The sequence below is a fragment of the Clinocottus analis genome, unplaced genomic scaffold (assembly GCF_023055335.1).
Source record: "Clinocottus analis isolate CAN_PGR_092001 unplaced genomic scaffold, fCliAna1.0.p SCAF_23, whole genome shotgun sequence".
In the NCBI taxonomy this organism is placed as follows: domain Eukaryota; kingdom Metazoa; phylum Chordata; class Actinopteri; order Perciformes; family Cottidae; genus Clinocottus; species Clinocottus analis.
Window position 1 is genome coordinate 1107037 of NW_027175965.1, and position 72089 is coordinate 1179125.

At 41.4% G+C, this 72089-nt stretch overlaps 1 protein-coding gene across 1 annotated transcript; it reads left to right on the plus strand.

Moving 5' to 3' along the window:
- Window positions 1–4643: 4643 nt before the first annotated feature.
- brinp3a.1 (bone morphogenetic protein/retinoic acid inducible neural-specific 3a, tandem duplicate 1) lies at window positions 4644–52466 on the plus strand. The gene is made up of 8 exons (XM_068589887.1): window positions 4644–5222; window positions 5526–5830; window positions 23055–23245; window positions 25483–25667; window positions 40314–40419; window positions 40826–41062; window positions 44171–44393; window positions 50540–52466. The coding sequence occupies exons 2-8, from the start codon at window positions 5580–5582 to the stop codon at window positions 51654–51656; spliced, it is 2310 nt and encodes a 769-aa protein (XP_068445988.1). The 5' UTR covers window positions 4644–5222; window positions 5526–5579; the 3' UTR covers window positions 51657–52466.
- Window positions 52467–72089: the final 19623 nt, after the last annotated feature.

Here is a 72089-nt window from a genome sequence, read left to right on the forward strand (position 1 = left end):
TTCTTCTGAACATCTAAAATAGCTGCTAAAGACTCCACTGTGTTCACCAGATCGTCGCTAAGTGTATCTGACTGCTAAGTGCTGAAAGTTATAATCAAAATAATGAGCTGATGGATGCTAAAAAGCTCAGCAGATATATTGTGGGTTAGTGTGACCACTTTCACATGACACATTGTTTATTCATGGGAAATATCCCCCATTGACCATGACAATGGGAGGAGGGGGTCTGTTTTTTTTTTTTTTGGAGTCTGTTAATGTATTTTTTCTCAAAATCTAAACATGCAAGATTTTGCACAGCCCGCTCGTCTCTGTGTGTATGAGATGTTTATCGCATGATGTTGTTTTAGACTTGCAACAGATCAGGTTTTGGTTGTGTACAGGGTTGTTTTATGGGGGGTCATTGTTTCTTGTGTACATTCTTTTCTGTAAATGACAATTTTTTTGTGGTTGTAAAAAGAAAGAGTGCGAGAGAAAGAGCTGCCAGCTGCAACCTGCTGATTTAGGAGAATTATTAAATAAATTAATTTGGAACCTATTTAGCGCTCGGGCTCGTGTTACTTTCTTTCTTACTATTGCATGGTTAAAGCAATTAATTCTATTTTTAGGAGCAGATCTTTCAATGACTTGGTGCCTGTTGTGGGACAACAAAAGTGCTTTGTCAGGCTGTGATTGTGATTTCAAAAAAAAAAAAGAATTTGTGAAAGTGGCTTCTTGTTGCGTTGAATCTGAAGACAATTATCACCTCAAGTTTACAGTCTCTACAGCGCTTTCTAGCCATTTTTCTAAGGCCCGGCCCCCAAGAACCTTCACACTGCGCTTCCGCGGCTGCGTGATCGAGGCATGAGGATATTATTCTATCTTGAAGACCTTATTGTTATGGCTAAGTCCAGAGCATATATCCTCTCCTTGCGACAGAAAGTAATATACAAACTGGATGCAATTCCAGCGCTAAGCGAAGCTTTCCAATGTCATGCGGCACTTCTCTTGACAAGTACAGAGAAGATCGCGTATTGAGAAACGGCTGCTGGACACATCGTAACGCTGATTGGCCAAGACTTGACACGTCACATCAAAGATGTTCTCTTTATGAAGATGATAACATCAACTTTTCTTCGCGTCTCACAGTCCAATCTCCGAAACGATGGCGCGGTCGTGCGGCTCCAAAAATGAGGACAAATACGCGTCCGACTTGATGCTACGCCGGGCAGGGCATTGAACATCCGGACTGTCCGGCCTAAATCCGGACGTCTGGTCACCTCAGTCCCCTCACCTCAGAATCTAGCTCCTCATTACCGGTAGCGTTAGCTAATAACATTCCACCGGAGCGTTAGCTAGCGGGCTAACTTCGCGTTCTCTCCCTCTGTGTTCAATGACTCAATTCATCAATCTGTAGCTAACATTAGCTAAGTCTATGTCAACAGAGCATCTGGGTAACTTAACTTAGATATACCATCAAATATTATATTACCATGTACTTGCGCTCCCTTCTGGCATGTTCATCTGTTCACAGTTCACTGAACACTACCCCCTACCCCACCCCCCCAAAAATAAAACTTATCGAATCTACAAGATTCACGTAGGTCACCTATTTTGGTTTCAAAACGACGAATTTCGCCAAAAGGTGAGGGATTTTCATGTCTGTACATGTATTATAATACATTTTCTCTATTAGCTTTTTTTCTCATTGCATAGCTCGTGTCTTCCTCTGTTGCTCTGCCTTCAGCCAGCAACATTGAATCCATTGTAGCTCGTTTGAAAGAGAAGCTTTCATTCAATCACATTGTTTCTCCTGTGTCTCTGTCAGCAAAGCAGTTTAAGCAGGCCTTTGAAGATTAAAGTACACCGGGAGTGGACGTTGTGGTTGATTTTCATGTAGTTCAACAAATCAAATCTTTAGTTTGACAAGCTAGGTGTTTTCTTGGACGTGCAGCACCTGAGACATGGTGTGAATGTTTGATTGGTCAGTGGCCCGACATGACCATTAACATGTGCTGTGATTGGTCAGTGGGGCAGTGTACGAAATATGTTCTGTAATCATGCTGTGTACAGATTGAACAACATAACAGAGCTACAGCACATTCAACGAAGATTTCAGAAATTATTCATATAATGAGTGAAACTATATCATTAAATAATTCATTTCTGAGGTGTTCTGGGCCAAGTAAAATAACTTCAGTTTTGTCTGAGTTTAACATCTGGAAGTTTTAGGTCAACCAAGTTTGGAATACTTGGTTGGTTTATGATTGATGGATATGATTGAGTATCATTGGCATAACATTAAAAGTTTATGGAGTGTTTTCTGATAATACTGCCTCAAGGAAGCGTATATAAGGTGAATAAGATTGGTCCAAAATTGGTCCTGAACCTTGTAGAATTACATGGCTTCATCGTATACATATACAAACTAAGATTGGTCTGATACATAGCACTTCAACCAGTTAAGTGCGGTACCTTTAATGCCGATTGACTGGTCTAGACTCCGTAATAAGATGTCATGGTCAATGGTATCGATAAGCAATGGTGTTTGCACATATTTGGGTTGGCACATCTTATTGGCGAGCTGATTAGGCAAATATTCATTGTGTAAACCATTGCTCATGATTGCTTACAGGGCAACATTATCAAAACCTTCGGTAATGCTGCCTGATAATAGTTAACGGCTCAGCAGCTAAGACTTTTACCTCTCCTGCACCTATGTACTGTCATAATGAGCCCTTTGCTGTGGCATTCCCTCTGTCTTTTTTTTAAATTAATATATTGCTGTGTTGGTTGTTTTACATCTCTTCATGGACATCTACTGTATATGTTCCAACAATTGGAAATCAATTATTTTTCTTGGCTGTCTCTGTCTGAAAAAACCTAAACAAGCACAGTTTTTTGTGAGCATATCAAAATACATATGTAAACGCGCATACGAAAGCACGCAGACATTGATGAATGATTTATTTGAAACAGTAAGTAGCGTTCTTTCCACTCTGCTCATATGGGTTTTGGTGCTCCAAAACCTGAAAACAGTGTTCTAAATGCAATCTGTAAATCTGTGAAAGTAATGAGCTGTGACACTTATTTCCATCTTTTATTCAAAATTTAAAACAAAAACAACAAAGGGGTGACTGCGGCTCAGTGGTTAGCATGCCCGTCTTTCAATCAGAGGATCAAGCCCCAGCTCCGCTAGTCCTTGTCCTTGAAACCCTTAACCCCTAATTGCTCCCAGTCGCTGTGTCTGCTCCCCATTACTGTGTCTGCGGTGTATAGAGCAACAATGTAAGTTGCTCTGGATAAAAGCATCAGCTAAATGAAATGTAAAATAAAAACTTTAACCTCTGCAAATGTTAAATGGCCAGCCAGCTCCAATACTTCTTCTTCAAACAAGGCAAGTAGAAAACCCTCGTCCAGAAACAACACTATAGAATGTTTCTAGTTGTCCTTCACAAATCTCTGTGGCTCCAAGGCAGGGTCACAAGAAAAGCCACCCAATCCCAAGACGTGATGATGAAACCGTGACAAATCAACTCATTCTTTCACTCCAGAATCTCCAAGTCGCTATGCCACGGGATTCCAGTTTCTCTTTGAGTTTGGGAGCCAGTGAATCTCGCGACTCAGTGGTGTTCATTTCTCTAATCCAATCCCTGTATAAAACCCCCTTTGAACGTCTGCAGAAAAGCTGAAAGGCAGCACACATCCCTCCCTTCGTTCGCCCGCTCTCTGCCTCTCTGATCCGCGCTCAGTGTCCGACGCACAGGCGCTCGGATGGAGCGCGGATGGAGCAGATCTAATTAAGTTTGCTGATGGTGAAAGTGATGATTATTCTGCAGGAAGAAAGGAGGAGGAGGAGGAGGAGGCGGAAAGGGCAAATACGATAACGAGAATAACTGCAGGGGGCTGGATGCACCCTCTCCTCATCGCGATCACACCACAACCATCATTAAAGCCATTATTCAAATGATTAAAACTTTTTAAGATTCATTTACACAAAGATAGCATCCATTTTTTTAACAATTCATAATTTACAGGCTGAATATTATTTGATCAAATCAAAATGACATTGTGAAGACCACTATTCTCAACTTTTCACAAATATATACTGATGCTTCAAGTCAATTTTTTTCTATATATTTGAACACGGATTTTGCTATTTAAATAAAATCCATCAGCGTGAATTAAAGAACGGTGCGATTGTAAATGTGAAGGCACTATTAGTAAATTTGATTTGTGCAGATGTTTTCTCTCATTTTATACGAGTTCCTATTATCTCTCCATCCTGCTTTTAATGAATATTAATATCACAACTGCAGGTAACTTCAGTCAGGTTTCTAAAATGAGACATCTGACTCTAGCATATCGGCATCCTCTGACCATTGCCTCATCTAAACCCCCCCCCTCCCTCCCCCACTCACACACACTCACACACACACACACACACACACGCACACACACGCACACACACACACACACACACCTCCTACTCTCACTTCCTCCAGTTACGTCTCAGCCAACCGAGTGTGCTCGATATGCTGGTATAAATTAAACTGGGCGGTATAGTACAGAGGGAGAGAGAGAGAGAGAATGAGGGAGAGAGAAAGAGAGAGAGAGAGAGTGTGGGAGAGAGCGAGGGAGAGAGCGCCGCAGATGCCATTCACACGTCCAGTGCGCTGGGAGCCCAGGCACTGTCAGCAGCAGCTATGTCAGCGGCTTCCCGCGCGCTCGGCACGCGCCCCGAAATTCTTCAATAAAGAGCCGACAATGAGTTAAGAGGACAGCAACTGAGAGTCGCTTCTCGCGCGCGGGGTGGTCCTCTGGTCCTTGCACATTCACCGAGTCCCAAACTCTTCTGTTGTGTTCAAATACTTGCTCTACCTGGGATGTTTCAGGCTGGACGCGTCGTGTCCGCGGCGGCTCGTCCCGTTGGATTGGACCTACACTTCCTCATATCACTGCGCAGCGTCTGAGGCTCTCCGCCGGAAACCTGCCACTGGTGATAAAGAGGACACGAGCGCGCGCCCTGAAGGAGGAGGTTGGACGTCCTCTTCGGTTTCCCTCAACTTGCGCACCCCATAATTGTGCGCCTGTTTGCGTTCGTGGCGATAATACTCCAAGAAAGAAGAAGAAGAAAAAAGTCCTTCGCCAATGTCGTCGCGTCCATGCGCCGAACCCAACTTCACGGTCCTATCCGGGGATTTTGCAGAGACTAATTCTGATCAGTCACGGGCCAACAAAATAAGGTAAAACGCATCATATTAAATCATTAACAGTTTTTTTTTTAACACATTGCAGCTTTTATAACAAAACAATCATTTAAATTACATTTTATTTTCTACAATAAAAGCACTGTAGACCCTCTCGCCTCTAAATCGAGTGACCCTTTGCCATCTTTTTTGACCCGACAACACTGGAGTTCTCAGTTCATCTACATCTCTCTGACGCCCAAACCACAATTACAACCATATTGTTCTCTCTGTCTGCCCTGCTTCAACTCCTCTTCCTCTGCCTTCCCCTCCTCTCCTCCCCTTTCTCCTCCTCGGCAGGACTCATCCAGAGTGCAGGGAGAATGAGGAGTCACCGGGGCCGGGGGAAGCAGCATGAGTGGCCCGTGCATCTCCAATAGACTGACGGCCCTCATGTTTCTATGGAAGTGGTTAACACTAATCCTGCTCCAGAGCTGGGTGTCGGTAGGGGCCGGGGCGGCGGACCCCGCCGGGCCCGGCTCCGGCTCCGCGGGGCCGCTGGGCTGGCTCCTTTCGGACAAGGGTCCTTTTCACCACTCCCAGGAGTTTGTTGATTTCACAGAGCGCTACCAACAAGGATTCACCACCAAGTACAAGATATACAGGTGAGAGACCGTAAACGGAGGCAGGGTCAAGGGATGTGTCTGCCAGGCTGAAAGGTTGCGTAGTTACTTAACAAAACATTCTTGTGGCCTTGCCTGGAGGGAAATAGGCTTTTTTTTTTGTGGCATAGGATTTCCATCACATAATATATTTCTTTGGACTGTGAAAGATGCACATTCAGTAGGTGGGAAAGTGTGGGTTAAAGCGATTACTTAGTGTTTTGCATACAAATGGAAGCTCTGCATGTGACAGCTTCTTTTTGGGTGCGACTGGCTGCACTTCCTCTTCTTGTGGGCTGCAGAGAAATGTGGTTTGAGTTGGATACAAAACCTCAGCGTGCTGCATATCAGTAGAAACTCAAAGTGGAGATACCACAGGAGGGGTTTGGGCAAAGCAGCGGGACGTAACAGATATCTGACTGAGCCAGTTGATGTGTGACAGTGGGTAGACAGGGGCGGCTTCAGAAGTGTGTGGTGTGAAGTACCGTGTGTGTGTGCTGGAAAGCAGCAGGGTATTGTTTGAACGCTTGCGATGGAAAAAAACAAAACATTTCTGTTTCGGAGACAAGAGAGTGAAATTACAGGATTCCATGGCAGCATTTCAAGACGCAAACCCCCACGGATGAGTTCACAGGATATTAGATAGTTGATTAATCGCATGTGTGACATGAAACAGTGCACGATAGTGCACACCGTGTATGTTGTTTCAAAGTAGACGTGGTTCTGAATCTCGCATCTCACAATCCACCAACAAGTTAACTAGCCATACAAAGTGAATGGCACAAAGAGAAACAGCTGAAAACCCCGACTGTACCCAGCAGGCTGTCTTCATTTGTAAGTTGACTCTGTGTGTGTGTGTGTGTGCGTGTTGTTGTTGACTGTGTGTGCCTGTGTGTTTGTATTCACCGCGGAGTCTTCTCTTCAGGATAGAAACACCTCTGAAGCAATTTGAACTCAACACCGAAACTCCGACTGATGAAATGATTCAAGGCGGTAGTTCAGTGTTGCTTTAAAGGCTGCAGCACAATATATGTATGTGTGTGTGTGTGTGTGTGTGTGTGTGTATGTGTGTGGGGGAGGGGGTATGTGTGTTTGTGTGTGTGTATTTGTATATAACAAATTGCCATAATAAGTGGATTTTGCATACTTTCCTGCTTTCACGTCGTGGGCGACGTCGTCCTCCAGAGGTTAAGAAACGTCTCCGATCAAGTGAAACCTTTTCAAATTGCTTTTTTTGGGTTAGTCTTTTTTTAATTTGTGTCAAATAGCCCGTAAAACAATGTTGATTTTCTAATTTCACAAACACGTTGACGCCGCCGCCTGTTTGCAGCCAGCAACAACAAAGAGCTGACCGTGACTGGGCGTGCATACTTGAGCGTCTCCATCCGTGGCGGCGCGGCGTGTGCGCCAGGTAAGGGTTGTGATACCCGCTGATGAGAGCGACGCTGGCGGCGCTACGCGCGCGCACGCAGCCGTGAAGTGGAGGGGCCGATGCCAGCTCGACGGAGGTTTTGACTGACACTGGCATTTAGCCGCTGACAGGAGTGACAATGCCAGGCAAAGATAGAGACTGTAGCGCTTTTGGCTCCCTCACATCCATCACTTCCTCCCTCGCTGCCTCTCTGCCGGCCTCTTCTTGCTGTCTCTCAGGATGTCTCTATACCTCTCCCTCTCTCCCCTCCTGTTATTCGGTCTCGCTCCAACACCCTCAGCATGCAAATCTAACATATTTAGCATTCACAAGATTCACAGTTTTACTGTAATACTAAAACTCACACGGACATTGTCTGACCAATTTAATTTTCAAGCCTCCTGCACTAAACCTGTTTAATCACTTTGTAACCTTGAGTATGACTACTATCTATTATTGACCCCTAAGCTTGACAAGTGTAAAACCCTCCTTTCCCCTTAAATTACAGTGGCCTTTTTTTGTGTGTTTCCTCTGAAGAAGTAAGCTGACCAATTAGAGCCAAAAAAAAGCAAATAGAAACTCAAGTGAAGGGGAAGACTATGACCACGTGGTAAAAGTGGAACAATGTCCCTGCGTTGTCATTGGCTCTCCCTGCCTTGAATAACAAGTCTTTAAATATCTTGCACACCCGGAGCACCGTCATTCATCGCTGAGCAGTGGAGGATGCCAATTGAGGAGCTGGAGAGATCCGAAGTGCCTTCAAAATGCACATTTTTTTGTTTGTACTGAAACAGACTCATGCATCTTGCAAAGCCAGACAAATTGAGGGGGAGAAGACTTCGGCGTCCTTCGTATTGATCCCCGACACTGTTCTGCCTCTTGCAGACACCTTACGACCCTTTTGTGAAACGGTAAAAGTCGTATCATTGGCTCTTGAACTAATCCCCTCTACGTGTTGTCATCCTAAATCTGAGTCCAAACTCCAAACTGGTGCTTTGTAGAACTGAGGAGAAGCCAACAGTTTTCCTCCCTGCCTGTGCACATGGCTGGTCCTTATTGCTTGAAAAGACTTATATGTGCATGTATGCAAGCACTTAAGAGATAGAAAAAGAGGAATAACGATAAGTAATTCATTTTAATTAACCGCCAGGGTAAAATGAATTTGAATCCAATCCTAAATATTCAACCTCTGCTTTTATCTCCACATCTATCTCTATTTTCCTTTTATTTCTTTTGCTCGTTCTTCTCACCGTGCCCCGTTGTCTCTCTCCCTCCCACCCTTGTCGAATGATCTCAAACCAATTGCTCTCGCTCGCTCATAAATATTCTCCAGAGCTCGGTTGGCCTTTCCCGTGGGGGGGCGGAGGAGAGGGGAGTCGAGAGGGGAGGGGGGACTGGAGGAGTTTTTCGTACAGAGGAGGGGACTCGATGAGGAAGCACAGCTTTACCCCCCCTGCTGGCCGGTCACTGCTCCAGAACAGCTTGTCGCCATTCCTAATCACAATGAAAAAAAAAAGTTTGAATGGGGTATTAATCAGAGTAGGACTTCTTGAAGTGTATGATTGTTACGCTAACACCCTTTCATCTTCGTGTCTTAAAAGGGACAGATTTAAAAGCTTAGAAAATTACAGCGTTCTGTGACAGCGCTGTGACGCGAATCATTGTAAAAGATGTCATTTTGAAAGTCCTCCAAAGAAAGGGAAGAGATGAAGCGATGAAATAATGGATTCAATGGATTCCAAAGTAGTGAAAAACAGGAATAGGAGGCACTTAACAATATTACTTGAGCTGTAATTGTAAAAAAAAAAAAAAGCCTGTTATGCCGGTCATAATGGAGGTTTTTCAAAGAAAGACAGGAATAGCACAAATAAGAAGGCTTCCTCTGCAATCCATTTATTTCATTCTTTGTCTTCTCCTGGCGAGGGTTGAAAATCTTCTAAAAGCTTTCTGTCTTTCATTTTATTGCGAGAGGAGTCAGCGGGTTGCACGCTTCCTCGTCCACCAGAGACACTGAGGGTGTATCTGAAAAGAGACGCAACTTAATCAGCACACAGCGTTTCTTTATCGACTGCTCTTCCTTGTTCACGCTCGTAGCACAAGTTCAAATTCCAAATATGTCTCTGCGGCTGCTACGCATGCATCGGGGGTGGAAATGGGTGTAAACCGAACAAAAACACGTTTCATTTAATAATTTAGGAGCTCGTGAAGGTTGTGAAATGGTTCGAAGCTTTTGCTCCGTGCGTTCTGTGGCCGAGCTCATCCACAGACAGCGGCAGCAACATATTAGTCAAAATGTCAGCTCCTCCTTTCTTCTTCTTCATGGGTCATAACTTTTATATCAATCCTCATCTCCCGTGTTTCTCTCTCTCTCTTTTCTCCTGTCCGCCCACCGGCTATTACATCGTCTCGGTGTGGTGTCAGGACTAGTCACTTGTAATTATGGAGTGATTAGTGTTTTAATTACATGCATACATGTTCGTAGAGAGGATAGACTGCAGAGGTGGGATCGCACTTTTAGGACTAGACCTAAATATTTCACTATTATGATATTTCTTCTTGGGGTTTCCATACTGGGATTCTGATATTCCTGTTTTTCAAGGATGGGTTCATTGTCAATGTGTCTTGATAGTAAGAGAATATTGTGTTGGTTTAACCCCAGAATACTAACATTACAAATAGTAACACCATCACTAACGTGTGTATATTTTACCCAATATAATGTAATGATACAAAATACTTCTCATCGAAACATATTAAAATAAGTACTCTTCTTCGATGTTACTCTATATAAATAATGAAGCTATGGACTTGATCTTTCAGCCACCCGTTCCTCGGACATGTGAGCTGTATCCTGTGAAGGTACAGTCTCCCTTTAATCGCAATATACGCACCCGGTTCATCACAATTGTCGAGTAAAAATCACCCGAACACGTGCCTGTTGAAAAAACAGAGACGGGGAGGGAGGAAGGGGGGCAGTGTGCAGCAGTCTGTTCGCCTTGCCAGAGTCCAGTCCCAGGTGAGTGAGGTGCGGCAGCACATTGGCGGCCGTATGGCCACCACTGGCCCCGCTGTGGGTCCAGCCCCCGACAGCTGAGGCAGCGAGGCCTGAGGCAAAGCGGAGCTCTCCCCGGCGGCGTCATGTTGTTACCGTTCCACCGGCTAATCGATCGGGGAAGGCGTTTTTCCTCTTGGAAGGATGACAATAAATGCAACAACAAAAAAAAAAAAAACGGTCAGCAAATCTATAAAAAGGTCTGACAATGCATGTTCAGCAGCGCATCACATGTGCCATTTATCAAATCAAAAGGGACGGGTCAGTTTTTTCATGAAAAATGTCTAAAGGGGAGTGACTACATCTCTATGCAGTATGATGGTTTGCCAATCGGTGGCGGTAATGCACAGACCCAAAGCATCCCTGAGAATCCTCTTGAATGCGAGGTGTGACAGAGCACCTCATATCTGAAAGGCCGGGAATGAGGACAGGTGTTTGACAAAGTGTTTGACTTTTACACACAAGATAAAACGTCAACATTGTGTTCTTCAAAGCATCACCCCGATATTCCCTCCATCTTAACCTGGTGGTGTCTGTGCCTGAACAAAACAAACTTTCACATCAGCCACTTTGTGATGCTTTATGGAAGGCACTGACAAACAGGTTGGGACGCTAGATCAATATTTCCCTGTGAAAAGCAAATGATGAACCTCGTTTATTGTTTACTTTGGAGCACTTGTTGGAAAGTTTGCTTTCATGCTTTGTTCCACAAGAGACCGGGACACGGACTGGAGTCTCTGGCTTCCACTAGGGATGCTGATAATTAAGCATTTAACAGTCAATTGTCAACAAGAATTGTCGCCAATTAATGCAAATTATTAATTCACTTTTTCAAGTGGAGCAAAAATACTGGATTTTAGCCAAAGATGTCGCTAACTTCAGGGAGTGGGGGGGACACGGAACTTGGCTTGGGCCTCGAGGAGCTGTAGAATTTATTTACCCATCATACTCGTCACAAACCTCTCTCTCTTGGGGGGGCACCGTATCCGACTTTCTCTTTCTCTCCACTTGCTAATGTTACGCCGGGCATGTAGTAAATTAAACCCTGACAGAGAATGCCAGGCAGCTGAGAACCTTCCAGCGAAGCTAATTGATCCGGTGGAGAACTTCCTGGGAAGTGTCCACGACGATGCACACGCAGCATCGCGGCTGCCGCGGTAACCCTCCCTGACAGGTGAACTGGTGACTCATTGGCTTGTTTTTCTGCTAATTTCAAGCAGTTTAGGGATAATGAGATTTCTGGGCAAGTATAAAAAAGGTAAATAAAATAAAGCTCTTCCGACTATTTGGCCTCGGAATAATTACCATAAACAATTAGCCGATGCAGGTTCATTTCACACTTCATTTCCTGTTGCCGGCGTGTTTCTTTAAATGCATTCCAGTACTTACTGCCCCTCCACTTTGCTGGCATAAATAACCAAATCAAATCTGACCTTGTTGTGCACAATGTAGACGGTATTTGATCCTCACTGCAATGGGCCTGTTTCTGTAGAATCAATATTTTAGTGTCGGTGAATTATTATGGCGAAGATGGATTGCAAAAACACGGCAAACAACAGACCCAGAGAGAAAGCAGAAGTGCATACCGAGAGCCAGTTTCCATCGAACTGCAGTTGTCCGCTCATGCGTGAGTGAATGCCTCGTGGTAGAGACGGGTCTATCGTCCTCCACTTAGAGGGTGGATGTGTCTCCGGGACAGAAGCGAGAGCAGCCTCCTATTCTTGATCACCAGCAGCGGTTGAAGTGACGAGGACTTCATGAAGCGTGCGGCTTATGGCTTCTGACAAGTGTGTGATGGGGGAGTTATCAGGGCCAGAGGTCCACGGTTTGGCTTCATGGTATACAGCAGTGGTGGGCCGTCAGGGAGTGCTGAGCCTTCTCTGCTCGCCTAAACAGAATCACATCTATTTTTAATAATTCAAAGTTATTGCTAATTTATAATGTTAAACAGTTGAGGCACTGAAGGCCCGGCTAGAAAATCCGTGGCCCGCCACTGGTATACAGATGGCAGGTGAGCTATGGTCATTGGGAAAGGGGAGGTTGTTTTGTCCACTGAAGGACATCAACAGCTTTACATTAAAAAATAGAGATACTTTAGATTTGTTTGGAAATAAAGAAAGGCATGCGACCCACACTTAACAGAAATAAAAGTGGTGTCATGAGTTGTCAAGCGCAGGATAGCTTTTCGGTTCACAGGAAGTTGTGAATTATTAGTGGCATATCACCAAAAACGGCTTGTCATAGCACAGTTTGTGTTTTGGTTTGTCTTCACAGAGAGAGAGAGGGAGAGGGAGAGAGAGAGAGAGAGAGAGAGTGAGTGAGTGAGTGAGTGAGTGAGTGAGTGAGTGAGTGAGTGAGAGAGAGAGAGAGAGAGAGAGAGAGAGAGAGAGAGAGAGAGAGAGAGAGAGAGAGAGAGAGAGAGAGAGAGAGAGAGAGAGAGAGAGAGAGAGAGAGAGAGAGAGAGAGAGAGAGAGAGAGAGAGAGAGAGTTTTGAGCCACCAAACACCATTTCCATGCTTTTGATCGTCTTTGACGTCTGTGCGTCATGACACATTTTATTACAAATGTCATAAACACAGTTTTATTCTGTCTCCTCCCCTTTTAACATTTTGCTCTTGTTTTCTGTTAAAAAAATAAAATAAAAGTGCGATCCAAAATATTGCAAATGTCAATTACATTATGCAAAGCAACATCGTGGTCGTGCAGCTCAACAAAGAATGATGACGTCGCAATATGTAATCATAACTGACAGGAATGATGAACTTAAAAATAGGATCAGATGAGACAAAAACAACATATCAAAGCATATCAACTGTTAAAGTGTTAAACAACTGAGGGTGCGATAGAGCAAATGGAGCTCATGCACGTAGGCGGTGACACTGTGTTTGCAGCTGCAGTGATAATAATGTTAAAAAGCCCATGCAGGCATGTCATTGACAGAAAGCGACAGTCGGATTTAGCATAGCTGGTGGCTCCTCAATCCCCCATTTGTGTGAGTGTGCGTGCACAGCGTGTATTAACAGTATGTGCACGCCTCATTATGTACACAATGTGATTCCAGGCATTCCTTGTTTTCCGTGTGAAGAGCAGTCTCTTGTCAACAGTGTTATGACAAATAGCAGCACAAAAGGGATCAGCAGTCTTCATGTTAGACACTCTCCTGTAAATTTAACTCCTCTCTCTCTCTCTCTCTCTCTCTCTTTCTCTCTCTCTCCTGTGATCAGAGCTGCAGTGAAATTCATAGCGGCTGCAAATCAATAATGCAATTGCTTTTTTTTAGATATTTTTTTAAACTAAACTAGCCCTCCCACAACAATTTAGCTGTATTTTTTCCCCCTGCTGTGCACTATTTCACGTTTTCACAAAACTGACTTGAGTTTAAATCACCTCTGTATGCTAAGATGTGGTAAAATGGCATGCTGTTGTTTTCATGTTCTTTCAAAAAGAAAAAAAACACAGGTGTTAAAGCTCTGCTAAGAGAGAGAGAGAGAGAGAGAGAGAGAGAGAGAGAGAGAGAGAGAGAGAGAGAGAGAGAGAGAGAGAGAGAGAGAGAGAGAGAGAGAGAGAGAGAGAGAGAGAGAGAGAGAGAGAGAGAGAGAGAGAGAGCATTTTATATGAAGTTTATTTAAAAAGGTGTGAAACATTAAAAATGTGTTTTGGAATATGCAGTAATCAGTTCAGTCAGACACATTTACCAAAGGAAGTGACTATTTGCAGCAAATAGTTATACCGTTTGATGCAAAAGGCCCTGTTGCTTGAGTGGGGCTCTCAAAGGGTCAAAGTAGCAAGGATGGTTTGTTGAAACCGCACACACACACACACACACACACACACACACACACACACACACCACTAGTCAACAGTACCAGCATCATAATGTATAAGGAGGAGGAGGTTGAGGCGGTGGAGAGGGAAGCAGCGTATCAACGGGGTAATTAGTGAGAAGTGTCAGGTTATTAGGCCACTGTGTAGCTTGTACACACATGATTGTAACTCATCTGGTAGCCAAGCAGCTGATAAATGATGGTGAAGCTTGAATAAAGCAGCTGATGCCAACCAGGTAGTGCAGGCCGTGTAGAACGCTCATATTAATGTTCAGAGCAATTGGTCTTTTTTCTTTTTTTTCCTCGTGAGGACTACCAATTATGTTTTCCTGGGAAGATTGTGAGTGTGTTAAAGGTGTCAGTATGCCAAGTCGTCCACCGTGACCTTTTCCCAAAAACATTTGGGAAAAGGTTTGAATGGACGAGGTCAGTGGTCATCACTTCCATTCTGAGGCTTTAGAACGGAGAAACTGCTCCATCACGATGTGAAAAGGAAACTGAGCATGAGTGGAACAAAATGTTAGGTTAAGGCAACAAAACTAATTGGTTTGGGTTAAAATAAGTTGAAATAAAGTCATGATTTTACTTAGGACATGAGAGTCGGTCTCCTGGATGAAATTCTGTGTTTGTTTGATGCATCCATCTGCCTCTATCTGCTCGCTTTATCACGCGACTTCCTCCTTTACTGCCCTCATAATTACTGCGGCCACTTAGTGGTGATCAAACCGGTCAACCGCTTCTAACGCCACTTAATATTTCCCTATAAGCCTATACCCTTGAGAGAAATACTTGAGCTGGTAACTTGAAAGCAGCATTACCTAGTGAATGTTTTCCTCCATAATATAGTTTTTTAATTAATTCAAAATATCAAACAATTGAGAATAACAATGTGAAGCAGGGGCAAATGATGAAAATAACTTGGGCGGCAACGGTGGGAAGTTTCCTCCTCACCCTCCAATGAAGTTCGAACGTCTGCGACAATGCTCACAGTCTTAGGTAGTTCTCCAGTATATGAAACGTGTACTTAAGGAACACTAAGAAGTATCAAAGGCAGGGAAAAAAAGCGAACCGAGTATGAAACAGTGTGCTGTTTTGTTTAAAGAACCTCTCGGCTGGTTTAATAGGATTTTCACAAATTAATGGTCTGATGTTTGTTTGATGTCGTTGGAAAAACTGTTGTTGGCAATTTGGTGAAGCGTTCACAACCAGCGGCTATTAAGTACATCATTACTCTCTCTCCCCTCGTCTTGATCTTACTTTCGTTCCCCCTTGCTTCCGTGGGCGGATTATTAAAAGACACAAGTCTCTCCATCTCCCCCCTCCCACCACACCCCCATCTCTTATTTAGGTTTCCAGCTCTCCTCTTTAACATCAGAAGCTCAATTAACACAGTTCATGAATGCCACGATGAAGTTGACTTTCAGGAAAGTGATATTTATTTTGATGTTATTCTTCATTTCTTAAATAATGTATATGTTGCTAATGGCACATGAATATTTAGGAGGAACAATGTCACGTCAGATTAAAGCGAGAAAAGAAGAAAAAAACAACTAAAGTTTGCTCACAAGGTCTTGCAAAATAAATGTAATGCTGTATTTTCCTGAATGAAGCATGAAGGACTTTTCTCTCATTTTGCCTAATTCTCTTTGGGGAGGTCCTTGAAATAACATTGAATCTACATCAACCCACTGTTTTTCACAATGGGTTATTTTGGTATCTGGGGTAAGTCAACTATACACTCACACATGTGTTCTTTTGGGCCTTTTTGATGGTAAGCAAATGTTTGTCTATCATGGTGAGGTAAATGTAGGTTGGATGTTTTTTTCCACCATTATTTGTGCATCAACAAAAAACACAATGCAATCCATTTCAAATAATTGTCTTTCATCCGAAGCCATTTGTATTCCTCTTTCCTGTTTTCTCTTATTTAACTGAATGCAGTCCTCCCAGACCTTTAATTATTTGAACACATGCGATTAGTATTTTGTAGCAGCTGATTATCGATGTTCCAGGGTCAACCGTATCTCCTGGTTTAAGTACTACTACTTTAAAATAAATGCTGCATGGATATTTATTTTGGAAACGTTCCCAATTATCCGTATCCGGCAAGCTGCAAAATATTGATTCTGAACATATTTGGCAATGTTTTGCTCCAGCATACTTATATTCATAGTTTTGTTCTGGCACTCACAGCTCTAGGGTATTATTAGAGAAACACTGAGGTCCTTAAATATTGAAAAAGTCCACAGTGAGATAACAATAGTACTGGATATAGTTTATTCTGGTCCCCGTGGTCATCGATAGCACCAGCTTCAGTTCATAAAGCCTCTCATTAGATGCAGCAGGGGTCTGACAATCTGTCCCTGTGCAGTCCCGGCACCCCCCTGCCTCCCTTCCCTCGAGCTGGCCCAGCAGCAATGCACCCTGGGCCTCAAGCAGCGGGGTGTCGGTGTTGGCTCCCTGCTGAACCGGGGGAGCAAAGCTCCGCTCCTGGCTGAAAGAGGCGTCTTCTCTATAGCCGGAGATGGCAGGGAAGCCGGTCCCGGGTCGGTCCGCGGTGGGCTGAGCACTGCTGGAGATCCCCGCTGGAGTTTGGGTTGAAGGAGTTTCTGTTGAACCAACCTGCATCCTTTTTTTTCTTATTTTGTGCCGTGGTAACAATGACAAGCATGACAATAACTTAAAAAATAGCCAATCGTCTTCTTGATGGTCTCGTTTGCTTTAATAGGTCATATAGAGGCAATTCTATTACATTGAGACTGTTTGGTAACCAGGTAAAGCTCCTCACATAGGCATTAAGTGCTTTGGTTGCTTAGACCTTGTGCCATGAGGGACTCGAGATAAGAAACCAGTGTTAAATTCCTCTGTTAGTACTGCAAAGTGTATCCAGGAGCAAGGGTTGTCTGTTTTTAAAACTCCTAATATGTAACAGGATTCTATTGTGCAATGAAAGTCAGAGATGTTACTGAATTAAATAAAGGATTAATACTGCATTAATACAGCATTCATACTGTGAAATTAGAGGCAAACACACACACACACACACACACACACACAAACAGACACAAACAGACACACGCACATACACAGGCAGAAGGAGCTCCAGTTGTCTGCCCTTCACCCTGGTATCCAAATCACCCTGGTAACGAGTGACCTGTGTCTATGAAGAAGTAGCTGCTCTCAAGTCCATCATAAATACAGAAATGATACCTCAATAACACACATTAATTCTAGTATTGTTGGCGTATATTGTCAGTGATGCAATTAACTTCCTGTAAACCACTGATAGGCTCAAAATAAATAAGCATAATTACATAAGAATAGAAGTAAAACAATGCCTGTTTTGCAGTTCACAGTGTCTACATTGTGTACATATTGTGCATTTGTACATCACAGTTTGAATCCAGAGTTTTAGGATGAAAAAGTATCTGGTCCTAACTGCTGTAAAGTCATCACTCGATGTCTGAATAAAACAGCGAGGAAACGAGAGATGGAAGAAAACTCGTCTTCAGAGGGAACAAGCTTGCTGCTTAGAACTCTGTATACATGCAAATAATCTGAACCCCCGCACAGACAATTTGAGGATCTGTTTTTTTTTTTCTTCTTCCTTTTCTTTCTCTGAGAAATTCAAATGTTCTCTTGGGGCGTTCAAATGCCTGCTATATTGATGCTCTGAATGTTAAATACAGCTCCTCTCACATTGGAGTCATAGAGGTCGTTCATGCTCGACTAATTAATGTGCAGCCAATGAAGTATTTGAACCCTAAATTATGCCGATACATATGTCTATATAAAAAATAATTGACTTGTTTGGAAAATTGTGTGTGCACATATGGAAGACATTTTTTGACATTTTGACCTCACACAATTTAATCTGACACGGTGGCAATGTCAGTAGCTGTGATTATTCTGCGCAAACTCAATTTCCGTGTCACGGAGGTTCGGTGTTGTGCATCAATTACTTGAGTTTTTCATATTTTCCTCAGTTACATATGACATTAACCTAGTTTAGCTTGTTTTGTGCCTGAAGTTTAAAAGCTGTTGTGAGGCCCTGGATGGTTTCAAGACATTTTACAGAATTATGAAGCAGTCATAACATCGCTCGTGGGCTTTTTATTAACCAAAAGGGTCAGGCAGAAGGCCTTTATATAGACACACCCTTGGGTATTTTTTCACCAAGAATAATGACATTGAGGCTGATTTCACCAATAGTGTATGTGGGCCAGTGCCTGTGTAATTGTTCCTTTGGTATACAACAATATCATATAACACAGTTCCACTATAAAATTCTGATGGAACTCTAAAAAAGAAAAAGAAAAGTCGTATAAGCGAGTTGCTTGTATTCTACAGTCGTTATCTTTTAACTGCATTACAGAAGGCTCCTTTGAGCTGAGAGGCAGTTTTCCATTTTTTTCAGATTGAAAATTGATTTAGTATGTGCTCTCTTGTTATTAAGATACACCAGGATGTGTCATGTGTGTAGCATTTAATTTTCTTACGATAATGTTCCTGTTAACATGCCTCAAGGGATAACAATCAGCAATAGCAGACACTCCCTGAGCCCGCTCAGTCACGCGCCGCTCTGAACTGACACGATCTGCATCGCTATGCTCGGCAGCGTGTTTTTAACTGCATCGCCGGATTATTCACCGCGTTTGATTCCTTGATTTGTTATGTTGGGCACCGAGCTGCAACCCTCAGGCTGCCTGTAACGCTGTGATGGATCTGAGACACCTGTGCTGTGATGGACAGCTCGCAGGATATGACCCCCCTCCCCCCGCCTGCGCTTTGATCACCCTGCAGCTCCTCACCTCCTGGTGCATGGCGCTCCAGCCTGCTCGGAGGGGGTGCCGACGGGTAAAAAAGTGCGGCGAGCCCCCTGCTGCTCGGAGCTCCGGGTGAGATAAACCTGTATGTGTATGTGTGTGTGTGTGTGTGTGTGTGAGAAGAGTTAATAATGAAGTTATCCTGCAGTCATCCATAAAATAAAAAAATGCCATATGTGCGAGGCGTGCAGATAAGGTTGAATAGAAGTCTTTAACCCTCGATTTCTGTGTGTGTGTGTGTGTGTGTGTGTGTGTGTGTGTGTGTGTGTGTGTGTGTGTGTGTGTGTGCGTCTCATCCTACGGTTTAGCGGCGGCACCGGTTCTAATCGTCCGTCAGCGGGCAGCATAGCGAGGCTTTGTGTGTCGATCACAGTTAAGTTCTTCCTCCTTTTTTCTTTCTCTTTCTCCGCCGCTCGGTTCTTCAGCCGGCCCCAGCGGACGCAGAGAGGCACTAATGGCTGCTCGTTACAGGGAAACGCAGACATGAAACGGGCCTTAATGAGCTGTTTTCAGTTTTGTATTTTTCTCAGGGGGTCATTGTTATTGGTGAGAAATTGATTGGCAGCTGGCCCGCGCCCATAGGGGGTTCTGGGATATTCTGGGCGATAGCAAAGTTGTTGCGGCAAGGGCAGCTTTGTTTCGATGATAGCAGCTGTGGGGTGTGTGAATGTGTGTGTGACTGTGTGTGTGGGGGGCAAGTGTCTTCGCATGAGGGGTACGGTGTTGGGGGGCTTTATTTATGTAAGACAGAGACGGACATCCGGAAACACAAAATTCCCGTTTGCGAGCAAGTGTTTTTAATTGTTTGAGGAATTTTATTTCTCATTATCATTAGAGGCGTTTTCCAGGGATGCAGCGGTTGTCAGTATTATACTGTAAAAACAGTGTTGAAGCTACAATATCACTTTGTGCACTTGAGAGCACTCTTGCATTCCCAATAGATTGTGTCTGCCTCTCGGAGGAGCACATTAGTATGCATGGGATGCTGCATGGGGGGGCGGTGATATAGATAATGTAATGCTGATGAGATTGAAAATTGTCACTGGCATATTGCACATTTTCTGAAAAATCTATTGAGACTCTATATAGATATAATAACGTGATGGCGCCGTCCTCTTTTTTGGCTTATCCAGTGAATGAAATACCTTTACAATGACAAAAAACTAGACAATTTAATGTATCTAATGTAAGAGACACCACCTTCAATCAACCTTTACTGTGTGGTTCGGTCCCATTGCCCTCATTATGTTTAGATCAGGAGCCGGAAACCCTAACCCAAGCTCTGATGAACCCACTGCACACTACCTGCCCATCACACCAAACTGCTAAACCACTAAAAAAAAAGCAGCATATAGCAGCTAATAAACCAGATATTTTCTCAGGAGTTGGTTGAGACCAAACAAAAGTTTAAAGGCGAGTTAATACATTGACTTTTATTCAGTCAGTTGAAAGAAAGGCAACGTTAATGTTGCTCCATGTCTGCATATATCTTTCATTTAGCTGACTCTTTTATTTAAAGTGACTTACAATAAGTGCATTCAACCTACAAACTCAGAACACAAATCAAGAAAGTATAATTTGTTCAAGAAAGTTAAGCCATTTAAGTGCTACTGAAGTGCTACTACGGTGTTTAGTTTGTGGCAGAAAGATGTAGAAACTTTCTGCTGTCCTGATGTCAATGGGGAGCTCATTCCACCGTCTAGAAGCCAGGACAGTAAACTGTCGTGACTTTGTTGAGTGTTTATCAGTGTTTGTGTTTACAAGCCGATTGGCAAAAGCCGAGTGGAGTGAACGAGCTTGGGGGTGTATGCTTTCACCATGTCCTGGATGTAGATTCGACCATGTTTTCAAGCGGATACCTTCGGCCACCCGTAACCCGTAACCCATTCTTCGCCCTTGTTTGTTAGCAATTTCTTAGTTTCCGGAGAGGCAACTGTCATGTTGACCAATAAACTGTAACTTTGAAAAAGCAGAAAATCAAGACAGGCGGAGACTGCCAGTCTGTCTTGTTTCAGCGTCTTCCGGACCGCATCTACGTTCAATCAAATGAAGATAATACAAACATTGATTGAATGGTTGAGTGTTGAATGAATTCTTTGCTGATTGTATTTGTAAAACAACTGTAATCAAGTCAGAACCAAGTGTTTGATTTGTTTTTTCGGGTACAAAGCGGTATGTTTTGTGTTGCAGCCACTCTTTGACATACCGTGGTGTGTTTCCGCATGCTAATCTCACCTATTGCAGCCTCAGAAAACAAACTCAAAATTCATGTCGGATTTGAGGTCCTTTTTCCCAAAAGACAAGTAACCACCTGCCCAACAATAATTGAAAGGTCTTGCATTTCTCCCCTGCTCGCGAGGTGTAAAACCATGTTGTTTTTTTTTAACCAGCTACATTTGAATGGCGCTAATCTATGCATCAAGCAGCAGCACTCTGTCTGCAATTGGTAGATAAAGGCAGCTGGCATGCTCCAAGGCCAGGCTGAATATCAAACGGCTTCAGATGAAGTCTCTTTCCTCCAAAAGAGGCCCTGAAAGCAGCAAGACTCCATCCATGATTATAGCCCAACCGCGGAGCCTCCAATAGTGACTCGAGATGAGAAAAGATTGAGCTATTATTTAAAATCGCCAGAGAAATACAAGGTTTTTCAATATGGTGCAAAGCAATCCTGCGAGCTGGAGGTAGAAATGGCATGAGGCCATTCATCAGCAACACTTTACTTTAGGTCCCTGTACAGCTTTTCACAAATTGACATACAATTATGTTTTATTTAGGTGTTTGAATCTATAAGGACATTTGTATGTTTTGTCTTTATGTAAAGTATGTCTCAATAATGTAACTTTTTAGGGCTGCGACTAACAATTATTTTAATAATCGATTAATCGGTCGATTATTTTTTCGATTGATCGATTAATCGGATGAAAAAATAATAATTTTAAAGCATTAATTTGCAACCTTTTATTACAAAAGCAGAACTGACTGTGCAAATTCACAGTGCAAAACAACTGAAAAATTAAGAATTAATAAAAAATAAAGAAATACAAATCAGAAAACTTAACAGGATTTCTTTGAACGTCATAACTTGTTCTCCACACACATGCACACTCACAGACACACACACGCACTCAGACATGCACACTCACAGACACACACACACACACATGCACAGACACACACACTCTCACAGACATGCACAAACACACACTCAGAACTCATAGAATAAGAGATAATATTCCAGAAGTAAACACTCAATGTATCAACGGATAACTTACGGACTGCACTTTACCTAAACAAAGGTTGTTCATTAGATATGGAACTACAAATCCCAGCAACACTTCCTCTGCATGAAGCCACGTTATATCAGACTGTTGAATGCAGGTCTGTGTTCTGCACCTCAAAGGAGATGTTTACGCGTTGCTTCTCTTGAAGCCTCCGCTGTATTTTAAAAAGAAGACGTTATCTAACCCAACAGCTCAAACACGGGGAATGAACGACTAGCTAGCGAGCTAACGACAACGGTTAGCCTAGCTGTTAAGTTATTGTACATGCAACGTGCAGTGACATACGAGAGGATACAGGGCTGCACCAGAACCTCCTGGACCTTCAGTCTGCTGTTTTGTTCAATACTCAAATATCTCCGCAACTTATTGAGCGGCGTAACAATCGCGCGACACAACAAATCGATCATGAAATTCGTTGCCAACTTTTTTGATAATCGATTTGTATCGATTTTATCGATGCGTTGTTGCAGCCCTAGTAACATAATGCTTTGCACCACAGAGAAAACATTGTGACGCATTCATGTAAACAAACAAACAACTGAGCACAAGATTCACTTGTTCACAACATATTTTACATTTGGCAAGCAAAAGACCTGAATATGAACCTCCTCGTGAGAGACTCCAGCTGTGCCTTGTCCAATTTTAAATCACAAAATTGCACCTTTTCAAAACGCAGAAAAAACAACCTTTTCAGGTTGCAGCATTTAAACCCTGCATTGTCCACATAATGCCTGGTGTCTGGTAAACCCGCGCCCATCTCTCAAATGTGCCTGCATGCAGCATTCATACGTGTCCTTTACTCACTCTTTGCATGTGTTTCTGTGACATTGCAGGGAGTTTGGCCGCTGGAAGGTGAACAGCTTGGCCCTGGAGAGGCAGGAGAACAATGGCTTTTCCTTGCCGTTGGACCCTGAGTTCCTCCAGACCATTAGGCAGCTGGGCAGGAGGCCCGGTCTGGCCGCCATCACGGACAACATCATCAGGAAGTACGGAACCCACTTTCTGCTCTCCGCCACACTGGGAGGTAAATAAAACATCCTTTCATTAACCTGCCATAACACGAGGGATCAGGAAGTGTTTACCGGTGATGTTAGGCGTGCCCGTGTGGCCCAAGACAAACATGTTGAGGAACATAACCAAACACAATGCAACTATACTGTAGTTACTAATTGTTCAACTCTTGAGATCTTTACTTTGGTGACTTCCTACAGTCTATCATCCATTGAAACATCATAGACAGGCAGTGATACATTTGATAAACTATGTTGTGAATATGCATAAAAAGAGTAGAAAGGACTCAAGGGACTATTTCCAAAAGTAGCATCTCATATCCCTGACCACCGTGTCCTAAATTGGGAGCTCTCTCTACACGTCCATCCTTGTGGCTGTCAAATTCAGATGAAGGAGAATTGTCATGAGAGTAATCTTTGAAGAAGAAAAAAATCTTTCTTGTGTGCTCAAACAACTAAATATTTGATTAAATGTTGCCTCTGCTGTGACTGTGGGGTTCTTTGTTGCTTAGTCTTAGCACATATTCCCTGATTCAACATGTAAAATCTATGTTTGGAGTTGTGAAACAGAAATGTCAGAGGATCCTCCACAACAATAGATGTAAGTTAGCCAGACAAGTGTAGTGCGCAGCAAAGCTCCTGTGGCTATCTGCTGCACAATCTTCCCTCAGCTCCTCTGCTGGCTCTTTTCATCCCTTGTCTCTTGTGCACAAACTCTCAAAGCATCACCAACAGTATTTAAAATAGACTGGAAAGGCAATCAAGTGCATCATGAGTTGCAATTAAAAAGAAAGTACATCAGTGGCCTAATATAACCTCGCCTCAAGCCAGTGTTAAGGCACACACACACACACACACACACACACACACACACACACACACACACACACACACACACACATATATATATATATATATATATATATATATATATATATATATATATATATATATATATATATATATATATATACATATATATATATATATATATATATATATATATATATACATATATATATATATATACATATATATATATATATATATATATATATATATATATTAGGGCTGGGCAAAGTTGAAAAAAAATTAACTGATTAATCAGACAGATGCTAATAATAACAGAAAGTTGTTTTTCGATGTAATACCAACTAGCAGCCACATCCCTCCAGTAGTTCCAGCTGCAACACTCTTTTCGAAATTATACATTTTTAAATAATTTCTATTCCCATGACCTCTTTAATTCCTGACCACCTTTGGGGGGAAAACATCGAAATCTTTTTTTGTGACATCTTGTTGTCACAAAAAACAACTTGCTGTTGTGAAGTGCGCCTGCTGCCTGACGCTGCTGTTTTGGGTGAATGACGTCTTGTGCGACCTGAAGGTGTTCCTGCCAAAACCAAAGCAGTGGCTTTCAAAAATATAAATATTTATAATTGTTACTCAAACCTGTCTAAAAACACTGTGGAAGCATCCACATGATATAACCGTAATTTGAGGATGTGATCAAAACATCCGGGGCTTTAGCCCCGAATGTTTTAGCCTCGGGACGCCACTGATCCTTAGTGATCAAGGAGCTTTGTGCTGCTGTAAAGCACTGGGGCTTCAGTGTCTTGCTCAAGGACGCTTCAACATGAAACTATGGGGAGAAAACAGGGACCCAACCGACTTCCTTGGTAATCTTTTTGCCATATATGAGTAATTTTTTTGCACATATATAACTTTATTTGCATTGTTTTAACAAAGTGATTGCACATGTTATTAGTTTTTGTATGATGGAGCAATCTGGTTTACTTGAAAGGGATTTCAATTTTCTTTAATCTATTAATTAAAAAAGCACGGATAGAGGAGTCTCAAAAAGTTGGACCATGTCGTTCCATCGTTGTTGGAGCAGTGGGGCCCGAACATTTTGCTTCCTCCAAAGTGGGGCGTGACAAAAAAAGGTTTGAGAACCACTGCACTGAATGTTTGTTCTAATGCATCTCAAAATTGAAAAAAAGCACATTCCCTATAAAACCTAATGCTGTTAGAAAGGATTTCTCCACTGATCTTTAGCTCTTTCCTCCGTTCGTCAGTACGTGGTCCTCCGAAGGTTTCGTTTGGAGTGAATCTGGGGCTCAATGTATCTGCCTGTGTGTGTTAATGTGTTACCATGTATCACGGCTTCACTGAGAACATTTTGAGTCTGCGTTGTCAGGGGATGAGTCATTAATGACGTGCCCGTGTGTGTCTGTGTGCGCATTCACAGGGGAAGAGTCATTAATGATCTTTGTGGACAAGCGGAAGTTGAGTCGGACGTCTGAAGTGAGTGACTCCAATGGCACAGCTGTGACTCTGGAAGCTCTGCACCAGCTGGCCGCCTCCTATTTCATCGACAGGGAGAGCACCCTGCACAAGCTGCACCACATCCAGATCGCCTCCACAGCCATCAAGGTAACACAAAAGCTTGCCCCTCAATCAAAAAACAAGCAAACACATACTCATTTGCCAGAGATTGAAATTGGTACTATCGTTTTAATTTACAGCCATTTCATGGGAAGACTGTTGTTGTTTTTGTTTCATTCTATAAACATTTCTTAATTATCTTCCCCGTGATTATTGTTTTTGTTTTCAAATCAAAGATTCTTGATTTTGTTCATTCGCTAAATAATGAATGAAACCATGGCCAGTATGTCGCATTTCAATAAAGAACCAACAATTCTCAGGCGTGGCTCATTTTAATTAGACAAGCTATTATCGCCTCCTAATCAGGTCCAGTTTTTTACAAATTATTCCTGTCTCTGTGAATGTAGTCTCCTCCTTTTAGTCTTTAGGATTCAGTTTACACCCCTTTAACCATTATATTGTTTTACTGGCAAACATTACAGACTTACAGTCATTAAACTACTGACCTACACGACACTGCAGTTTATATAAAACAATATAATGATAACAGAATGTTATGAGATCTTTACGATGAAATATTGACCCCTATTGTCTGACAGTGCATAATGAATGCTATAACATCCACATAGTAAAGTTTTTGTGAAGCTTTGTACATTTTTCTGATAGGAGCCATTAATGCCGCTTGGGCAGGACTCAAATAATAGAAAAACTAACAGTTAACAAAACATATTATTGCTGTTTATAAGTTTATGTTTTTGAGATAACGATGGTGTGTGTGCTTTTCCAGTGGGAATACGTTTTGGAAATTAAAAAATATATATATATTACTCTACAGTAATACCTGCCAAGTACTTACCACTTACTTCCAATTACTGTATGCAGTTGGCGACCCATCAACAGGCCCTCAGTGGGCCACCCCGGCCTGCTTCATATGCAGAATGTCCTCATGCTGCAGACTATTAAAACATAATCTTAAGGACATAAAGCAGACTGAACCCTCTATAGGGAATGATGAACTTCAGCTGCTTTCTTTCCATTTTTAATTAATGAACCCTTCATAGTGAATGCATTTTAAGACCTCACCTAATGTTCCAGCCAAAAAAACCCAGCGGCAGTACGGATAGTTTCACCGGTTACCTCAGGTCACTTATGGAGCCAAACTTCTCCGAACACATATTTTCACGGTACTAAAAGGGACAATTATCGAGAGAAAATCTTTAGTTTGAAAATCTCTTCTACTTTGTAGATTTACTTTGCATTAGATCTGAAAACCATGAGCCAAATATTTCTGCAGGGGTCTTTTTTTTTTTTTAAACCAGGAAACTGCCTTTCCCCTGTTTCCACTTTTAATGCAGAGTGCTTCATATTTTTGCTACATTAAATAAGGAATATGTATCCTTATTGGCTAAAGTGTATTCATAATTCTGTTTCAAACGTTAAAGCTGATAACAACATGCACTAACATATCTTAGTTGGCGACGTGGGGAATTTTCTCAAGATGTCTCTTGAACTTACTTGGAACCATCGCCGAACTAGTTTCTCATGCTGGTCGGCCAAATGAAACCAAAAGATTCCAGCATGCTGCTCGTCTACGCCTTCTGGAAGGATTTTCTTCTTCTTCTTTCTGCTTGCTATCAACAGGACAACTTTGGCTTGTCACTGTTTTCCAAAATCGTTCCAAATCACTGACCGCAAGCCTACTTCGTTAGGGAATAATTGTGATTAACTCTAAATTTCTTCATGAATAGAAACATTGCATAAACATCATATCCCGCTTCTAGGCGGGCGAGGACCCCAGAGGGTTTTAAGGTCACATTATAGCTTCATCATCATTAATAACAATGTGATAAATCTGTGTTGACTTGCTGTAGAAAACAGCAGTCTTTCGTGGTAAAGTTCAATGCTTTTGTGTGTGTGTTTATCCTTCCATCATCCCTCTGTGGAATACATCGCCCTTTGCTCTGGACAGACAAGAGTGCATGCCTGCTAGAGGGCTCAGGCATGTTAACATGAACATGTCATTTCAGGGCATCTCTTCTCTGCAGATTGGCTCATTCTTGTGTGGTACCACTCTCTCAAGTGGCTTTCAGTGTCGTCGCTTTGCTCAGCTCAGGTCTATTTGTCTGTGAGTGTGTGTGTGAGATGTATCAGCATTTCTTAGAACTACATTTCCAGCGACAAGTGTTTCCATTGCTTGCTCTGAGTTTTGGCGTTTTATTGTCTTTGTGCTCAGAAACCTGTTTTTGTACGATGAAATTTAGACCCCGGGAGTGAGCTGCTTTTTAGCTGCAACGAGGGCAGTGTATTTAACAGCATTTTGATGCCTATAGATGTCATATGAAATATGTAAATGTCCTTTTTGAAGAATTATTTGAAAGAGTAAAAAAAAAAGTCAATGAACACCATTGCGCAATGAGCACCATGAGTGCCAGCGGCTTTTCCTTAGGGCACCCATGGGTGCCACTTCACGCACTTTGGAAGCCAGCGTCCCACAGCCGGCATCCAGTGCACGACTACAAAATAATAGCCTTGATGTGAAAAGCATCTCCATGTAATTCAAACACTTTATACAAGTAAATAAACTGACTGACATCCTTCATGATTAACCATATAACGTATTCCTCTCTAATATGGCATTGCATGCACTTTGATATGACATGGGAGTAACCTATGGACACAGGGCACACGCCCTGAGGATGATAGTTCGAGCAAGACCAGAGATCACTTTCATCCGTGCACATGCACTTATATGGAAAGGCATGTTATGCATATCAAGATATATATGCTCAAGATGTAAATATCACCTTGCATCTTTCGCTGCTTTGCAGAGTGTGTTCATTCATCACTCTGTCAGTTGTTATCAAGCTGAATTAATTGAATTGGCCGAGTTTGCCCTTCACAGTGCAGACGGAGCTCTCGGTGCTTCTCTGAGGAATCTTTGTTCCTCACGCGGCTTTAATGTGTTTACACCTGCTTGTGGTAAACAACAGATTAACGTCACGGAATGTAGGTAATATCCACAAGCTGCCAGAAACGCCCATCTGAGACACTGTCGGCTTCTTCAGTCTGTTTCTTCTGTCTGCGGTGATAACGCATGTCTCAGCAGTGGGACTTTCTTTTATTGTTGGATGTATTCACCCCCAAACACAGCTGACTAATCAACCTCATGCATTGCTTTTACTGTATCTTCATGAATGTTCTATTCTGACATGTATGTGTATGGAGAATGAGCTGAAGTTCAACATACTAATTTTGTTTGGGTCCAGCTCAGTCTTCATGAGCGATCCGGCTCAGGGGTCATCCCCAGATCTAAAGTTACGGATGTTAATTAATGGGAGCATTAATCTGCTAGAGAAAACCATGTGTCTCCATTGATTCATTGTCAGTAACACTAATGTCAATGGTTATGTTGGACTAAAGCTTGAAACATTCATCTTTTCTTTTTATATTAACCATGGTCTACTAAATGTCAGAAACCACTGAAAACTTGGTTCTTTGAAGGGGATGTTTACAAAATGTGTTAGTTTTCTCTGACGCATTACAATAATATAAAAACTGAAGTAAACAGGACATCCTGACATAAGAAAAGCTAGACCTGGTGAGGCATTTATTTCCTTACTGACTTTAAAGCAGCGGTCCTCAACGTTGTTTGCCCCACTTACCAATTTTGTGTAAGACAGTATTTCCACTGGCCGGCCTTCACGATGTATGCAAAAAAATATGACGTAATAAATATCATGCAATAAATATGATGTAATGAAATGATACGACCGGCATGAAAACAAATATAAAGTGCATAAAAATACACCTCCCATTACACTGAGCTTGTTTCTTCTGCAACGAGCTGATCCCGTCGTGGGGTGATGGGAGACAACAACACCCAACGTGTGTTCTGTATGTCCAGTCGACTCCATAACTTAAACCTTTATTCCAGTCTACTCCATAACTTAAACCTTTTGTCCAGCCTACTCCATAACTTCAACCTTTAGTCCAGTCTACTCCATAACTTAAACCTTTTGTCCAGTCTACTCCATAACTTAAACCTTTAGTCCAGTCTACTCCATAACTTAAACCTTTATTCCAGTCTACTCCATAACTGAATGCCCAGATTCATCCATTTTTAATAAAACGTCTCTCCGTCCTTAATAATCAATCACATTTCTACTCTGTGGTTGGGGACCGCTGACTTGAACCACTTAAAGGGGCTCAAAACTAGATTCAGAGCATGTGGTCTGCCTCTTCTTGACTCTCACTGTAGCGACGGCTGCCCCAGCAGCAGCAGTGCTCACGTAGTTAACACTGTTCACCTCAGGCAGAGCTGGACGGTGGGGGGCTAAATTAGCGTAACGACCTCGTCGGGAGGGAGGGGCGCTATCATCTGTATCTGCCTTATAAGAACAGTGCAGAGCGGTAGCCCTTTTGCTAGCTTACGTGCACCAACATGCACCGAAAGGCCTACGTGGTCGACCCTTTCTCTGTAAACAAAGCACAAAGAATGATTTTGAAGAAAACTGTTTCCCAGTATAACACTCTGACATGCAATCTCAAAGTTTTTTGTTTTTTGTTACTAATTTGTACACGCTACATTAAGCAGCCATTAGCAAGTAGCGATCCATTGGCAGAAAGATACGGGTCTATATCCTTCTTTCTGACGATGTAGCTGCAGCTGCAGCGCTAAGTTGCTCGCCTTTTCCTGAGCCGCTGCCCATTTTTCATCGACTCCTTCTCACTGATGCCCCTCTATACAGTCCATCGGAGATAAAACTGTACATTTTAGAAAGTGAATTGGCAAGAGGACGTTGAGCTGATTTGGCAGCCTCCACTGAACCAAAGTGCTGCTAAAAACCCATCTGATTGAGATGAATGGAGGAAGGGCCCTCTGGGGTATATTTGTTTGCGAGGCATTTTCAGGTGACTGATGTAAAATATTCACAACTTCAACTGCCTTTAATTCCGAACATGGCTTTTTTTTTTTTTTTTTACCTCACCCCAATGAAGACGGATGCCAAAACAAAGCTGCTTTTAAGAAGAGCACTGGTCCCCTGGTTTGGAGAGATAATATAGTTTAAATAGTAGAAGTGCTTGGCCTTGAGGCCTGGGCGACTCAGAGCAGCAGCATTGGAAAATAATCAAAGACGGAAAAATGAGATAAGAGTGCCGGAGAAGAAGGGAAAAAAAAACGTCTCTGCTGTTACATAGTGTGATGAATCAGCCCCTCCATTCCTGTAATTTCCTCTGAGAGCCCCAATCATTTGTCAAACATTTTGCGGGATGAGTTAAGGTGTCATGTGCGACTGCACAGAAGAGATGAGACGAGGACCGACGGGCCTTATTCAGTGGGCCTTTAAGCCCGGGATCGGGGAAGCGGCGGCGGCGGCGGCTCCGCAGGAAATTCGGCATCAATCAACGAGCTTACCTTTTTGATTTGCGGCCCAGGCGCCTCTGTATTGAAGATTCATTAAACTAAAGTTTAGGAGGAGAATATCATTGACAGGGGGAGGATGAGGAGGAGCAGCAGCAGCAGCGATGAGGAATGTTTGACACAATTTGCCGCGCGAAGCCTTTAGTGTTCAGTCAGCCGTGCGGCGATGCACTTCATTGTGTCGGGCCGGGGGAAGAGAACACAAGTACAAGTTCGGGCTCCAGAAATCTGATTACGGCTACCGAGGAAACCGGTTTCAGAGAACACGGCTCCCTGGGTTCGGGGGGCAGTTTGATGGCAGGATAAACAAAACAAAACAAAGCGCTGCATTATCACAAGCGTGGATGAATAATTCATTACTGGCAGATATTTGTTTCTTCTTCGTTATTCAGAAAGAAACATAAATGTCCTTTCTTCTTGTCTCTTCACCATGTCTTCAACCCCTTTAACCTTTTAAAGGGATCCACAGGTTTGCTTTCAGTGATACGCGACGGGTGAAGGAGACACAGATAATTGTATGGGATGAGTAAATGGATGATAGCGCCTGGATTACTCTCATATCTCATCTCCAATGTTAAGCATTCCCTTCTATTAGCTTCCTAGCTTCCTAGCTATTTCTCTCAAACATATAGCTGGGTCAAAGAATATGCAGAATCCGATATGCTTATTTGGCTTCTTTACAAGTGACGGATACTTCCTGTAAAATAGCATTGCTTACAGTAGCTTCCTTTTGAGCGTCTCAGTGAGCAAAACACCACATACAGTATTAAATTCCACTTTCTTCTACCAAAGGTTCCCCTCTGTTCCCCTGTGACGTTAAGAGGCTTTTTATAAATGCATTTTTCCTCATAATAATCTCATTCTGATGCTTTTTTTTCCTTCCTCTTCTGCTTTCTCTTGCTTATAGTTTAGAAGCTTATCCCTCACTGGTTGACATTATAGTGTAAGCCAGTGCAACAAAGTGGTCTTAAAACATGCATTGAAATCCTCAAAGACTGAATAAACAGCAGGAAAACGCTCCTATCTCAGATGCAAATGTGGATTTGCACATCTCCCTCTCCCGTGGTGATTAAGCCAACGACAATTCTTGAAGGTGCAGCGAAATGAGGCGATTCTGAAATGAACCATGATTTTCATGAAACATTAATGGCTGTCTTGTGCTTTTTTTATTTTTCTTCTTCTAGTTCCAGCAGGCAGAAAGTGCAGCCATTTAAAGCTTATTGTTGCTCATTCTGACAACACAAGCTCACTAAGTGACATTTTATGCCGTTTATTCACACTCTGGATTTGCTGAAGTGATGAATCTCCATCGGTAAAATGCTCTCACCTAACCAGTTTTATAACAATATTAAATCCTTACAATTTTAAATAATAGATGTGCCTTGGAGCTGTGTGTATCAGTGGACTATGTTAACAGGCTAAGTGCTGTGCTGCCCTTCCAAGGCCCCAGACCGACAGAGCACAGCTTCTCATCCATCTCTACACTCTGCAAGACGAAGCGTAATCTCATTTAGATTATGCCGCTATTTTAATTGCCAACTTGTAGCATCATGTCTTCGTACCGGGTTAATTTTATTCAATTCATCATCTATAAATATTCAGTTAAATCAGACATTATATTGTGGTGACTTCCTACTTGGCCGAGTGAGGGAGAACACTTTAATACATGTGTTTTATTGATTTATTTAACATTTCCTACTCATTCGTCTTCATGTATTTGTGTGTGTGTGTGTGCGTGTGCGTGTGTGTGTTCTTCTTTTGTTTTATTATCCTGCCTTCTATATTTGCTGTAGTTATTTCCCACAAAAAGCATGTTTAAACTAACTTCAGAGTGTTCTTGTGGGAACACAGTATTCGACTCTCTCTCTCTCTCTCTCTCTCTCTCTTTCTCTCTCTCTCTCTCTGTCTCTGTCTCTGTCTCTCTCTCTCTCGGTCTCTCTCTCTCTTGGCTGTACGACCAGCAGCTGAGCAGTTAAATCCAGTTACGGGGGCCAACACCGCGCCGATAGCTGAAATGACTCGTCCTGAGACAGCACACTCTCGCGAGCTGCTGCGTTGTGTTGCCTGAGAGTGGAACTATGTCAACTTTCCAAGCAGCGGTGTTTGGCAGCAAGGCAGAGCCCACATGTTCACCGGCGGGCCGTAACATGAAGGGCTGACTTGAGAACGTTCGCCTGCCGCTGCTTTGAATACGCACACGGGTGAGAAATTAAAAGGGAAATTGTCGACTCTTTTAGGCATGAAGGAATACTTAGATGAAAATGATAAATCATCTATGCTGTGGCGTTAAGTCATCAGATCTCACCGCAGTTGAGCGGTTATATTAGATTTAGGAAGCCCGTGTGAGGCCGCGTGCACACCGAAACGCTCGTCACTCCCGTTAGCCCCCGTCGCGTTGATACCAACGTCTATTATTGTACCAAATCCATCAACACCCAAAATAACATCTCGGAGGCATGAATACGGCGGCGGCGGCGGCGTTGCTGCTTATAGACGCTCCATGGGCTTGTATCCATATTTTTGACAGTATTTTTAATTTGCGTCTTTGTATGGACTTTGAATCTTGCAGAGACAGACAGGGATCTCCACTAAAACACCAAATAAAAAAGTATCTTTGGGAAGAATGGCATTCATGCTTCCAGAGAAGCACAGTGCTGATCAATCACCCCACTAAGATACTTTATGGAGATTCTTCCAGTGATTTGTCAGCCGTAGTCAGCTCTCCTTTTTCCTCGCTGTAGGGCAATATTCTATATGCCCATATGAAGATTGTGAAGCTTAGCACTAATCTGATAAGAGTTGTATTTATTTAGCTTGCCAGCTTAAACGCGTGCTTGTTCACGGATTCTGTGAACAATGGTGATTTGCAGAAGACATACAGATAGAGCGCAGGAGGAATACGGCTTTCCCCTAATGCAAAACTAAAATGAGTATTGAGCTTTGGGAATTTATTAAAATTGATCATTTGCCTTTTTTGTCATATCGTGAGAACAATAGTGTGAGGGGAAAAAAACAACAACACACTTCTTTTACCACGGTGAGATACATTTGCATCCATCCATACAAGTCAGCCCGAAAGACATTTGAATAAGCTAAAGATTTTAGGACTCTAGAGGTTACGCAAGATGTATTTTCATGATTAATTAATTCTAAAGGAGCATTTAGACAGTGAGAAGACATCAAACGGCAAGCCTAGAGGGCAAAGAGAAATTCATAGTAATAAGATAAACAAGTCACGTCCGCAGCATGTGTAAGCATCGCAAACTGCTTATTCTAGGAAAGCCTTTAAGTGCAATTAAATGTTCCATTAAATGCAGCTGTTAGTTATTCCAACACAGTCAGCACAATTATCTTGTACTCAATTATGGCACATTAATAATTCCCCCACCAACTGATCTCTGCCATTTGCATATCACATTGTTGGAATCACTTGTATGTTTTCTGGCTTTTAGCAATAAAAAAAAAAAGGCCCCGTAGGGTCTTGAAAGTCGTGAAATATACAAAAAGGATTTTTCTTTTTGGGGTCGATTTCTAATAGAGAAGGCTGACTGTGCACACATGCTCTGCTCCACTGGGTTCTTTTTTGCAGATGGTCTCATTGCTATGCATAGAAAAGCCATCTTTAGATTTGCATTTGGTCAATTTTACTCTTTAGGTTGGACATCTGTCTGTGTTAGAAATTAATTTGTGGATCCCTACGGAGGCCACTCAGATTTTAATTAATCGTGTTAACGCATCAATAATAAAAAAGAAGAATTTAAGTCAGTTACTCTCCCTCTCCCACATCGCTGCTTCTGCCCTGCCAACCTAAAATGATGACATTGTTGTATTCAGAAGACACCATTCATGTAATTATACATTACTAAGCAGTAGCTCTGTTAAGTGTTTTCAAGGCGACAGTCGTATCCGGACGTTGTCCATGAAAGCCCATTCACAGGAACGCCTGAATGGGAATTTTGGCAAATTTTACACACACGCCTGCGTCCGTCCCATGAGCGAGTTTCTCGCAAACATTCATTTGGACTGAAGGACGAACTTATTCAAATTCAAAGGTCAGCTATGGGAAGACCAGGGATCGAACCGGCTACATTGTGGATTCAGGATGATCACTCCCCATGTACTGCATGAGAATTTCACACAGTACAAAAGCACAAAGTACACAGACATAAAACGTAATTAATAAATACATGGAGGAATGCCTGTACTTTCGTGGAAATGTTTACGTTGCGGCATTAACAGTTTATGCTGCTGCGATGGCCATGACTCTTGCTGACTTACCTATTCTTGGCGTTTTGCCAATACAAAAACTACAAAAAACCCTATCTCACAGAGATAACAGCAACATTTTTGTTCCTCCAAAGTGGGGTGTGACAAAACAAGTTTGAGAAGCACTGCTGTAGCCTCACAAACTCACTCGAGAATCCATGTGTGAACTATAAAAGTGCACTAAGCAGAGCAACCACTGCAACATACGACCCAAAAATTGGCTATACCCAAAAAAAAAAAAACCTTTTCGAAACATTTAAACTCAAGAATAAGCAATGACGCATGCAGACGATTGGCTCAAAGTTGTCATATAAGACGGCATTGAATTGTGCCCCAAAAAAAAGCTGTTTTAAGAAAGCTTGAGTCGAACAACCCACTGGCGGTCCTTCAGCATGCATGTATAAGTGACCACCTAAAACATCATGCATTGTGCTGCAGCAGAATGTGAAATTAGCTGTGGACGGACACATTTGTGCTCACTCAATCACTCACGGGCGCACATACAACCAATCTCATGATCTCCCTGGTGGATTAAAGTGTGACAGTTTCGAACAATTGTCTAAAAGGAAAAAGATAATGACATTTTTAGACGGACATGGTGAGGCGGTGTGAGAAAAAGAAAGTACATAGAGAGCCGCCAGCTTTTATTCATCCTCAGGTCTCTCTGAATATACTTTCTCCATTGACCTTGTAGATGTCAAAAGCAAGACAACTATTTTTGCCCACAGCAGTAGAAGTCTTCTTTCTCCTTCTGGCCGAACACCACAGTTGCTGTCATTAGTCTGGCAAGGAGATGATGTTACTTGGATTGGACTGTTGGGAAAATATTAATAAAAGAAGACACCGTCACGGTGTTTCAGTAATAATTTGCAAGTGACAGCGAAAGGAGATGGATTTCCCTTCCGGGTGGCAGTTTATCTTTGCTGCCCGTGGAGCTTAAATATACGCATGCTACAAATCAGTCTTTTGTCAAGGGTGATCGAGCTGCGATTGTGAACAATCTGACCGTGAGCTGGGAAGGAGAAGAGGGACTCTAGAGTGTTCTTTAGGTCTTCGTGTTTTTTAGCAAACATATGCTGTTATGTCTTTTAGCCTTTATATAAATTAGTTGCATTTTTGTGAGATATTTGAATGGCTGTCTCAGAAGGTATTCTGTTTCACACTGACAAGTCGTTGCCAGTTACTTGTCCTGTATATCTCTTTTGCCTTTGTCTGAAAACAGCTTATTTACTGCTTCATTTAGCCTACTCTATAAACCTTGTGCAATTATCAGGGTCTTTGTGTGTGTTCATGTTGGCCTTTGCGCTCTTTTTTCATTTTTTTTTACATGAACAATCTCAGATATGTGCAGCTTATCGATCTGTTTTTCTTTTTTTGTGCCACAAAAAATAGCTCACCTGAGTGTAATACAACCTAGAGCAGCAGAGCTATCAGCATGAACTCATTTGTAAACACAACTCGGACCATTTTAAAACCACTTTGTCTCCCTCTGGCCCTTCAAAAGTACAAAAATCCTGCCTTTTTATCCAGTATAACTTATAGTGAATACACAGACTCCGTTTGGGCAACTCAATGTTGAAGAGGAATAGGATTAGTATAATATGTCTGCTACGCTTGCACACACTTACTGCGTTAAAAGCCATTTTTATACAATGCATCTTAATACATTAGTCTCTGATTAATTATTACAGCAAAGTGTAGCTCAATGGTTTTAAAAAAAATCAGCAGTCTCCATAAAAATGGTATTTCTGTCATGCTTTCTTTGTATTATTACTATATTCAGTCAACCCACCTATTGAATCAGAACATTTTAATTTACAATGATTCTTTTTAAGCCAGAAAAAAATGAGCCGTGAGCTTTAATAGATTACCCAACAGGTAATAGAAATAAACACATCTAGCTGTGGATCAGTTACCTGCCGGAACAGCTTAAAAGAAGCTTAATTTGTTCCAGAGAATCATTTCCTCCTGGCACGCCAAAGGTACTTTAAATTAAAAACAGGGAGGAGACGGGTTCATTCCACTTGTTTAATGGGGAAACAAGGAAACAACAGATGCTCTACAAGAAACATAGTTTAGTTCTTGTTTGCCAACATGTTACATTCGCATTTGACACTCAAAGCTGGACTTTTTGCTCCTATTTTGGTCTCCACGCTGGCGGTAGAAGTGACGGGGACGTTGGCTTCTATTTCAGATCAGGTGGAAAGTTCAGAGTGCAAACCACAGGAATTTACCAAGCAAATAGCAACGTTATTTACATACACGAGGACACGTTGATGTTTATTGATAATTCAGACAAACAATGTCTTCTTCACAATCTAGACAATCCCTGCACACACACACACACACACACACACACACACACACACACACATCTTATTGTGTCCACAGGCCTCTGCATGAACACCTCCTTCCAATAAACAGGCTCATGGACAGAGTTGTCTGCACGTGTGTCAATTGATGTGATTTTTTTTTCTTTTCCCTCCTACATGTGTGCACCTGTTCTGAGTAAATTCACCCGACTCAGAATAAAATTAAATCAGGTCCCCTCACTGCCTCCAGCTGGTGCTTCCATCACTCGCGACAAAGCCCAGCATTCATGAGCGGACCATCTTTCTGATGCCGTTTTTTGGATTAAAGCTGTCGGATATAAATCCTCAAACCTGCAGCAAAGGTTTTTCTTGACAATTTATGTACACATAGCTGTTGTGTCAGATGCACACAGATGCCATAATGATGCATGGAGTGTGGACAAATAGGGTGAGCACATCCTCCATGTAGGCTGGCTGGGACATAACTCTCTCAGTGCCAAACCGGCAACTTCTGCCAACGTGTTTGGTGTTTCCAGACAAGCGCTTCCTGGATTTATACAAGAGTTCTCCTGGGACAGGAGTAACTCATGCTAAACAAACCTGTTTAGTTATTGAATATGCTCCAACCCTCAATAGCAGAATTTTGCTGTCATACATTCTCACAAGTAGACTTTACACGTCCCACACAGTCACATCATGTGTTTCGTGGTGAAAGTGGCTCTACACTGTTCTCTCCTGCACTACACTGTCAGACTGCCAGTGTGCAAACTGCACAATTATTAAGAGAATGGGGGGAAAATAAAGGGTGACTTTGACATGATTGAAGCAATCACACCTACTGACTATAATAACCCTATTCGGTCGGTTTTCAGCTTCACCACAAGCACAACAAAATTGCGAACGATCCCTCGTTTCACCACGTGAGCTCCCATTGTAGCAACTCGACAGGAGTTTGTGATATTTGCCCCTGATGTGGAGAAAAGAAAGCTGTAAAAAAAAAAAAGAAGAAGCAAGGAGTCTCTATAATCTTGCTCTGGCTGTCTTTATGCCACCAGTCACACTAAAGTCTAAAAGGATATTAAAAGACAATACCCACCCGAGCCACGGCCCGTTCACCCAGCTGCCGCCTGGCAAGCGGTACAGACGTATCTGCCGCCGAACCACCAGACATCAGAGCAGCGTGTTTCTTCAGACTGAGACCACGAAATGTAGTTTTACTATAGGGTTTTTCTGTTGTTGCAACATCATACCAGAAACTGCATTTGTTGCGCAACTCTGTGTTTGTGTGTTTCTTGACCGGTCTTGGTCTAGTGCTTCTATGAAGTCCACTTTTTGAGTTAATTTTCTGAAAAGATAGTGGATCATGTCCCCCACCATTTGTGATAATGTTGGTGATCCACTGACTTTTCCATAGAAGCACCATCAGGTCACAATCTTAATTCACTCAGTACTTCAACATATCCTCATATAACGGTTGTGCGATATCTATTTTTCCCTTATTGTCTGTGCAGCACGTGTTGATCCGCTCATTACATGCATTCAGTCTTAAAACAAACTTTTTCGTCTTCACAGGGAACAACTTGGTTTAGGGTTTAGGCAACAAAACCATTAGGTTCAAGTGGTGTTACTTTGTAGAGAAGAACACAACAAATAAGTTCAAACAAGCCCACAACAAAAAAGAAAACTACTTGACTTGGTGCCCATGTGGATTTTTAACTTCGGTGTGAGTTGCATGATAACATTGAGCCAAAAATACTTTTTCCTTTTAGACGTGCGTTCCCCTGTTGATGTGGATGAGCCTGAGGCCGAGCGGCAGGGTGAAAGGAAACACTAGTGAGCTCGCTATAAGGGGCCCCTCCCTTGATGTGGAGCATCCTGATAACTCGAAAGTCAAACTTGTTTGTGCTCCACGTGTGGAACATGTCCAATTTTCTATATCAGAGTGTGTTTACAGGCCTTAGGGGTGCAATATATTTTTTTTAAAAAGCCTTCTTTTCCGTATGAAGCCGTGTACAATCTGGTAAATGGCCTCCAGTGATGTCAGTCACATTGTGGGTGATGTCGGCATGTTTGACATGAAGAGGACATGTGGAATAAATAATAAAAAAAACACCGTATCTAGTTCTTTTTAATGGATGATAAGAATAACGATCTTAATAATAACTTCTCCACCAATTCAATCAAGCTTCCCAAACTGAGAGATTGAGTGCCAATCCTCTCACCACATCCCAGCCTGTGTGTGCAGATCTTGCATACCTCATGCAAAAGTTTTCATCAAGCAATTACATGAATCCTCAGGTGTGTGTATAATTGAATAGGACATGCTTACACTAGCATCACAATAGATTTTAGCATGTTATGGGTGTCAAGGGGCATTATAATGGGGAAACACAATGTCGAAATAAATTTGACAAATGACACCACGGCTTACTCATTACGCTCTGCTCCTGGGATCCTTATCGCAACTCAATTTCCAGCCGACAAGCTCACAAAGTTATAGGTCAGGTCTAAGTGATGGGATGATGAAGACGAGAAAGCGAAGGGTGTTGTTCGTTTTATTCGGCTTGACAGTTAGGCATGTGCGCTTTCTTTTAATTTTCCGTTATCTTCCCCTGCGTCTATATTTAATGGCATCGCTGTGTGTGTTTTCTTCGTGTGCATTATTATTATGTGCTTCTGTTTTCTTCCCTTTAGGTGACCGAAACAAGGACGGGCCCTCTCGGATGCAGTAACTATGACAACCTCGACTCTGTCAGCTCCGTTTTGGTTCAGAGCCCTGAAAACAAGATTCATTTGCAAGGTTGGCCATTCATAATTGAACTCCCCCAATTTCTGATGGAATTGTCGCAGTGTCTGTTCTTTGGCAAGTTTATAACTGCAGCATGAGCGTGTCAGAACGAATTTAGCTTCAATCACTCTTTGGCTTTTCTTCTTCTTTCCTTCTTGCCGTGCATCCTTGCCGGGTTATGAAGTGAGTCCTAGACTGTAATGATTCAGAACCAAAGTAGCAGAAATGTGCAGTGAAAATAAAACTTTAAGTGAATCCCAGCATATTGCATGTGACGTTAAGCATATGTGAAGCAAAAAAAATAGGGATATACAGATGTAGTGTACAACAGCCGTCTTTTCTGCAAGAGCCAAAGTGCTTGTAGCTCCATATTCCATACATCCATGTGACATTCATCATGTTTTTGTCCTTGACACAGGCCTCCAGGCCATACTGCCAGAGTACCTAAGGGCCAGGTTCGTGCAGGCAGCTCTCAGCTACATCGGCTGTAATGAGGAGGGCCAGTTTGTGTGCCGGGACAACGACTGCTGGTGCCAGTGCAAAGTGGACTACCCGCAGTGTAATTGCCCCGAGGTGGATCTGAGGGCGATGGAAGCCAGCGTGCTGAAAATCCGAGATTCCTGGAACACGGCCAACCAAGACTTTGAGGAGTCAGGTCAGCGTTCTCCTTTTTTTTGGTGCACTCATTCATCGGCTGTGACCCTCACACTGACAGCAAATTAGACTCTATTGTTAGAGGAGCCGATGGGCAAAAAAAAGAAGGAAAAAAAAGAGACCGAAAGGCGAAACAAGGGCCAATTACGTCCAATCAATGTGATGAGAATTCAACAGTACACAGAGCGGCAATGTGTAAAGCAGCATCCTGCAAAGTTATAAGAAATCAACGGAGAAGGGCACGTCATGGCTATTAGCTGCAATGACTGAGATTTGATGAATTTGCACTAATAGCTGTGGTCGAAGATTTGAAATTCAATCATTTTTACCTTTTGTCTTTCTCATAAATATAAGAAGACCCATTTTTACATATTTGTAATTGCCCTTTGGTAGATTGTAATGTAACCATTGTAAAACAATTGTTAAACATGTTGCAAAAGATATTACATACACTAGTCATAGGAATGAACAAATTATTAGCTAATTTCACTAATGTCATTATATTTTATTATTTTAAAATGAGTGGCTCATTATCAATACATTTTTTGTCGGACAATCTGGTAAATTATCATTAAAAATAATGACGATGTACAAATGAAGGTACTTCATCAAGTTGATGGGTAAACAATCCTTTCAATCCAATCCCGTCATAAAGCAGAATAATGATCGGCAACATTTCCCTCAGTTTCCCTGATACAGCCAGAAATATTAAAGGCAAAAATCTCGTTTCAGTTAAATCTGTCACATCCCGGTGCTCTTCAGCGTTCAGCCTGTCTGTCTGCAGAAATTGCATTGTGCAAATCTCAATTTTCATAAAAAGAAAGGGTAGCATTTACAGTAAAGCTTTTCGGGGAAGTCATCCCGCCCCATAAGCAAACACAGTAGCAGTATTCTGCTCGCTGTCTCTGATGTAATACTTTGCAGTTGATTTCCAACCATTTTACAGCTTACCATTTTGCTCCAGGTGTTCACTTGGGATGATTTGTACAAGCTTTCAAACAAGCATTTTTTTTCCAAAGTGCTGTTATTAGCAATCAGGCACACTGCCTGTCGCAAACTTTGAACATTTACTCAAATGTTGCACCCTGACAACGTATCACACGTTTGACTGAATGTTCCAACAAAGCTCTGTTTCTGTGTTCCCATCATTATTTAAACTGTGAGCTGCATCCACACACCCTGAGGGCATCGAGTCACTCCCAGCTCTGCCTCAAGCGCTTCTTTGTGCGCCTCGCTGGCTGAATTTGTCATTACAGGCTCTGCGCGTCTGTACTAAGGGCGACGTTCTTACCTCACGGCTTGCGATAACTTAGGCGGTGAGGTGCTTTGAGAGTTGCAGTTGCTGAATCCAATCAAGACAAATAAGTAAATTCCCTCGAAACGCCCGGGGATCCACTTGTGACTTGGATCAAATAGAGAACAAATGACATCGCCGATTAATAATTACGACTTGGATCGTTAAAGGAGGCTCCCATAGTCAGTTGATGGCGGACGGATTTGTTTGAACCTTCTACTGAATGAGGGATCGATCAGCATCTTCATTATATGGCCTCATACAGTTGCTTGGTGATAAGTAATGAGTCATATTCATAACGGTTAACTGAAACGGACGGTGTAATATCATACGTACACGTCAGTGGGCTCAATACGGATCCATGAGACCTTACACATTCTAATATTTTGGAGTTGTTGTCAAATTGATTGGGATATCTCTGTAAAATAAACAAAGACAGATTTGTGTTTAATTGTAACCTCATAATTTAGCAATTTAAGAAGAATCTGCCAAATGAGCCTCCTGGTACACATCATTACTCTACTCTCCAACACCAATTGCCCAGAATGTGTCTGTTCTTCTGCCACTCGGATCTGACAGTGACTTCTATTTATAAAATGGTACCAAGGGGAGGGGTGGGGTGTGTGTGTGTGTGTGGGAGGGGGGTTGGGGGGTTCAGAGGCTCACAAGATAATAATGGTGGACAGAAAGTGGGTTTCCTAGGTGTGAGCTATGGTTGTCCTGGTGATAAGATAATGGTCCAGCTCAGCAGCAGCATGCGGTTTCAACCTGTCACTGGAAACACAACACGATGACCAAGTTTAGCCACTATTCTGTGTACTGTACTTTATGAATCTATATTTTCCCCTGAGAATATAGTAGTGGACATGAAAATACACTCGGTCAACGGTTATTACCTATAATAGTTAACTTATTTTTATACCACCCTTCATAAAAGCACGAGACGGAACGATTCTGAGTTAAAGGTCAAGGTCACTGTGACCTCACAGAACAAATTGTTGTCCATAACTTAAGAATTCATAATGTTATAATGTCGAGTTGGGTAAAATGATGAAGTGATAACATTTTGGAAAAGACATGAATATAAACTCCATTGTGATGGATTGGCGGCACACTGAAACCGCAATTGTAGTATCCAATTATAAATATTATGATTATAATATTATTTAATGTAATACAAATGAATATGTGGAATTTTATCAACAAACACGGAAGCCGCACCGTGTAGTCGCTAGTTTTAATATCTAGGACACGGGAGCCCCCCGACCCCAAATACCCCTGTAATATATTTTATTACAAGCTGTTTAATCAGCTTATTAATTTCATAGGAACCTGTTACACACCTTGCATAATCACAAGGGATGCCATTGACACTTAATTGGTTTTCTAATCAAATGCTAAATCATCAAGATATCTTGAACTAATTAAGTCATTTTCTCGTCTGTGTTGCATTGACTTCCCCATGATTAGATTGATGATGATATTGTTATGGAAGGCCTCAGATGTGCATTGTGTCGTCAGCATACCGAATATTATGCTGTGTTCTCATGTCTATAATGTTTTATCAGACTAACCAGCAGAATTAGCCCCGGAGAAGTTATTGGCTATTCAATAATTGAAGCACTGAAGGCACAGGTAGAAAATCCACAGCCAACCACTGCCCCAAAGTGTATTTAGTATGAGCCTTCTTTTTCTATTTTCTATACAACAATCCCACTTCCAGTGAGTCTCTCATTTGGTTTGACAATAGCCAAGCGGGGAAAGAACTGAGCGAGTGAGAAAAGGGTTTAACTCTCGCCTCCCTTCTTCTTTCAGATGAGTTTCAGAACTTCGTCCGCAGGCTTCCTACTTTCTACGCCCTGAACGCGTCCGCCATCCAATACTTCTGGAAGATGGAGCCGACCGTCCTCCAGCGCTACCGACAGCTGGAGCTCGGCGGGCAGCAGCTCCTGAGCAAAGCCCGGCGCATCATCAACAAGCTCTTCACCCTCAGCAAGAGGTGTCGAACTCAGCCCAGAATCATTATGCTGAGGGAGAGGTGAGAAGCTGATAAGTATTCCTGCTGACTTCTTCTGTTAATACGGACGTGTGAGTCTGTGTGTGTGTGTGTGTGTGTGTGTGTGTAAGCCAGCCTGTGCTTGTGCATGTGTGAAAATAAGAAGAAGAAAAAAATCCAAGCCTGCAACCACATCACAAGTTCTTTCAAGCGAGCTGTGAACGGCAGTGCTCATTTATTTTCTTCGGCCCACTCTGGGCGCAGCACTTTGTTATTCTCTCAACTATGCATTATGCAAATAATACATACAATACGTTGGTGCTTTGATATTCAACGGAGGTCCCACTGAAGTGAGCTATAGTGTCACATCTGATGACTTTGCTGCACTCCCAGCCCAACTCTCCTTTACATCCATGAAATCAAAAGCCACCCTCCTGTGAAATTAAAGTGTGCAGTGTTTTAAAAAAGAATATGCCACGTTTGGGAGTTCTTCCCGTTGGTTAACTAGTCGAGACAAAAAAGTTTTCCATGTCTCCTCAGTAGATCGTTCCATCTATTTTTGTGTGATTCTTAAAAGAAAAAAAGTCACATAGTTTGCCAACTCCGAGCTGATTTTGTCAGTACAACTATTTCAGCCATGCAGGGTTTTTTTTTTTAGGAGCTGTTTGGGGCGAGAACTACATAATAGACGCTCTGCAATGTGATTTTTTTTTAGCTGCAACTTCATCTCTCATTGCCTCGGGGGATATCATTCCTGTTCATTCATTTTAACACTTACCTGCGACATCTTATCAGACCATACAAATACGCACAAGATGCATTGTTAACCTGAGAGCGGCTGCAATTTAAAATGTTCCGCTTTTGTATGGCCCGTTCAGCAAAGCAGATTCTAATCTTTTCGCAGCAACATGGCCAATGAACTACAGCGTTGATGCACTCTATCCTACATTATTTACAGCCCACTAAACAGCCAAATTAAATTTGTCCTTATTCATTATTAGAATGCACCAAGATTTTACCCGCCACTGAAATAAAAGGAAAGCAGCACCAAAAAAAGTTGTCTCTTTTCATGTGTTTTCACGGCATCGCTGTTTAGAAGAGGAGATACAGTCTGAGAAAAAGGACCCCTAGGTGATAGCCTTCACCTTTTATTTATTATTGTAGACTTACATCATACGGAGGAAAAGTATCTCAGAATTTGTATTGAAATGACACTTGTATTTGTCCTAATTTTGAATAGCTTACAGCTCTCCAGTCCACTGCAATGTGATTGGTTGAGCCAGTAATAGTCATTAAGTAAGCTGCGATGTTTAACTCCTGTTCTTCATGTGTATTCATTTTAAGTATTTCCTTAAGTACATGTTACTTGTTGTCCTATTAGATATATTAAACATGGCTGGTAGCTTTTATTTTGAAGGGGCAATGCTGTTCGGAGGCCATGTAGAATGGTAACAACACAAACCAAGTACTGACAATGAGATGAGATAATGAAGTAATACTTGGCATGTAGGTTAAGTGGTTATGAACACATACAGGCAAATAACACCATCTACACTGAATGCAATATTCAATATTTCTCAATGCTTCAGCTGGACAGAACATTTAGGGAGAGCAGCAAAGGCAGTAATGAGATGTAGTGGGAGTGATGGAAGTAAACTTTCAAACTTATAGATTCTGCTGTGTTGAATAACCCGGTGCTCTCAAAAGATCGCAGGAGACTCTGTGTTTTTTCATATGAACGCGCAAAAAATTGAAAAATGCTTTTAACTTGGTAAATTATATGGCAAACTCTACACAAAATTAGATGAGCAAATTACAAGTCTTACTTTGACAAGCTCCATACAAATACCCATAATAGAATGTTTTCCTCAATTACAGTTTCTTTCCATATTGTATTGTGTATAACGACCTAGTTCATGGATTTGTTTTTCTTCTTTTTTGTAAAAAAGAAATATTCATATATATCTCTGCAGCCATTATTCATGTTGCATCATGGGTCTTTGTCAGATAAAAAAGCAAACCGAAAACACTACGGCAAAAATCAATTTTGGAGTTTCTATTGTAACTCTCTAGTACAGTCTTTAACGATAAGGGGAGCATGATTTTTGAGCTTTCAGAGAACACAAGGTGTCCGAATATCAGGCACAGACGCAAACAACAAAAGATTATTTATTTTTTTGCTGTTGATAAATGGAACAAAAGTGGAGTGTCTTTTCAGAGGAGAAAAAAGTTTTGCTTACTCGTAAAAACTGAATCTGTAGCAGAAGGAGAAAGTTTGGGTAATGCATTGATCAGTGTGAAATGAGCTGACAGACAATGAACAGCTTGCAGAGTGAACACCCAGCTTCTCTCTGGCCCGCGCCGCACACTGCGCATCCATGACAGTGTACATGTCCTGCTGACACGACGCGCTTTATGATGGCGGGACAGCTTCCTCTCCCTCGCTGTGCACAGCCTCCACTCTGGAGGTGAGACATGCACAGCTGACTCTAACGGATGAGTTTCAGAGCCGCTGGGTGCTGTTAAGACTGGAAGCACATTGTGTCGACTAAATGTCACCGGGATTTGGTAGTCGGAATATTGTCTTATATTTATTAAAGAGGCTTGTTTGTTCAAAACGCTTAAGTTTATACAGACTCCACAAGCGGCTCTTCACCAGAAAATAAATAAACAATTTATATATATATATATTTGTGCTGTCGAGCGATTAGAATATTTAATTGCATTTATGTCATAGTTAACTCGCAATTAATCGCAATTTTTTCCCCTTTCATTTTAATGGTTTTTTCAACATAAAAAAGTGGAGAGAGAGAGAGAGAGAGAGAGAGAGAGAGAGAGAGAGAGAGAGAGAGAGAGAGAGAGAGAGAGAGAGAGAGAGAGAGAGAGAGAGAGAGAGAGAGAGAGAGAGAGAGAGAGAGAGAGAGAGAGAGAGAGAGAGAGAGAGAGAGAGAGAGAGAGAGAGAGATTCTATGACTGACACTGTATGCTTAGTGATCTGTGCCTGCAGCTTTGAAAAACACAGGTTATTTATTTGACAACCATTCTCACAGCGGTCACATGGTCAGTGATCGCATATGTATTTGATTTATGATGCTATATAAGAATGGCTCAGATATGAGAGAGAGAGCCATAGCAGTCAGGCTTTGTAGGTCCTGTCGTTGGATGTGATGTGTTTTATATCAGCTAGCTCCTCATCCTCCACAACGCTAACAGGCTACACGCTGTAGCATCCATTTAGCTTTGGCTGCAATAAGTTTGTTCTTCATTGTGGTGTCCATGTGTTTTTGTCCCAAGTCATCCATTCGTGTCTGGCTATGACGAGGGGGCACAGAGTTAGCATCAGCTGTGTGCTTGGCCATCGAGTGGTGTTTCAGACTGGATAGCTATGATGAGAGCTCAGCTCACAATGACAAACGGCTCATACCACTTCGGTCTTGTCAAAGGAACCGCATCTTATCATTCATTTTGCCGTATCACGCTCACCATCCATTCATTGCAAAACCGTAACGTTAGCAAAGCTTCCAAGCGCAAACGGCGTGCCTATTGTTTTGCTTCCGGATGACCTACATCCGGCGTGGTGCTCGCGAGAGAAAAAAGAAGAGAAATGAAAACGCGTTAACGCCGTTAATAAAATTTACGGCGTTAAAGCCATTCATAACACGCTAATATGGCAGCACTAATATATATATGTATGTATGTATGTATGTATATATATATATATATATATATATATATATATATATATATATATATATATATATATATATATATATATATAGTACTTTTTATTGAGTTGTTACTTTTGCCAGTGTGGGACGTTTGGGGACGAGTCTATATATGTATGTATGTATGTATGTACGTATGTATGTATGTTTTTACAAATGTGTAGTTGACTAGCTCCCCGCTGTTGCTGTTGTGCTAAAGCAGCATCAGTAAGCTAGCAGTAAGCTAGCAGGGAACTAGCAGCAGCGCAAGCTGACTACAGCGGGGAGCTAGCGGAGACGGCCATCAAAGGTAGTAGCGGCTTATAACCTGACTTTTACGGTACATCCATTTTGAAATGATTTTTTTTACTTATCTTTTTAGAAGCCTTATTCTTTATTGGCCTATATTTTGAATTAGAGTGACACATGTGTGTAGCATATTTCCTCATTTTAATACTGCATAATAAATGTAGGCAACACTGACATTACATTTTTTTTCATTTATTTTTCTCATTTATGTTTGACATGGTGTAATGCGTCACGCAACTGCCCTAAACATGTTTCCCGCGTGTATAAAATATCACCATTATCCATCACATTGCAGACAGTCTCATGATATAATCACATTAACTTTGCCATTTCGATGCAAATCGTGCATGAATATGATATCCAGGAGTCTCAATGTGTCACTTAAAATAGTTTTATCAAAACAAATTGCATTTAAATGTGTTGTATCAAATCCAACAAAAAATTTACATAACTCTTTGAGATTACGTTTTATAAAAAATATGTCTGTCCTTCACTAATAGCTGAAGCAGTTTTTATATCAGAGCTTTCACTTCCAAAGTATCAAGGTGTTCAGTTGTCATCTGAGTGGGAGAGACACTTTTGTTTTAAATGTGATGCAAATTACGTCCATCTGATCTACTTTGGTACTGGTGTGGGTGTGGGTGTGCGTGTGTGGGTGTGTGCGTGCATGCACATGCACCCGACATTTGTCACCATCGTCTCATCACCCTTTTGGTATCACTGAATACTGCCTTGTTGTATTTGTTCCTGTGTAGAAATGGGACATGTACTAAGGGAAGAACTTTATTTTGAAAAGCTGAAACCCGCCTCATATATTTGCTCTCAACTGAGCTTTGTGAAGTTGTGGAAAGAAACTTTGCGGACTTTTAACGGCTTTGATCTAATATGCATCATACAAGTTTAAATTCCCAGTGCCGCACACACACCGCTTGCAGTTACTCAAACAACTGCTGGAACAAATGTTGTATTATTCCTTCAAAAAATGTATTTTTTTTAATGTAAATTACTTATTCATGCACCATTGTTTGCCCTAAATTAATTGAGCAGCTGCACATGAGAACAATAACAAAACTGCTAACACGGCAAGACAACAAGAGAGGATTCAGAAAAGTGACAGATTTAGAACAAAGATAGTGAAAGACTGATTTATGACATATTTTTGTCATGCCATCTGCTCTTTTTTCCATAAACAGTCTCAAGATTTTGAATTTGTTTCTGAGAATACATTTAACTATTTTACATGAACATTTTCTGTATTTACATTTCGTGACTGAGGTCCTCTCGTTGGTGGAAAGTGGACGAGACTGTTTGGGAAAAGAAGAAGCGAGCTGGTTCCAGCACTAATCAAAATGAAACAATATCGCAGTCACAATCTGAGTACTCTGTTCTGTTGTCAGCTTGTCATGCAAACTTTTAGTGCTGAACTTTTTTCACTCACATTACATATTCTGCAATGTGAAGTCTGAAAAAAAAGTGGGCATGCGTCTCCGAAGAATAAGAAGGGATACTGAGCTGTGGCAGACTGTCGACCTTCTGCCCTCGCCGACATTGATTCATCCGAAAGCTAACAAGAGATATTAATCCTTAGCCAATATTTCTTGTTCTTTTTCTTTTTTTGCTTATGTGAAGATATGTACTATATATTATTTAGTCCATACATATCATTTTTTACCTCATAATTACAGTAAAAGTCGGGTTATGAGTCGCTCCTACCTTCAGTGGGTGTCCCCGCTGTAACAAGCCAGCACTGCTGTTAGCTACCCGCTGCTGCTAACTTCCAGTTGCTGCTGCTACTGCCCACGTCGACGCCGCCTGAGTCGGGCGTCGAGCCGGGGCTGGTCCTTCGGTGGTTGTCGGAGAGCGAGGGGGAACTAGCAGCAGCGCTAACTGGCTACAGCGGGGAGCTAGCGGTTAGCTAGCAGGGACACCGACCAAAGGTTGTAGCAGCTTGTAACCCGACTTTTACAGTATACAGGTACTTCAAATGTGTCACAAAATTAAAAAATTCCTTCCAGACATTACAATCGACCCGACCCCGGATCAAGCGGCTGCAAATGGATGAATGATCACAATTTTTCCTTTAACATGTTTCTGGGGAAGAAGTTTGTTTATTTTGTAAATACTTCATTTACAAAAAACATGGACGTATTGATATAAATACATTTTCTCTTGCAGGCCCTTCAGCTACTGGCTGAACTACATCCTCTCCATCATGTACTGCAGTGAGAACAACCACATCGGCTCGTACCTGGAGGAGACCCGGAGCTGCTCCTGCCCCTACGAGCACCCGCCCTGCCAGGGCGTGATCCCCTGCTCGGTGGGGGAGGGCACCTTGTGCGCCTCCTGCTCCTACGAGAACCGCTCCCGCTGCGCCACGTGCAACCAGGGCTACATGCTGAGCCAAGGCGCGTGCCGCAACGAGGTGCCCGACTCCACCGACCACTACATCGGCTTTGAGACAGACCTGCAGGACCTGGAGCTCCGCTACCTTCTGCAGAAGCGGGACAACCGCATCAGCATCCACGGGATCTTCGTCAGCAACGACGTGCGGCTCAACAACTGGTTCGACCCGTCGTGGAGGAAGAGGATGCTGCTGACGCTGAAAAGTAATAAATACAAGTCCAACCATGTCCACATGCTCCTGGGGATGTCTCTACAGATCTGCCTTACCAAGAACAGCACTCTGGACCCCTTGCTGTCGGTCTACATCAACCCGTTTGGGGGGAGCCACTCTGAGAGCTGGATCATGCCCATTGAACAGAACAACTACCCGGACTGGGAGAGGACTAAACTAGACCTTCCGTATGACTGTTACAACTGGACTTTGACTTTGGGCAACAAGTGGAAAACATTTTTTGAAACGGTCCACTTTTACCTCCGAAGCCGCATCAGAGCGCCCTCGAGCACCGGGAACGGAAGTGTATATTACGAGCCCTTGGAGTACCTGGAACCGGGCCGGAATCTGGGCTACATGAAGATCAACAGCATCCAGGTGTACGGCTACAGTATGCACTTTGACCCGGAAGCAATCCAGGACTTGATTTTACAGCTGGACTACCCATACACTCAGGGATCGCAGGACTCGGCCTTGCTGCAGCTGCTGGAGATCCGGGATCGGGTCAACAGGCTCTCCCCACCCGGAGCCCAGACTCTGGACCTCTTCTCCTGTCTGCTGCGGCACCGGCTCAAACTGTCCACCACGGACGTGGCCCGGATCCAGGCCGCGCTGCAGACTTTCAGCGCCAAGCAGCCCAACTCCATGGAATACGAAACAACCAAATTATGTAGTTAATAAGCGGGCCGGCGCGCAGACGGCACAACGGTTATCACACCGGCCTCGACGGCGACGATTAAGAGCAAATCTGGAGCCTCGCTGCGGGACATTCGTGGGACGTTTTCAACCGTCGTCATGGGTCTCCAGAGTGCATTCGAGATCCTCATGTCAGCTTTTCGTATAAATTTGTACAACATTGTAGAATTTAAGGAGGATTTCACCACACTTGCCTCATAGCGTCCTTTTTCTTTTTCCTTTCTTTCTTCTTCTCCTGATGGAAATAATAACTTCGGCAGTTAATAATATGAATTTAAAGCTCTCCCACCACGGATATGTTGCCAAGTGTGCTGACGTTTGTAGGTTGCACAAATTTGAAATTGCTCTCATGTGTAAACAAAAGCTTTTGCTGATGAAGTATTACCCAAGCAATGTTATCACCTCACGGTTATAAACATGTCAACACCAGCATGTTTTTTGTTTGTACTTTTCCTCATCACATTGATTTCCCAAGCTCAAAAAAATAAACACACATTTTCATTTTACTATCATCTTTTAACCCGGCACATGATGGGCACCTCGTTGTTTTAAGAGTTTTCATTCAACAATAAACTCACTCCTTTTTTTAAGCTGTACACAGTTTTGTAAGAAAAAAAAGAAGAAAAAAATCGAAATGAATAAATAGATGCTGTATTACTCCAGATTTGCAGACAAGAAAACAACACCGTGATCACAATATGTTATATGTGCTTTTATTTTTATAATGCTGTTGTTTGTGAATCTAAAGAAGGAAAAAAAAGTCTATAAAATGTATAATACAATTTGTTAATACACTAAATAAAACAACTTTTTATGTGTGGTCTACATATCGTTCACTTTTTATGCAAAATATATTTATTTTCACCTTCTGACAATACTATTCATAACCAATTTATTATAGATTGTGACATTAAAAGACAGGACCTTTGTTAAGGTTGTTAACAACACCTTCATTAAGGTTGTTAACACCTTCATTAAGTTTGTTGATACCTTCGTTAAGGTTCGTTACGCCTTCATTACTTTTTTTAACACCTTCATTGAGGTTGTTAATAACACCTTCATTAAGGTTGGTAACGCCTTCATTACATTTTTTAATACCTTCATTAACGTTAACACCTTCATTATGGTTGTTATTAACACCTTCATTATGGTTTTTAATAACACCTTCATTAAGGTTGTTAATACCTTCATTATAATTGTTAATAACACCTTGATTAAGTTTGGCAACGCCTTTATTACGTTTTTTAACACCTTCATTAAAGTTATTAACACCTTCATTCAGGTTGTTTACGCTTTCATTAAGGTTGTTAATAACACCTTCATTAAGTTTGTTACCGCTATCATTAAGGTTGTTAACACCTTCATTAAGGTTGTTTCCGCTTTCATCAAGGTTGTTAATAACATCTTCATAAAGGTTGTTAATACCTTCATTATGATTGTTAATAACACCTTCATTAAGGTTGGCAACGGTTTTATTACATTTTTTAACACCTTGATTAAAGTTGTTAACACCTTCATTTAGGTTGTTTACGCTTTCATTAAGGTTGTTAATAACACCTTCATTAAGGTTGTTGATAACACCTTCATTAAGGTTGTTGATAACACCTTCATTAAGGTTGTTAATAACACCTTCATTAAGGTTGTTGATAACACCTTCATTAAGGTTGTTAATAACACCTTCATTAAGGTTGTTGATAACACCTTCATTAAAGTTGTTAATAACACCTTCATTAAGGTTGTTAATAACACCTTCATTAAGGTTGTTAATAACACCTTCATTAAGGTTGTCTGCTTGTGTATTTTTCAGTTATCTGTAGTCTATGTCATCGTTAAAGGCATTATTTTGTTACTATCATGGCATATCAGATGTTTTCAAAGTACTGTTGACACAGAAATCCTCATTCATTTTTTTTTGTCATATCTGAGCCAGTCTTATACAGGATCATAAATCAAATACATATGCGATCACTGACCATGTGACCGCTGTGAGAATGGTTGTCAAATAAATAACCTGTGTTTTTCAAAGCTGCAGGCACAGATCACTAAACATACAGAGTCAGTCATAGAAACTCTCTCTCTCTCTCTCTCTCTCTCTCTCTCTCTCTCTCTCTCTCTCTCTGTCCACATAAGTATATTAAATTACAGTGCGTCATTGGTTATCAGACACTGATGATGTTTGTCAGCTGACAAAAATAAAATCACTTTTCTTCTTGTACTGTATTACTCCGTTTTAGTTATAATATTACGTTTCGTGTCACGTTCCACTCAGTAAAAACAGGCTCCACTCCTCTACTGGAAGAATACTCTCCTCCAATCACAAGCATGCATTGGCTCATTCACAAATAAGAGAACCAGAGGGTCTGTCAGAGATTGTAAACATGTACAAATCTCAAAATGTATAGAGCACGTGGAGAATCATTTCCCCCCCAATATTAGAAACACAAACACTTGGAAAAGAAAGTTGGCTGGAAATTCAATTCTGAAAAGAAATATTTAAACAATTCCTTCTTTATTAAACTGCATGAAATACGTTTTGAGTTATCCCCACTATCCATGTTGGACTGTTCCCATAGAGGTGTGGGACTTATATTGCAGTAAAAAAAAAAATGAGGCAACAGTCAGAAAAATGTGACTATATGAGGGCCTCTGTCTGAGGAGACGAGTGTGATAGGCAAGTCGCCATCCCCATGGGCCTGGCTCCTGAGAGTGACAGGCTTAGGAAGGATGGACTGTCTGTACAAGTTGTGAAAACCATCCAGGTGGCAAGAGCGGGATCCACACATTGCCAACAAATTTGAATTGAGCAGTAAGCCTTAAAATGTGCATGCAGCCTATGCTGCTTTCTAATTCATCTGGGTCTGTTGCCTGAGCAACTGCTAAATGAAAGGACAACTTGTGTTTTGCTGCAACATGTTTGAAGGTAAATCCAGCAAATTCTTTGATTCAAATCACTGTTAATCTTAGCAGTATGATGATAAATGTTGACATCATATGATAGGCCGTTGAGGAAGAATTATCAGATGATGGTGTGATTATCTCAAGTACGCTATCATAATGAAGAATTGGGTGTGGAAGAAAGATTAAAACACAAATAGAAGTATCTGTTAAAACAATGAAATCATAAAATAGGACATTGAAACATTACATAAACATAACAATAGGCATTGTGTCACGGTCATGTAGGAAGAAATCACAGCCATCATTAATATTGATAGTAACTACATATCAAGAAAGATCACAAACCTTAAATGACAAAGAAACAAGGTCAAAGAGAATCTGAAGTATCTTATTGACATAAGTATGAAGGCCCTTTGCTTTGACGCTTGACGTTTAACCTCGGTACCTCCCATTTCTCTTGATCCCTTTGTCTGGATTCAACCTGTGGAAACTTCACTTGATTGAACCTTGGAAAAGCACACACTTATATAAGGTGTAACAGCTGACAATGCACATCAGAGCAAAAACCAAGCCATGGGGCTGCATGACCTGATTGCAGAGCAAGCAAGAAATCCCCAAATCCAGATTTCTGAAGCTTGTCACATCAAGGCAGTAAATGCTGCAAAAGGTGCTTCAACAAAGTTCTGATTCAATGGTCTGAATACTGACGGCAATGTGATATTTCAGTTGAATTAAAACAAATTGCAAAACTGTATGAAAATGTCTTTTTGACATTGTGTGGTATTTGCATGTAGAATGCAAGGGGAAATTAATTGATGTAACACAACAAGGTCTCAAAAAAAGTATCCTAATGTTCTGTAAGTTTACACCAAACCCACTCGGGTATTACCTTTTTAACAGTGGACATTTTGACATAGCAGACTGAGAACAGGTGTATTTAATAATACCAATGAGCTGCATTAAGCGTAGTTCTTAACGGAAGTTATAATATGGGTAGAAAAATCAAGCATTCTGATTGGTTGAGAGTGAGTCACAGCTTGTACTTTATTGAGCAACAATGTACTGAGCAACCTGTTTACATTTACTAGAGCGTTCCATATCAGTGCGCACTTCAAATATAACAGGGACATTGTGCGCTAGTTGTTGTTCCAAGCTTGACATATTGAGACATATAAACTTTGATATTTTGGGGGGAATGACTTTTGAAGAGAATAACGGCGGTGAATAATGGAGGCGAGGAGGAGCAGATACCGCTCTAATAATAATTACCGCCGGTAATTTCCCAACGCGAGGCAAGTTCTCTAAACATCATGGAGGGGGAAAAAAGTGACAGAGAAAAGACGGACAGAAGCAGCGAGAGCACTTCTTTACATCGGTGGCTGAGGGTCATGCTCCACCCTGCTTTCAACCAGCCCGGGCAGTAAATCACACACACTCTCTCTCTCGTGTGTGTGTGTGTGTGTGTGTGTGTGTGTGTGTGCAACCGCCACAGGAAAGTTTTCTCTCGGCTACTAAAATGCAATACACAAAGTTCGGTGGCTACAACTATTTTGTGCTGAAAGGCAGCTTACTATTGACCTACTATGTATAATGTCGCAGATAACCGTATTATAAAAGTAATATGGTACTTAAGGCAGTACTGTATCTACAATAATGTACTGTTCAAGGGTTTGCCGACCTTTGAACAGGACATTATTGTAGATACAGTAACGCCTGTGCTCTTCAGAATTTCTCCTGGGAAAGGTTTGTATGGTTGAAGAGTTTTTTCCCTTATTAAGCAAGTTTAATTTTATGCCTGTTGTCAAATGACTCACAGACTCAACATTAATTGACAGCTGATACGCCCAATAACTAGTGATGTTTGCCATTTAATCTGGCTGCTATCTGACTGCTCTGTGCTGTTAAAGCCAACCGAACCATGGTCAGCCTCTGCATCAGAACCTCGTCACTCAATGGTGCGCACAAATACTTTGTCACATTTGTGCTTGCACCGTAGAAGCCAGCAGTTGTGTACAGATCAGCACTGCAACACTGGCAGTGGTGGACGAAACAGATGAGTGGATGGCATTTTGAATCTGATTTTTTTTCTTTTTCTGTTGCTAATACAGATTTTCTTGCAATACAAAGCGATTGACCTCAATACCAATCCTTGAGACCGGCTTGGGCCATCTCTGCAAATTAGTTGTGGTCGGGGTTTCTGAGGATTTCTGAAGGCTTTACACATCAGATGGCTGTTAAACTAATCCAGCAAATTGGTTTGGGGCATCGCCACAACACCCATTTAAATAGTTACAGACTCAATATATATTTTGTTATTTAAATATATAAACCTGTTATAGTCGAGAGAAATATTATAAGTAAAAAACAGCAAGAAATGGGGCGACGAGATGAATGGAGTGGAAATGCAAACATTTTGATGGCTGCATTCAAGGCCCATTTCTTCTTTATCAAAAATGCAACATTTAGTGGATGGTGAATATCCGTCAGAGCTTTTCAACTCATTTGCAAAATTGCATCTCTGAATGACATTTTAAACATTCCTCTCCGAAAGCACTTTCCGCAGAAAAGAAATCAGCATCAGAATCAGCTCTAATGGCCATGTACATTTTCACATCCATGGAATTTGACTCCGGTTTCTGCGCTTCGTGCTTGTTTACAATAAGCAACAATAAATATAAAAAAGACATTAAAGAAAACAGTGGCCCAGAAAGTGCAGATAGTGCAGGTGGAAGTGTCTCATTATTTGTTTATTTGTTCATCAGACTGACGGCTAGTGGGAAGAAGCTGTTCCTGGTTTTGGCGTACAGTGCTGTGTAGCGTCTACTGGAGGAAAGGAGTTGGAACAGCTTGTGTGAGGGGTGTGAGGGATCTTTCCAGCCCACTTCCTGACTCTGGAGGTGTACAAATCCAGGATGGAGGGCAGGCTGGAACCAATAGTTCTCTCTGCAGACCTGATAATCCGTTGCAGTCTTACTCTGTCTTCAAATCATATGTTCTTGAGTGGAACAGTCACTTTATTTGATAGCTTGTTATTGGTCAGGTAATATAACCAAAACATAACTGATTAGAAGGAAAAAAGCAGATGTTTTAACGTCTTTACATTAACATTAAATACTAGTTTATTGCTGTGGACACCAATCCAAGATATGAGACCTTAGAACCAAACGCATTCTCTCTTATGATATGTTCCTCACTGAGCATTTGATACATGCATTTCTTTGTATATGAGACTAAAACTACAACTGACTGACTTTTTTCTTCTTCTATGAACCGCTATGATGCTCTGTAATAAAAAAAGAAGAGAGCTTATGTGCTTTAGATCTCTTTTGGATTTGTGGTGATGGATGGCTGCTGGAGGCAGTGGGGGGAGACACAGCATCAAAGCCCGTTATCTCAGGTGGTTCCATCACTGGTTTGTAGTCTGTTGTAATTTGCGGGGGTTTATGTCTTACTCCAAGCCGTGAAATAAAAGCCTCACACACCGTGTCCCTCAAGCGCTTTGTGCTGCAGACGAATAGTATGCAGCCAGCCTGAATGCTCCACACGCAGCCATTCTCTTTCTCCTCTCTGATCTTTAACCATTTCATATGATGAAAGCAACCGGCATGAACACCAGGTTTAGAGGCGGAAATCGCCCGGAGTATTCCCCATCACACATTAAAAAAGGCAATGTTGCCTTCTGCCAGAAATGTCAGAAAAAAAAGAAAATTGCTTCCTTGCAAGCACAATTAAATACAACAATAGATCAAGTGGAAATTACTGGTAGAATATGAAAGATTACATCACAATGAAAAAGAGAAAAACAATAATCTAACTTTAATCATTATTTTTTATTTAAATCATATTTGTTCATTACTTTAAAAACGTTTTCTGTGAAATCAAAACAAAAGTTAAGTGATAAATTACTAAACGTGTATATAATATAAAATGGCATTTTAGTTTACGAGCCAAGTGGATGCTGGGAATTTCTGCAGCAGTATGGAGAACGGTTTGACGGAGGGATAAATGGAAGTTGCATTTTGAAACTCACATCAGCGGCCGCCTGGAGAACATACGCATATTTCCGCTACCTCAATCAAATCTCACAAGCGTCAACGTGTCATTCATTTATGGTCTGACATCTGAAAAAATCCTTGTGGCATGCTCATACTGTAATTACGCTTCACCAGCAGAAAATCCCCTCCTTCCAACATTGAATGGAACCGAGCGTTCGCCCCTTCATGTGCCAGTGTCGGGTGTTTTGCTTTTGTCATTATTTTTCTGCATAGTGATTTGGTTTGAAATGATCCATGCATTACAACAATCAAAAGTGAAATCTGTGCACAATGTTTTGCTCTATGACTCCATTTAACTCAGAGCAAGCCGGGCATAATGATATGGATTCACACCAAAAACGTGATATTTTTATTAAAGCACAGGTCCAAGTGGGAACAATGAGGAATATTGAATCGAATTTCTTCATGCTCAGGCAGCCATCATAATCCAATCATCCATCACCAATTACCGCCTCGCGGCTGTGTGCTTCCACCAACCAGTCAAGTTTTAGCTTATACAAAGGCCAAAATGCCCTAGCTTTATCACTTCATGATATTAGGCATTTTTTCCGACATAATTAGCTTTTTAAATTATGGAGTTATGCCAAAAATCACAGTGACCTTGAACTGTGACCTCAAAATTGTAATCATTGAACCCGAGTGGACATTTGAGCGAAATTTGAAGAAGTTGGCTTCAGTCGTTCTTGAGCTAAAGTCGTTCATGCAAATGGAACGGAGAGACTGAGAGATCCCTTTAATGTTATACTTCTGGCCACAACTGTCACCAGCAAGAGCAGGCATAAAAATGGGACATTAAGGTATTTCTGAAAGTGTTAATGGGACATTAAACTCAGAGCAGGTGGTAACTAAAGCAAAGGAATGTCATTAAGGTGTCTTTATAGTCATAAAGGCAAAAGTGTTGTGTACCTCAAATATTTTAAAAGAAGATTTTCTTTGACTTCGAGCTGCTTCGGACCGTCTCTGAACTCTCGCACCAATCGCTCAGTCATGAGATCGCTGATTATTAGGGACACGGCTAAATGATTTGGCGTTTCTGTCTGCACTTAAGGGAGTCAAATCTTGGCCTTGGCTTGAAATCCGCATATTTTAGCTCCGCATCCACATAGTCATCTCTTTTATTAAAATGAACAGAAATGTCATTCAAATCTAATTCTGTTTAAAAGGGCTGTAATATTTGAATAAATTTGTCCTTAATCGGTTTTATACCACGAGGGTTCAAGGTTGAAATAACTATTTCTTTTGATAAATATTTATTTATTTATTTTCACATAAATATATAACCATGAGACCAACAAGGCACATTGCCACAACAACAGAACATACATGTATTTAATTGAAATACATCAAAATCACATATGAATGATTAAAAAAGTGGAAACAAAAGGTTTTTGCCATTCCAATTAAAACCTGAGAGTAAAACTATTCCCCTAATCACTTCATAATCCCAGTGGGAAGAAGACTCATGTGCAGTTCCACTCCAGATGAGGGAGCAATCAACGCCAGCTCCCCACTGCAGCTCACCCTTGAGAGGCGAGCAGAGCCGAGATGACATTTGCAGAGAAAAGTTCAAGTCTTTCAGGCTGTAGGGGGGAAGAAAGCACCATGTGCCAATGCTTTGGTCATTAAAATGTGTCAGTTTCAACCAATTCAGAGCAGTGAAAACTAGTCCCAGTGTTTTAAATAGCGCATCCAGATGAGCTGAATGTTTAATTATTTAGGTGAAAACTATCACGGTCCATAGTGTTCAATTATCCATGTTGTTTGGCTCCGTTTACATGCATTCTTTCCAAAGTAAAAAAAAGAGCAAATTAAACAGGTCGTGTTAGATTAAAGGCTCAGCGTGGAGTCCTTCACCTCCAGTAGCACCCGGGAGCCGCTCTGCAATGAGTGGATCCCCGTACTGCCAATGGTTTCACAGGATTCTATGACTCTACATGTGCCAAGCAGAGCAGAGACACGACAAGTGAAGTGGTGAACGCGGTTGCAAAGCATCTTCTTGCGTGTATCTTTTATTCAATGAACATCAAAAGCAACAGTCTTTATACAAGATAATTTGGGGTAAACACATAGGAAATCCACAAAATAATAAATAAGTGCATATACTATCATTCAAAACATGGTGATTAAAAGAGTGAAACAAAAGATCTGTGCTCTTTTGAATATAAATGTGTCTCTTGAATTTTTTCCCATGTGTCTTGAGTTTCATTGTTTCATTAAATCTCTTTATTTATCACAACCAATACTTTACTTTTTTTAAAAGTCTTTTTAGATATAGGGATTTTACAGTTTACAGACATCAATCCCACAGCTGTTAGGTCAAAGTCCCGCTGAACATTAGATTTCACACTCTAATACAATATCTTATAATTGATATCATATACAATCTAGTATCTGTAAGGAAAATAATACTGAGCAAAATTTCAAATGCATGCAGCTTGACACAAAACAAACAGAAATTGGAGTTTAAAAAAAGTGTAAATCCAGTGATGAATATAAAATAGTATTTTGGCCTTTAAGTAGAATGTATGCTTCGTTATACGTATCAATAATTCAGAGCGTCTAAAAATATATTTACTTTCTAACGCAAGAATATGTATTTATGTGTCTACATCTTCGTTTAACTCCAACATGGGGTCTATTTTGTGTAATGACACACTAACAACCCACTAGCAGTATGTTCCTCCTCAAGGGGCAGATGTTTTGAGATATTTCCACAATCAGCATGTGCTGCTTTGCTTTTATTGTCCGACACTGTTTGTTCTCGTCGTCCTGGCTGCAGCTCCCTGCAGAGCAATCTGTGCGACTTTTTTGAAAATGTACTTCATAGTTCACCACACAAGCTGCAATCAGACACAATTCCCAAAGTGACCCCGAGAGTCACACAGTCTTTTCTCCCAACAGAAAGAAAACACTCATGCAAACTCATAATGCCTTGAAAGAGGCACTAAAACATAACGCCGTCTGCCCAGAATGCACCGGGTGAAGGTGATAATATTATCATCATCCCAATGCCAGATCCTGAGAGAAAAGGTTCGTATGGAAATTTAAAGTAGGTAGTGAGTCTCGGTGTCCTAGCCAGGCTGTGACTTTTAGAACTGAAATGAAAAGACAAGTAATGCAGTTCATATCGCAATAGATACCTGAAACGTTTTGAAGGTTATTGACATTTATGTGGCCTACCTACAGTGTACTTGAGCGGAATATTTTGAGAGCAAATGTTTAGGGTTATAAGTTATTTTTATGATCATTATGCTTCCTTGCCAGAGGGGGTAAGTGAATCTAATTTAGCGGCAATAAAACTAAATTAATGGACTACAAGCATCGGAGCACATAAAGAACTAATTCCATCTGAAAGTAACATTAACACAGAGAATATGTAATTGCCGAACGGGTCTATAAAAATAGTGATTTGGTCGGCCAAATGCAAATGTGTCCCTCAATCAACTGCCAAGTTCTTTTCAAGCGTGTCGTGCAACGTCCAAGGAAAAAGTGTATTTTCTTCAAATCATCAGATTTCAGGAAAAGCCCCGAAGGGAATAAATATTAGGGATGAAGGGAGTAGAAATATTAGCCACCCTATGAACTTTGGAAAAAGCTTTGAGGATTGTTCAGGGAAGATCAAAAAATGTCCCATCAAGCTTAAATTCCGTTACCTCATCAGTCTGTTATTCCACAAACAGGAGGCCATTTTTCTGAAGACCCTGAAAGTGTCTTGTTGAGGTTTTACTGCCTGACACTTCACTGTTTTGGTTCAGTTGTTGGAGAACACGTCTATTCAAAAGATTCAAGATATTTTTATTGTCATATGAACAGATAACAGACAGTTACTCCGTACGATGAAAAGCACATTTTTTGCTCAGTCCTCCTTCCACACAGAATTACAATAAACTTCAGGTAAAAAAAAAAAATAGAATTAAGAATACAAAAAAACATTGCCGTATATCCTAATAGCATAGAAAGAAATCCATAAAATAAGGCACAAAAACATCAAAAGACATACCAACCTGCAAACTCCCTCTGGTAGCAAGTAGCTGCAGTTGCTTGTGAAGAATTATTATGGGTTGGAATAGTTCCCGGTGCAGGTGAGCTTCATTGCTGACAATAACAACCACTTTTGAGCAATCAATTAAAGTCTCTGAACAATTTCATCTAATTTAATTTTAAATTATACTATATTTACTATAAAGTATAGTCACATTTTATGTCTGTGATTTGTCATATAAGGCAAGTCAAAGAATAAACTTCCACTTCACTTCATCTTTATCTGTTGTATGCAAACCAATGCCCACCCTTATGTTGTCTCTGCTTTGGATTAAAGACACTGTATCGCACACTTGTCTGGAGTCACATCTATCACACTTTCAAAAGAGGTTTAGAACCTCTGATGTGAAAATGAAGCTATTTCTGCTCTGGGCTTTGTCAGAGAACGCAGGACACAAAACAGCCCTTATTGTTTTATTGGGACTCGAAGCCCATTTCTCTGATCTCTTTTAATGTTTAAAGGACAGGAAAAGGAAATGCAAGGCTTAATAGAAAAACTACAGAAACAAAAATACACTAACCTCATTTTATAGGAAATATAACACGTCGCTTTCAGTTCCTGCACTCTTATCAGCCACTCTTTGAACATCACAGCGTGCTCTCTTGCCCAACCTACTTATGCATGCCAGCAAAAGAAGCATTTTGTGTCCATTTCTATTCCAATTGCTTATGATAGCAGGAGCGCCGTGGCTTCCTCTGGGGCTGAGAAATGCTCATTTGAAAAATCGCCCAGACGTGCACGGAGGTTGCCAACCTCAATTTTTGATGCAGTAGCTCATTTTGTGTGTCTTCCTCGGGAGTTGCAATCCAGCCCCACCGGAGGCCCGGCCACACTAGCCAGCCAATTATAAAGGCTTTTTTCCTGCACCTGCCCACTGCTGCCCTGTGTGGGTCTGCAGCTTCACTCCAGGCCAGGGAGCAATCAAAGCTGATGCCCGACTACAGCTCGACTCCGAGAGGCCAACGTGACAGTCGTGGCATTTAATGAGGAAAGTTCAAGTGTTTTAGACGATGGTGAAAGCCTGCATCGTTTTCGGGAGGGTTTGGTCCCCAGTATACGCAGTGTTTTAATCAACTAACTCGCTTAAGAGCATTGAACGCAGATTTTGGAAAATGCGCAAAGAAAATGAGTTCAGTCAATCTGTTAGATGGAGGATTTGAGGGGAGAAAGGAACATTGGTTGAATGCAAGATGGTCTTGGAGTGTTTGAAATGTAATGTCATTTGTCTGTTGACATGCAGAAAAGAATAACTCCTCAATGTTAATTCCAAGTAATTAACAAGCCCCAATGTATTAAATTTACATTGAGTAAACAAAGCAAGCAATTTTCTACTTGCAATTATGTCCAGTCTACTTTAACGCTTGGATGATTTAGGCTCCGTTAGCTCCTTAGGTAAACTGGTATGGGGAAAACAGTCAACTATATAATAATGGTATTTTAATATAAAAAAGTATATTTCAAATAGTAAATTAGGTTTAGATATCTGACATTTTGGCAGTTACATTAAATTATAATAAGCCTTTTTTTAATTTTAGGATTGTACCATTTGCACATGGAAAACATGGAAATATAACCTCCCAAAACCCGACAGAGGGTCACTGTATTTCCTGTCTCTCCTTCACCATTGCTGTCATTTATTGTTACTCAATACTTGTATATTTGTCTTTACCATTTTGTAATGTCCATGTGTTCAGTCTGACTGCAGCTAATGGAGCGAGTAATGTGGCGGATGCTGCCTGACTGGACAGATGCTTCGTAATGCAATGGCAAAAGGATGCAGCAAGAGAGAGCACAAGCCTGTGACTTTCCAAAAATCTGTTCATTGCTGCAGGTAAAACCATTAAACAAGTGATGATGTCCACAAACCTACACTGTCAGTACAATAAATGAAGGCATCAGTGAATATTTGTGAACATATGCAATCCTAGAATGTGTCTAAAGACAGATAACTCGTGTTTCACTCTTACGGAAAGCCACTTTCAGGAAAGCATTTCTTCTGCAAATCAAAAGAAGAAAAAAAATCACAGCACTGTGTTCAAAACAAGCCAACTGATTGAGCGCTGTCCTGAATGGTGCAAGTCTTTCTACTTGAGACACAGGTGATAAGTGTTGTGGCGATAAGAGAAACATGTTGTCAGTGTGAGGAGATAAACTGCATAAGTAGTTGCTGGCATTCACAATCAGTTTCATTTTCTGATCTCCAATCAGTTGGTGGACTGCGTAAACGGAAAACCCAAACCCAGTCTTCTTATCATAGCGTTTGCTTTTTGATGTGACAGTTTTCACCAAGCACCCTGGATAGATGGCCTTTCAGATGTAATGGAGGACCAACAGGTCTTGGTCAGTAAAGCATACATGATGTCACAACCATTATTTTGGTGCAGCTGCTGGTGGAGGAAACCTTGTCAGCTCCCATGGCGCAGAGATGCTCTGTCGCAGCTGCGTGGTGCAATCTTCCAACATGCTAATTTGCCGCTATTTGGAGATAGGCCAACGACTGTGGACCCCGTGTTGAACGTGAAAGCTTGGAAAGGTTAGGGCTCCAAAACAAGACAGGTCTCCAACAGAGTCGGATCCAAAAGGCAGATTTGGCCGACTACAGGAATATTACAGTCATTCACATAATTCAAAAGAACAAGACAAGGCTTCAAAAAAGCACCGGAATAAAATACACAAAGGTAAACAGACTTACTCACAGGGAGATACAAGGAACACGCAGGCCAATCCGACACTGAGGCCGAGACAAACAGGGTTTCAATACACATGGAAGGTGCAGGTGATTGGACACAGGAGCAAACAATAAAAATAAAAAATAAAAAAAATAAAACAGGAAATCCGAAACAACCCAAAACCATGCGACATTCAAATGATTTAGAAGAAGTGCCTCCTTGACTCCGCCCAGAGCGTGGTTTGTTTCAGTCGGCTGTACGCACGGTCAACATGAGGCGGACTCAGTGGTTGTTTGTTTTCAACAAAGGACACTCGCGTGGCGCGGCTCTGTCAAACAGCTTTTGTGTCATTGGCTGTGTGACAGACATCTGTGCAGTGGCATCCTGGGTTTCTCCTCGCCCTTTCATCCGTTTCTATCTGTAATATTTATGTGTCTTCCCTGACTCATTTAATGTTAAATGTGCCAGACGGCATATGAAGCGCTGCCTGATCTGGCACCTTTTATGCAGGGGCAGTGCTGTGTGAGGAGAATGTAACACTCGTTCTCGACTTGATGCCACACTGGGGCATGTACAGCTTCGCCCTTCACCTAACAGCGACAGCTACTAGATGGCGAAGCTGTTACTTACATAATGTAACTAACAAGTCCTTCCTTCCTGCTGCTGTCAGACTGCACAACCAGCTGAGCTCGCAGTAGACCACACAAACACTTAATAACACTTCACTTCATTTTAATTACTTCAACTGGTGTAATGTTAATACATTTTAAATACATTTGTATTCTGTCTGTATATATTATACTGTTATTGGAGATAATTACTGTTTAACTACTGTTTTGCTGTTTATTTATCTTACTGTAGTTCTGCAATTTCCCCACTTCAGGTCGAATAAAGGATTATCTTATGTTATCTTATCTAAGTGTCGCATGGCTGTTATATGTCGCAAGTGTAGACGTAAGGGGAGCCCTAACGAGTCACAAGGGCGCAAACATAATCTTTGTGACTGCACATGTGTGTAGGGATGAATTCAGTTACACCAGCTCCAAGAAGACTATGCCTGTGAACTTGAGTTAGAATACATAACAAGGTTCCCATACTGCGCTGGACCTTGTGACCTTGCATGAGTTGTCGCGGAGGAAATCATTCAGCTGTTTTTTTCTGAAATTGGAGATCGGTCCGTAATTAGAGATGACAGAACAATCTATGTTGTCTGTGTCTTGTGTTTTAATTGAAATGGTTTAAAAAGTGGTAGGACGGGCGCCTGTCAGTGTTATGTGATTATTTTTTGTTTAAGATTCCTCTGCAAAACAATTAAAAAACTATTTTGAAATGGGATGAAGTAATAACCTTAAGTCACACTGGCATTATGTTTTTTTTTATAAAAACGTAAAAGCAATTAAAAAAAACATAGTTTAGTTAAATGTGACCATATAACTCTGCTATATTGTTGGGGGGGAGGGGACGGGAACTTAAATTCAAGTCTACTTGGTCAAACTAAAATCCAAAGTTCTTCAAAGGTGACATTATTTTTTACTTGCTGCACAAGGTAGACTTATTCAATATTCATGTCACACATGAAACCTGGTCATTTGGTTTCCGCATTGCTGAAAATATGAGCAGTTATCGTGTCGCTGCAGTGCAATGAGTATATTGTGATTGCAAAATTTCATTTATTACCGATTGATGGATTGATGTCTAATAAAAAATTCAGAGATTATTATTTATGATGTAAATGTTTAACGTATAATTGTAGTTGAAGCAGATTTATACCCTGGGAAGATACAAGTGCAAAACATATTTTGTTGTGCAAGCTATTATTTTTGACTTGGTTATGATTAATTTTCTCAAAATGCCCAGTGTCTTTACTGTAGAGGGTTGACTGGACCGTCAGTTGGTTTTGAACAAAAACAGTTTTTAGAACAGAATCATAATTCTTTGAATTTTAGAAGATACAACCCAACACATTTGACATTACTTCTTTTTGCGATGGCCCACTGGGTATCAACTTGTTTACAGTGACATCTATATTTCAAAAACATTGTACTAATGTAATAACAATGGCTTGAATGAGTATCTTATACGCCACACATCCCTTTATTAATTTGTCTATATTTGGAATTGGACATTTAGATTTTTCAATTTCACTTTGTTTTACCATTTTGAATTAAAATCATCCTGTTACTTTTGTTGGTTATGCTACTTCAGCTTTTGGGTCAACATACATAAATTGCTGCCATCTTCATCCCTAGTATATTCAGTAGTACTGGATTCTGATACTGAAACCTTAATATTGCACCAAGGCAATGCAGTTGAATATATATTTTATGTTGTTGTCTTTGTAAAGCAGCTGCATGAACCTCTGGAGTGTCTACAACCGAATGTTACTGACATTCTTTACGCTTGCTCTGTATGAAAACGGTCTTGATTATGCATTTTGGGAGACTTTACAAGTTGTACATTCTTATGATTATGTTTCTGGTACGAGAAGAGCAAGCTGTCACCTTCTCCAAACAATATGAATGCATGCCGTTTGTCATCCAAGCCTGGGCCATTTCTCCAAGGTATTTTCCAATTTATGACAGAATTTATTCTCCCTCCTGCTCTCACTCTCCTGCTCTTTCTGTTCCTTTAATATATGTCCTGACTTGCAGACACTTTCTCATTATTCCTATCTTGATATCTGCCACTGTTAATGAGTGGAGAGACTCAAGTTGCAGAGTTTGAGCATTTGGATTAATGTGGGCGTTGCAGCAGGGAAGTTTGGGAATAGTGTGCGCTCTCACAGTTCATTACTGTGGATATTTGACATTTTAAGGCTGCGAGACGCCAAGCTAATGATGCTTCTCGGTAAACACAGGAGACAACCAGCCACTGCACCTGAGAATGTTGCTCTAATAGCAGGGATGTCAACAGGGTGACAGGTCCACCTCCTCGTGGCCACTGTACGGCTGCGTTTTATGTTTTTTGTACATTTATACTTGCTGTACAAAAGTGGACACATTTTCAGAGTGCATGAGATTGACACATTGACAGCGGCACCTGTACATCAAAGCGACATCCACGCTTATAATGTCAACAGTCACAGTGTCAAAATAGTGGTAATTAAGTTGGTTTTGAATGAATTACATTTGTTTGCGAATATTGGTTTTCTCCCAGGTATCAACACCAAAATGGATCCCTATTAAAGGTGCAGTGTGTAGGATTTAGGGACTTCAGTGTGTATGTCCCATGGGAGGAGGACAGTAGCCGACTCAAAAAAGTTTAAATGCGAATGACCCAATTTAAAAGTGTTTGGTTTGCACATTTTGGGCTACCATAGGAGGCCGGCTCCATGAAGTTCCGCATCTAAAACACAATAATTCTTATTTGCAGATGACTATACCATAAAGAAATCATACTTATTAATAGCCCAGAAACCCCCTCATAGTCAATGTACATACCAAAGAAAGCCATACATCATCTACATGCCCTAGGTTCTAGTTTGTGGTTTTAAAATTCATTGAGGCTGTGATCGTCATCAAGGTCACAAAATGTAATTTGAGGCTGCAGCTGTGAATCCTCTTTGTAAAATAAATTACTACTAGTCAGTACTAAGTTTACTGAAAGAAAGTTGACCGTGATAGTTACGATGGTTGTAACAATCATGCACCGGACAAATAATGGACAGCGTAAACATTAGCTAAATATGCTCTCTCTGCTAGCATAAATATGCTAGTTTAGTTAACAAACTTACCCATCTTCAAATGGATCCCTTCTGTTGCCATATTCCTCTTTGTCAAAGGATTTACAAAATGTCGACTGAAACACAAATTGAAAAATCGCGGTGAAAGATTTCTTTTTTTGATTCCTCCGTGGGGAGCGCAGCGCGCGACCCGGTCATGTCTGCGCGCTGCGGCACATTAAATAGCCTGGAGTTTTTTTTTCAGCGTGAGAAATACGATGTGTGGCGGGAGGGCGTGACTTAACACCGAAATGCGTGATAGTCACGCTCAATGCGTGACACTTGAGAGCGCTGCATTCATGCTCAGATTTCGCTGTGTGAATTGCGTACGATGTTGCGGGAGGAATGCAGCAGAAGCGCAAAGTCTACTGATTCCTGTAATACTTGAACCAAATTTCTAGGTCGTATTATCACGAAGATATGAATATAAAAAAACGTAAACATCGTACAATGCAGCACGTTACGAGACCCGGAAGTTATGGTCTATGTGAAATGGCTACTTTGAGGACCGACCTCATCGCACATGAATACAGTTGAACTCATAGGATCCATAACAGCCTCAGCTTTACAGTCATACACAATTTATGCATTTCAAAACCCCATATGAAGGACTATTCAAAAACACAATTTTATAAAAGACATAAATAAGACATTCATATAAAGAAAACTCCATGATTTTTAGCCAAAACGTCATAAGATAAAGTGAGCGTGTCTGTCAATGAGACGTATGAGGTCACTGTTATACAGCCAGCTTGCCAACAAGAGCCTCTAATGGTTTCAATTATTTTAGTTTAGTACCAGTACTTTCACTCTTGCTTTAAGATGAGCCCACAATAGGCTTTTAAAGAAAGTATTCAGCTGGGATTGCCGGCTGTGTGTTATTTCCTCATTCATAGTGTACATAGTCTCACTTAACACCTATCAATTTGTCGCAGCTAAGGTATTGGTGTTCACTCCTTGGAAATAAAGAATGAATCAATAAAAAATGAGACAAGAAATTGATATGAGGACTATGTCTTACTGGAGAAAAAGTACCGTTAATCACCTTAGTTTCATTTGCTTGTGAGCTATGAATCTTTTATTTGTTCTGGTATTGATTTGGCCATGCAAACACAACATGAAGAATAAGGTATTTGTTAAAAGGCATTGATCAATTCAGAGGCCTGACAGCACCATTTTTTCTTTTTCTTTTTCTTTTTTTTTTTTAAAGTAATGTCATTGTGCAAATAGAGGTCATATTTCCACTTTAGCAACATGGAGTCAGCATAAAAAAATGCCTTCGGGTGGCAAACCAACGCCCAAGTATTCATCAAGACTCACATTGATAATGTCAACAGGCCTGCAAAGCAAGCAGCAGAACCCGACCACTTCACGTGTGGAGCTGACCTAATTTATGTAACTTCAGTCCGTTTAACAAAAAGTCTTTCCCTGAATAGGAGACAAATTATCTTTTGATTTGTAACGGACCATTTCCTTAAATACCTGTATTCTTAATGAGTCCACCCCGCCCCCCTCCCTGCTTTCACTCTCTGCTTGTCTTGCTATTAGTGTCCAGGGAGCTAGCAGCAAGCTGCCCGACTGCCTGAGTGATTAACTAAGGCTCGGGGCTGACAGGCTAGCTACCTTGATAGAAACAGGAGGGGGGCTCTGTTTAGCAAGGCAGAGAGAACTGGAGAAAATAGTGGATGGGTAGAAAATGAGGGAGGAGGAGGAGGGAAACATGGGGGAAGCAGTGACAATAGAGAGAACAAATGGACAGAGTGAGAGGAGCAGAAGGAGTGAGTCGAGGAGTGTAAAGTTGGTGGAGTATTGAGGGGGAATATATAGGAGGGGGGGGAAGCTGATGAGGAGATGAAAAGAGAGGCTGCAGCAGTGAAGTAAAGGATGATGGGACATCATAGGGAGAAGGAATGTGAAAAGTGGAGGAGGCACACGGGGGCAGAAGCAATGCACAGGACTGCAGGTGGGAGTCCCTTGTGAGATGGCAGTTAAGTCTATGTAGTGATAGGGGCTCAAGCAAAACTAATGATCTTGTCCAATTGAGAATAGGCCATCTGAGACCAGCTTATATCTAATGGATGGTGCAGTAGGCTGTGCAGGTGTTTCAGGTAGCCTTTGCAGACGCTCCCCCTTAAGCTTCCCTATGTATAGCTCGTCTTTTAGCATCGGGCTCCTCTGAATCATACATTTATGGGCAGTGTTTGTGATTTCTTGGCCAAGCCGGTGACTGTCGTGAATCAAAGCGATCGCTGCGGGTTGAAGTCCATGGAGCGCTGATTAGAGGGTGCAGCAGTTTGAGAAAGGATTCTCCCGTGGATGCGGAGCCGAGAGTGAAAACTGGTTCATTAGCACGACGGAGTGGTCTGTGACTGACAATAGACAGAAGAGAGATCCGCAGCTTGTCTCCGCACGTTTCAATTCTGTTCCAATGAACACGTTTCAAAACAACCGCGTCTCTCGGGGCTTCTTAATTGACATCAGTTATCAAGATGCAGCAATTAAATATAACTTCAGCTTTGACATTTAGACTTTAAAGCTACTTTCATACATTTTTCTTTCTGAGATGTTTGCATGTTTAAGTCAACCGTGTGAATCTAATTTTCATGCGCAATGAGCTTGTGGGATATTTGTTTATGTATACTGTTTATGAGCAGTAACTTAGTTTTCTGTATAGCTGAGCTTCTTAATTCGCCATCACTTTCCTGAAATAAACCAACGCAAAAAGCCATTGGACATGAAAAGATGAATATTACCGTGCCAGCATTTTTCTGAATCATTATGCATTAGCCACGAATAGAGAGCATATCACACTGACTTCCCTTTCCCTCTAAAAAGCCCGGAGAAATCCAACAATTTTGGTGGCAATAACTGTTGAGAAATTCTGAGGGGACAGATAAGATTCAGGATTGGAGTCGCACGCCACATTAATTTTCTTCTCCATATGAAATCATGGTGGCAGCATTCTCCCCCTGGAAAATGCTTGGCTCTGTATTTTGTCACCTTATTAGTGTCTTCCTGTCCTGCTGCTGC

What these genes read in the sequence shown, in the direction of transcription:
- brinp3a.1 (XM_068589887.1), top strand. Translation starts at nt 5,580, where the DNA reads ATGAGTGGCCCGTGCATCTCCAATAGACTGACGGCCCTCATGTTTCTA. An exon ending in TCGCCTCCACAGCCATCAAG is followed by an intron (nt 25,668 to 40,313) that starts GTAACACAAAAG and finishes TCTTCCCTTTAG; the next exon opens with GTGACCGAAACAAGGACGGG. An exon ending in ATCATTATGCTGAGGGAGAG is followed by an intron (nt 44,394 to 50,539) that starts GTGAGAAGCTGA and finishes TTTCTCTTGCAG; the next exon opens with GCCCTTCAGCTACTGGCTGA.